The sequence below is a fragment of the Dermacentor silvarum genome, chromosome 6 (assembly GCF_013339745.2).
Source record: "Dermacentor silvarum isolate Dsil-2018 chromosome 6, BIME_Dsil_1.4, whole genome shotgun sequence".
NCBI lineage: Eukaryota > Metazoa > Arthropoda > Arachnida > Ixodida > Ixodidae > Dermacentor > Dermacentor silvarum.
Window position 1 is genome coordinate 72,814,920 of NC_051159.1, and position 72,089 is coordinate 72,887,008.

Consider the following 72,089-nt stretch of genomic DNA (forward strand, 5'->3'; position numbering starts at 1 on the left):
TAAGACTGAAATGCGTGCTCTATCATTACAACATTATTAGTGATTTGCCTTTGATACCTTATTTCTGTTATTTCTTTGAAACCGCATGTCTTTTTTTCTCGTCGTTTATTACTTGCTTGGTTCGCGTTTCTCCCATCCATAAATGCTCGGCCCATACCCTTAATACCGCGCCTCGGTACTTTTATTCATCCATAACTTTAAGCTCAGACTTCACTTCTTTGATTTCTTTCGAAAACAAGCCCGGGAAAGAGCACTCTGCGCAGAGCATGTATTTTAATCTAAGATGTAATTCCTTTTCACGCTCTTTGTCTTTATGCTGGACTACGCATGCTCTTTTAATTACGGTGAATTTGACGTCTGTTTTGAAGAGTTCCCATTCTGCAATGAAAAACGCTGACGCAGTTGTGCTGAGAAAACTTTCGAGCTTTTCTTGCACTGCCTTTAGGAAAACGTCGTCTTGCAAAAGCTTATCATTTAGTCTCCATTAGTCCCAGCTGAATTTTGACGTTTTTTGTTTCTTTCCTATGGTTGACATAACCAGGCAGTCATCGCTAAAACTAACATGTAACACTTTATAATTCGAAAATAAAAGTAGAAAGGTTAACGAAGCATACATTCTGTCTAGCCTGCTATGTCAGTCATCTTGGTAGTGCGTATACACGGCATGGTTTTCGCTTGACAACACATAACCAATGTCTTCAAGGTCTCGTTCCTTAAAAGCAGAGCACTTTTATCGCAAACACTGGACAACTCTGGAAAGCAAACACAATTAAAATCACCCATTAAAATAACATGCTTTTCGCAATGCAAGTACTGTTGAATTTGATCCAAAAAGATTTCCCGCTGCCATGCTACGTTTGGAGCGTAAACAAACATGGCCATCCAAGGCATCTCTGAAAACTTAAAATCACAGAGAACCATTCTACCGTTCTCAGATGACATGACCGCTTCAACTACGGCAATGCTGCTACGCAAAAAAAAAAAAAAAAAAAAAAAAATTACGGGGTATGCTTAGAACTTTTTAAGAATGTGAAGGCAAAAGCCTATAGTTGGACCCATAGCGATGTGGAATGAAGCTCTGAGCCCACGCGGCGACGTATACAAGGTGCGCGAGCGCGCTGCGAGCCTGCTACCGCCGTGTCCAGAACGGTCTACGGGCGCCGCCGCTGACATTTCCCTCCTGCTCCCCAGCGCCGCCACCGCGCTTGCCCTCAACGCCCCTACTGCGCAGCTGCTGACATCTCCCTCCTCCTCCCCAGCGTCACTGTTGCCCTTTCCCTCCGGCGTTGAGCGCGAGGGGCAGCACGGGAACGATCTTTCTCTCCTCTAACTGTCAATCCCACTTCCCCTCTGTGCAACGCGGTTGAGGTGTCTTCTATTGAGAGACAGTTATCGCGTTGCACTTAACCCAACTTTTCACCCCTTTCCACAACAATCTCCAATGGGAACGCTAGCACGGCATTGCATTTGGAAATGTTAGTGCTGGCCCCATTACTTCTTTTCAGATTCCACGCACCGCCTCACATTTACTGTAGCCCCAAGGTCGTCTATTTTGCATAGACAAAATAGTAAAGCCAGGCCTAATTTTTTTCTGTACCTCACAGCGACCTTGAAACATAAGAGATTTAAGGCTTTCGCCTTAACAATAAGCCCCCAGACATTTAATTAAAATAAGGCAGCCTCCACACCAGGCTTTACTATCGCAAACACCAAGGACCAGCGGAGCTGAGGGGAAGCCTCAGCAAAATTGTGCAAAGCTAAGCAAGGTTTAATGGAGTTAAGCATTGCTTGGCTGTCGTTTTGCTTGGCTATCACTATTGCTAGGGTATTAGCTATTGCTTGGCTAATGCTAGGCCCTTGCTTGGCTAAATTCACGCCAAATATTTTTATGCCCTGTAAGCCGCATATACGTGCTAATGCAAAGAGAGACCATTAAAGCAATGTGAAGTCTTCGAACTTTTTTTACTGATTGCCTTCACCGAGTAACCCCGTTTCACCAGTTGTCATTTCACTGTCCTTACTATATTCAACTACTTATCTGAAGCTCGATGCCGATACTCGTTCATTGGCGAGTAACTCGGGATCTTCATTTCTTCGCCGACGCTTGGTCTCCGCTTCTCTTGCTCGAACACCTGCATCTTCTCTTCGGCGACGATTGGCTTCAACTTCCCTTGCCCGTTGCTCGAGATCGGCTCTCCGTTTCCTAGCACGCTCACGAGCCGCTTCCCTACAGCGTTCCAATCGAGCGGCGGCTTCTTCGGGAGTTCTAGCGATCGGCTTTGCCATTGTGCTACGTCGAGAAAGTCCAGGACGAGAAAGAGGGCCGCCGATGTGAGAGCGAGCCTGTTACTAGGGGGCGCTGACGTCATTACTAACTTCATACCACATTCGCTCGGCGCGCTGTGCATTGGCTCCGCTCCCACTCAATCCCGCCCTGCAACATATGCCGCCGGTCCTCCTCTCCACTTACTTCCCTACTCCCCCTCGCCACACTCGCTTCCCTCTCGAGAGCTTTCCCTCTCGTTATAGACTTGCCCCTCTCCCGACTTGGCTATGCTGCGAACATCGCTGCGCACGGACCAAGCTCGACTTTAACAGCTCCGCTTAAAAAAAAAAGAAAAAAAAAGAGAAAGAAAGAGTCAGACCACTCGCCTTCGTGCATAGCGTTTGCCGCCAGCGCTTCCCGGCAAACATTACGGCTGCAAAGCTGCAGTTGCCGGGAAGTGTGAGAAGCAGTCAGGGACCTTTGAATGCTATCGCGTTCTACTCTTAAATGCGAAGCTTAAGCGTTTCCCAATTTTCCTCCTGCTCATCCGCCTCCTCTTGAAGCCTCTTAGCTGACGCATTACACGACGTTGGCATCATGGTGTCGACAGTGTCATGATGTTCCCCGGTCGTCACTTAATCATTATCATTTATTATACCCTTAAAGGCCCTTGCGGGTATTACATAAGTGGAGGACAACGTTCGAAAAACGTTGCATACATCAGTCATGTGAGTTGTCACAAAAATGGAACATTAATAATAAAGATCAGACACACTAAATCATTCAAGTAGCAATAAATAAAATAAACAAGAACATTACAATGAATAAGCTCTGACATGTCATATAGACATGACAACGTTAAACAAATGTTGACATACATCAACATCTTGAGTTGTTACAAGAATGGTACATTAATATAAAAGCTCTGACCCAGGGAATCACAAAATTACCAACAATTAAATGAATGGTTAGAAGGACACTGTAGTTAGTGCATGTGCTTCGTTAACATCTCTCGAAATGTTTTAGATTTCGTTCATTGACAATGAGATCAGGCAAATAATTCCACGTTTCAATTACAGAGGGCAGGAACGATTGATTAAAAGCCTGAGTAGATCCATGCAAGCCTTGTATGCTGAGATAGTTAAAAAGGTGCATGGCGAGAGGACCGGGCAGGGGCAATAGAAGTGTTCCTCGTAGATGAGTGAAACTGTAATAGAACTTGTGGAAAAGACATAGCTGGCTGATTTTTCAGCGCAAGAGCAGAGTGGTAAGACCAAGGGTTGACTTGACATTCGAGATACTGGTGCAACGGTTGTAATTAGAGAAAATGAAGTCAGTCGCATGACTTTGTATGGAGAGCATTAATGAGATAAGTTTAATGGGGGGACCAGATGGCTGACGCGAACTTGAGTTTCGTGCGCACGAAGATTTAATAAGCAAGCTTGCGGACAGACAGTGGACATAGCGCAAACCCGCCGGGGTGGCTCAGTCAGCTAAGGCGTTGCGCTGCTGAGCACGAGGTCGCGGGATCGAATCCCAACCCCGGCGGCCGCATTTCGATGGAGGCGAAATGCAAAAACTCCCGTGTGCTTGCGTTGTAGTGCACGTTAAAGAACCCCAGGTGGTCAAAATTATTCCGGAGCCCTCCACTACGGCGTGCCTCATAATCAGAACTGGTTTTGGCACGTAAAACCACAGAAAGAAGAACATAGCGCAAGGGCTATGTCCTCAAAACATGACATACCTCAAAAAGCCAATGGTCTTTGCTGAGTCAGTGGCTATTTTTAACACGTGATCACTCCAGTTAAGTGAGCTTGTTATTTTGACGCCGAGATACCGATACGAATCTATTTTTTTAAGTGCTGTTGAGTTAAGGTAATACTTAAAGGTGAGGTTAGAGCACTTCCGAGATATCTGCGTGAACGTGCATTTTGACGTGCTTAGTTCCATCTGCCAGCGAGCACCAAGTAGTTATTGCATTAAGGTCATTTTGCAGTAAAGATTAGTCATTTGTGCTAGAAATGCACTGATAGACAACGCAGCCATCGACGAAAAGGCGGATACAAGATGAGAGATCAACTGGAAGATCGTTAATGAAGATGATAAAAAGGAGGGGGCCAAGAACTGACCCTTACGTGACACCGGATATAGCGTTGGTCGTACTAGATGCATGACTGCCCACTGCTATGATTTGCCTGCGATTGAAAAGATGGGTTTGAATCCAAGATAAAACTAAGGGGTCGAGGGAGAGGCATGCAAGTTTTTTCACTAAGCGATAATGCGGAAACCGATCAAAGGCTTTCGAGACGTTGAGATATATGACATCGGTCTGCAGAAGGGAATCTAAATTCAAGTGCAAGTCGGTTGTGTATCGTTGTCTTCTGTGAAAGAAGACGACGATGACGAACGCGGGAGCAGTGGCACGAGCGCGTTCCGAGGGGCGCCAACGAGCCAGCTGTGGAAGAAGGCGACGACGCTCGAGTACTTGCTGATGATGATAGTTTCTGCGCACTTCGGACGGACGGATTTTGGTTTCGCCTAGCCATATACAGCCTCCGCTGTAAAAGAAAGAAGGACCATCAAGGTGACTGGCCAGACGCGAGTAGATTATGTGCTCCATCAATTAATAAGCAATACAGGTTAAAGATACGGGCCTGTAATTTGAAGCGTCAGACCGATTTCCTGATTTAAAAACCGGAACAACTCTGCTTAGACTCCATTCGTTAGGAAAGGTGCTGCTAGCGAGAGATTGCGTGAGGATAATCTGTAGTATTCCGCTAGAAATTAGTTTTGTACCTTTGATCATTTTCGCTGATATATTATCCAGTCCCTGGGCACTAGAAATTTCAAGGTCGTCCATCTGCTTCGAAATTCTTTCCGCTGAAATGATAATGGGGGCATTTGGGAGAAATTAGAGTCTGGCAGAACAGGAATAGTACTAGTGCGTTCATGCGTGAGAACGGAAGAAAAAAATTTATTCATGCTGAGGGGTTCACTTCTGCTGAGGTGCAAGTTTCCTTGGCGTCTTTTACCTCTTCGCTGTCGAGCTATTTGGTTCTGTCGTGTCATCCCACGACTCTTTTCAGCCGTCCACTGACTTGGCTTCATCACCAGGCGTAGCCTTCTTCAGGGATGTTAACACCGAGGGCTGGACATCTCTCCCTTCACCAGCGGCTTCCACTACGTCTACCACGTCCATCAGGTGATCTGTGATGTCTTCTTTCAATGCCGGGCCTGTCACTGCGGCATAGGTTCGCATGCACTGGGTCTCGTCGTGGCCGTAACGATGTCAAAGCCCACAGCGTGGTACACGGCACTCGCGTCGTATGTGCCCGATGCCATGGCATCGGAGGCAGAGGGGAGCCCTTCCTGGAACGTGCACGAGCGCGACATCTGCAACCCGCAGCTGATGGGGCAAGTCCTAGGTGGTGACGCCCGCCTTCAACTTCAACGTCACAGAACGGGTGGTTGACCCTTTGTCAACGCATCCTTGCTCCACCCGCCACTTGTCCCTGGTGATTTCAGTCACCTTTCCAAAATTGGGAGGACGCTTAAGCTTCGCTTTTAAGAGTGGAACGCGATAGCATTCAAAGATCCCTGACTGCTACTCATGGTTCCCGACGACTGCAGCTTATACAACCGTAATGGTTACTGGCAAATACTGGCGGCGAACGTTATGCATGTAGGCGAGCTTTCTGGTGGAAACGCGGCCTCTTGCGTGGGCCGATCCCGGAGATAGTGCACAACCGAGCCAAAGAAATTGCATCACTTTCAGGTTTCCGTATTTGTTTCGCACTTCTAATATTTCAGTCTGAGAAGATTTAACACAAAAGGCATGCGCTGTGGGGGTTTTGTTTCATGACATTTGTTTGTGGATTGTCATTCTCAAAATTCCGAGGAATAGCTTTTCCAAGAATGCAAGACAAGGTATATGAGCAACATTATTGATAGAATAGTGTTGCATAGGTAACCTAAACGTGGTTCGGGATGATTTTCTCGGCCGCGGGCGCCAATGCCGACGCCGACGCCGGATTTTCTGCGACACGAGACCCTAAACGCTATCGCGTTAAAAGGTGAGAAAGCAGTGCGAACGTCGTCGTCATGTACTCCGTGAAGAAGCCAGCAGAGCTTGATTCGGACGCCTCGGTCACACGGGTTGACGACCACACCACGGTGGTCCTTGACTTCAAAGGCGTCTGCACTGAGAATCTTCTTTTTTTCTTCTTCGTCCTTGAAAGATAAGGGATATGGAAGCTTTGTGAAGCTGCTTTTTAGCGGATTTTACTTCCATACGCCTCAAACATGTATGTAAACATGCTTGTTGGAAATAAATTCAATTTGATTGAAAGTCACCGCCGACGGATGGTTCATCTGATATGCACCCAGGGCAACCACTTCCGGCATGAAAGACAGTCGTGTAAGCGCGTCTCGAAAATGTTCCACTCTGTAAGGCCTTGCCTTAACGTCATCATGTAAAATAACTGTGTGTAGAACGGACGCACCTGTTGGCAGTGATGACAAAATCAGTTGGTAGTCGGCCTGGTTTTTCTGTTGACCTGATACCGCGGCCCCGTCGGCCCCTAAATCCGCTCCTTGTGAGCTCATGCTACGCACGACCGTTCACTACGGACGCATGAAAGCAACTCCTGAAGCCGCGGCTGCTCCACGGTTCTGGCTCACTAAAGGTGTGCTTAGTGCGTGCGTGATTGCACACGTCACAGAGACGCACTCGTACCACTATTCGCGTGTTCGTCGCCGTCTTCTTCCACAGCTGGCTCCGATGCCGCTCATTATCCCGGGGTCCCCATACTGCTCGTCCCTCTGCGAAGGCGCTGACAGCACTGGCTGAATACAAGTATAGGCGCGGCGATTTCGGTGAGTTCTGTCATGCGCTAAGATGGCCGAACCTTCGACGGAGATGGTACAAAAAAATTAAGCAAGTCTTGCACGTCTATAAAACGTAAAGGCGAATGCCTGATTGCACACTTGGCGCACAGCTGCCATAATCGTTCATAAATGCATCTTAATCATGACAAAAAGTGTTCCAAGTGTGCAATCAGGCTTTCGCGTTACCGTTTTACAAACGTGTGCCCCTTTCTTTTTTTTCATAACTCGCTGTCATTGTTCTTTTCCTAGATTTACGCTGTTGTGTCATAGTTTCACATATTGTTCCACTGCCCTTATCCTCCGTTTTCTTTTGTATTCATTTTGCGTCTTAACAACCTTGAAGGCAAGAAAGAGTGTACACACAGTACACTCTTCTTTTCAAGATGGGTATTTTGCCGAGGAACAACCTCATGGTTGTTCTTAATAATAATAATAATAATAATAATAATAATAATAATAATAATAATAATAATAATAATAATAATAATAATAATAATAATAATAATAATAATAATAATAATAATAATAATAATAATATAATAATAATAATAATCTTTATTATCAATCAATTTGTACATATCATTGTGCGAGGTCTGCCGAAGCCTTCCGTGGGCTTGTTGGCAGGAACCTGGCAGTCAGGGCAAAGCTTTATGCAACCTTATTACACACCAAATGTCAAACTAAAAAAAAAAAAGAGGAAAACGTATCACAGGTAAACATGCCAAGTAAACAATACTTAATGTTCAAATGAAACACGTAGCACATAACAACCATTAAAACAGAGTAAACATGGCACACGATGTGCACAACGTTATAACCTAACGAAAAAGAAAAAAAACGGGCAAGTTTGCCCTCGGTCGTGCAAAGCTTAGGCACAGCGAAAGTGTCAATCCCCAAGTCTTATTTAAGGCCGCTACTGCTAGGTATTAACTTGGTTGCCTGCTAGGTCTTAACTTGGTTCAACTTAACTACGCATGTAGGGAAGGTATTCTCGAGCGATAATTTTGAGAGGTACCTTCCCTTTCGCGACATTTCGCGTGACTAGCGCTGGACGCGTCGGCGCCTACGAGCGACATCGTTCCTGGCATGCCACAAACGCGGCAGGCAGGAGCCGTGTCTGTGTCGGGCGAAGCGAGCGCGCACCTGCGCCGACAGTTACTAGGCAACGCGAGGTGACGTCATCGCTACTGCTTCAGCGCATGCGTGGCTAGGAAACGCGGGCGGCGTCGGCAGCAGCTCTGCGCGTTGCCTCGTTGGTGCTGCTACAATTTCTTCCTCTATCCCGCTCTCATTTTCTCTTTCCCTCTCCCGAGCATTGCGCGCGCCATGCTCATGCTCTCCTTCCCTCTCCGTAACGTCCCATGTCAAGGCAACATGTGCCCAGCACGGAGAGGAGGCGAGGCACACGCCGCTCCGCGAGGTGGTTGCTAGGCAACGCAGTGACGTCATAGGTCGACGAGGTTTTGCGACAGCAGGCACCACTTTTTACGGTTAGCTAGAACAGCTTCGCTTTAAAACAAAATTGAAAATTGAAGGAAGGTTGATTATTGAGGAAGGAACTGAAGCTTCTATTTCTTTTAAACATGTTTTCGTTTATCGTATACCGTTTCTCGGTATTCGTGTCTGCATTATTATTAGTTTATACTATTGCAAACCGCGCGATAACGGAACAATGAATAAGGGACCACTCGCTTTGTTTCCCGTTCTCGCACTATTTGCAATAGTAAGTTATTGTACCAAAAAGCAAGGCTAACCAACATTATATTGTTACGGTGCATTTGGACAGGGCCGTTCGCGCGAGAGAGATATGAAGAGCAAGTGGTAGACTGGAGCTGCGACCTTTGTACCAGCCTGCGCGTTTACCACCAACTTTTCCCCATGTAAATACAGTCGAACCCGGATATATCGAACCCACATGTAACGAATAATTGTGTATAACGAACAGCAGTGAAACCCCTTCAGAAATGTTTGTATCAAATTTTTGTTTTATACATAGAATTAACCACACATCGAACTTTTTTGTGATCCACTTCAGATTCGATATATACGGGTGCGACTGTAGTTGTGTATACGTTTGCCCATCGGGCTTCCTCTTTGTAACAATATTATTATCATTTCTTTAAAACTTCGTATATTGTTACCTCCCAACTCTTGGCCTATCCCACGCAGTGGGTATACATGTCAAGTTGGAGTCCGAAAAACAATAAAGCTCACCCTTTAGGAATTTCATTGTACAAAGATTTGCAATTTCAAGGGCTTATAATTATATCTTGTAATCAGGTCACAATGGACAAGATGATGACTTTTTGGGCCTGAGCTCGAATCCCGCAAGTACGCCGAAACCTTTGGGTTTTACTTGTTCGCGTAGCTAGCACAACATAAAACGAGAGGCTGCTGCTGTATAGTACGTGACTCAAGGCCCTTGCTTTTGAGGGCCCTGATGAGGAGGTCATGCTACTATATATATATCTATATCTATATATATATATATATATATATATATATATATATATATATATATATATATATATATATATATATATATATATAGTACTTTGCAGCGCTTTAATTTCAGGCCTCTTTACAGCCATGTTTTATTAATTAATTTATGATTTATTTATTATACCCTGAAGGTAGCGTTGTACATTGCAGAGGGGAGGGGCAAGGTAAATACAGAGGCAAAACACACATAGTTGATTATATAAAATAATACCAATACAAATAAGCAGAAACTTTCGAAGGAAACGTCAAAGCTAAGCACGTGGAAGTCAATAATTATTACAGAGAACAATCAGATTAAGGAAGAGAAAAAAAAGAATAAAAAAGAATTGCCCCGGAAGTGTTGGATAATTACCTGATACAAGAGTACATGGCAAAAAAACATCGCAAAACATCACAAAACATGGCATACAAAATGATGAGAATGGTAAATAAAAACTTGGAAAGCGTACTAAAAATACATGGTGTAACTTAAAAAAGAAAGGGAAAAACATACCATATAAAAATGCAAGGCATAACTTAAAATTATGGCATAAGAGCAGTTACTATGCAGAACAATCTTTCAATCGCAACATTAACTTATAAAATGAAACTTTGAAGTGTGGTTCTAAAGTTATTGGTGTTGCAGTTATACTTGTAAGTGATGCGGGTAAGTTATTAATCTTTGCTCGTTTGGGGCAGAAATGAATATGAAATGCCGACGGTGTTGCAGCGCGGAATGTTTACCTTTTGGCGGTGGTCAATGCGAGATGAAATGTATGGTGACGGTTGAACACCGATAGAACGTAAATATGAGTTGTGATAGTAGATTTTATAGTACTTTGCAGCGATTTAATTTCAGGCCTCTTTACAGCCATGTTTTATTTATTTATTTATTTATTAATGATACCCTCAAGGTACAGTTGTACAATGCAGAGGGAGGTGTAGGAGAGCTTTCATGTTAGTGACACTCGCCGTTCTTTGGTAGTTGGTGAGGATGAAACGGGCTGAGCGATTCTGTATTGCCTCTAGAGACTGTATGAGGGTGTCATGACCATGATGCGTACTAAAGTTGTGGACGAATGTTAGTTGTCTACAATAAGAGTTTTAGCGATGATGATCTTACATCTACTATCAGAAACATTCACCTACGGAAAACTCATCGCAACTTATTTAGCGTTCTCTGGCCATGTCTGGCCGTTGCGACATTGAACAACACACATCATCATCATCATCATTTACTTATTCAGACGAAGTCACATGGGCACCCTTGCTACAGGCAACAGAAGGAATTCCACGCAACTGGCTTTCCGTCTGTGACACAACTGTGCGTAATAGACGAGATATGCGTTATTTCAGTAGCTACCGAGAGCGCGCTCTTAAAAAAAGTGCAAGGTTGGCGCAGTCAAGGGGGGCAGCGATCAATGACTGGTTTCTATTTGCCTGGTTGTTGTGATTCGTGAAATGTAGAATGACTCACTTACCTCGTACTCTAAATAAATAAATAAATAAATAAATAAATAAATAAATAAATAAATAAATAAATAAATAAATAAATAAATAAATAAATAAATAAATAAATAAATCGTAGGATGGTTTTGCGGGTAAGACGTTTAAATGTAACTAAACAAAGTGAAACGTGGACTTAACAAAACAAGTCACATCACTCAGTTTTACTTTAATTATTTTGAAAAGCCTCAAGCCCTTAGCGCGAGTGCCGTTTTTTTTACATAATTTTTTTTAGTTAGGACCTCGTTCGTTTGCGCTGCGAGCATTCAGGTTAGTAATAAATAGAAAAAAAAAAAGGTTTCAACTGTAGCCTATACGTACGCCAGCTTGCCTCTTTCATCTCTTTAGACGCGGGCGCATTTTACGATTCCTGCCTCAGCGATCGCTTCCGAGCGCTCCTTTCCAGCAAGGAGAGAAGCATGCGTTTCCGTTTTGCTGCCGGCTAAGTGTGCAAAACCCGCGCAGAGAGAGAGAGAGAGAGAAGAGACTTTATTTGCACCCGTCAACTAGATGACGGGGTAGAGGCTTCAGCCTAAACTAATGGAGGGTTTTGCCGGTCACGAACAGATCACCGCCGGAGGACCACCAGAGTGTCGTTTGTGCGGCAAAGAACATTTGACTGGAGATAAGAAGTGTATGTTGTTTCGCACGCCAAACCCGCGCAATAAGTATTTTGACACTGCAAGGCAGTGAGAGTTGACCCCATATCCGCACTATCTTATCTGCAAGGAGCGCTGGGCCCGACATATAGGAGAGCGATTCCGTTCCAATTCAGTTCCGTTTCGATTGTCCCCATCCTGTCGCTGGTGCCGGCGACAATGACAAGGTTGGGCCACCGTCGAGTGCGTTTGGCCAACGCGTAGCGCTCTACACTCTAAACCGGAACCTTGCACAAGGAAGTGACGAGATCCCCAACTGTTGCTTCTAGAAACAGTAAAGCAGGTTAAATAAAGCGATAAAAGAAATAATGTCGCGAAAATGCGTTTCACTAAGAGGAGAGAAAGAGAGAAGGTAGGGATGGGTTAACCATAAATGCGTCTGGTTGGCTACCCTTCTCTGGGGGAAGAGAAAGAGGGAGTAGAAAGATGAGATAGAGACTAATTTCCTGTATAGGGTAATGCAACGAACCATTTCGATTGGTTCCGTTCATGTGTGCTGTACGAGCGGTGGTCTACAGTAATGAATAGAAGCGCTGTCAATTTATAAACGTGCGCATTATTTCCCTAATATAGGTCACTGTTCGCCCTTAAATAATGCTAGCACAGGAGCGGACTTGGATGCTATAAATTTGCAGGGTGTCAATGAGTCATGGCGGATTCCTGGCCTGCTCCCGTTTCTCCACAGATATGTGGCGTTTGTATGTTTCCATGAAATAATAATAATAATAATAATAATAATAATAATAATAATAATAATAATAATAATAATAATAATAATAATAATAATAATAATAATAATAATAATAATAATAATAATAATAATAATAATAATAATAATAGGCATAACAGCCTGCCGTAGATTGTTCAGAGCTCAAAGAGGCGAATGAAGGGTCTTGCGGGCTCGCTACTCGTTTAGCAAATCTCGTGGCACCACGAGCAACGCGCGATGTTAATGAGGTCGTTTGTTGATGAGCTCGCGCACGAGGGTTTAAGCAGTAATCCAGGCGAGCGGAGGAAACTGAACAATTCAACGCTAATTGCGCTGGAAATTGCCTGACCCCGGGCGGTTTCTCTCTCTCTCTCTCTGTTTTCCCCCTTTCTGACGTCATGAAGAATTCATACACTGCCTTCACTAGTACACACGTTGGGAGGCAACGTGGGAGTAAAAGCAAAAAAGGAGCATATACTGGAAAAGATACAGAAGGGAATTTGAAATTAAGTACATTGAACTTGTTTTACCGTGCAATGTCCAAATCGTGAGCCAACTGTCATATGCGCATTTGACACGCTGCCGGACGCTTCATCGGCACACTGTCTGAAAGGGACGGTGTCACTCTCCGCTAAATCTCACTTGAGCATGTGTGCATCGCTCATAGCTTTCGCCGAAGACGGGAATGCACGTTATCAACATTAAAAAAAATTATGGGGTTTTACGTGCCAAAACCGCGATCTGATTATGAGGCACACCGTAGTGGGGGACTCCTGAAAATTCCGACCACCTGGGGTTCTTTAACGTGCACCTAAATGTAAGTACACAGGTGTTTTCGCCCACATCGAAATGTGACCGTCGTGGCCGGGATTCGATCCCGCGACCTCATGCTTAGCAGCCCAACACCATAGCCACTAAGCAACCACGGCGGGTAACATTTTAAGCCCTGACTGTCTTCGGAACGTATATGCTGGTTAGGGGACAAGGTCTGCAGCTTTCATGCTCTGTGCAGACGTACCTTCTCCGATCGTAATCATAAGCTAAACTTAGTTCATTATGATTATAGTCGGAACTCCCTCCTGATACCTTACCATGTACCTAAAAAAAATCGACAAATGCTGAAGCAAACGCGGCACTGTGGATCAGCACAAGAGCTCACGAATGCTTGATTGCGCTAAGTTTTCTTTAGCTTGTATGTTGCTTCGTGATGAATGGAAGCCGCAACAGTTCACGTAGTTTCGGTCGCAATGACAGGGCGATCAGAAAAGCTGCGCATTTATCATAAGGGCGCAGAGGAGGTGGATTCCTTAAGGAGTAGCTGAGCCTCAATGCCACGTTTAACATATATTATTGAACCAAATTAATTTAGGTCGTTAGTGATGAGTGCAAGAATTGTTAAACTTATAGGCTAGAGCGGCTGGCGAAGACTACATGATTGCGCGCAGTAAGACGAAGCGAATTTCATCATGGGCTCAGACCAAACTAGATAACAAGCTTAATAAAGTTTATTTTGAAAATACCTGATGATGATGATGAATCTCAAACATGGGACGTAACCACAATGTGGGATGGGCCAAGAATGAATGATTGGAGGAAATGCAGCGCTATAGATGATACGTTATTTTTTTTTTCATATGTTGCGCACTGTCAATTTCTGCCATGCCATTTACATGGACGGGTGATTTATTCGCAGACACGTGTATACGAGCCCGCTGTATATTCTGGCACAGTGCATGCTATCGTTTCACGTTGATCAGAACAGAAAGACTCACTCATGCCGTGATACGAAGAATAAGTTGCGACGGCGGGGCGAGCTGAAATATTTAAAAGCGGACAGAATACGTTATGTGGTAGGAAGGCAACATTATTTTCACTCTGGCGAGTATAAGCGAGAGAACTAGGCCGTTAGCAGGCTGGGGGAATTAGCCCAGTAGTTTCGCGAGGGCTTTGCTGCACCCGAAAGTTTCGCTGGATTTGCATGCAACAACGACATTATAAGCACGCGCTGCATACGGAATTAAGGATCGAGCGCGCGGCCCTCTGAATTGCAACTCCCAAGAATCGCAAGATTTTACTTGAGCGCTAAGCAGTTCGAACCGTACTAATTAGAGTAAAATAAATTAAGGGACGCTAAAGAGAGAGAGCAAAAAAAAAAATAATACTTGAGTTGCATTAGTAAGGGCTGGCAGAAGCCAGGAAAAAAAAAAAAGAAAACCGGATGGCGTTGCCGTTTTAGATTTCGCGCAAAGCTCATCGAGACATTATGATTTTTTCCAGGGTCTGCTCACGGCCTAGCTAATTATTTTTTAATCTGTTAAGATGGACTACATTGCATTATAATATAGACGTTTACACGAGGGCGCTTCCGACGGACTGGCGTCGAGAGTATGTATCAGTGTTGCCTGTTTGGTCTGAACTATGAGCTTGCCTTGCACTTGCGTTGCGGAGTGGTATAGCTTTCCTTCGATGTTTCCGTTTATTTTTGTCGCGAATGACTTACGCTCGTAAATAATGACATGTAATCATATTAAGTCTACAGGCCACCACTGTACAGTTTATGGGTGCTCAAACAACCAGCGATAAAGAACGATTTCAGGGGCTATAATGTGTCCACAACACAGCACTGCCGATGGGGTACGTTCACGCTGCACCGGCTTCCTGCATCACCTGAGGACTTAGCATTTCAGTATAATATGAGCCAATGCACACATCAGTTAAATAACGCATCTTGGTAAACCCTTTTCGGCACACAAAGGGAGGCAATCGCGGTTGAATATTTCGATCCGGATCGGGATCGATCGCCATCAAAAGTGGCCGTGTGACACCGGTATAAGACAAATTGAAGCACTCTGCGAGATAACTAGTCGGTAAATACGCTTCGCAACGATCTGGAAAAAAGTGCGTCCTATGGAAGATGTATGCAGCCCCTGTGTCCGTCAAGACATTGCCTCTGCGTTCACACGCGCCCTGCGCGGCCCTGCACATCAAGGTAATTTCTAAATCTAACACCTGGGCTGCATCAGTTGCGCTGGCATCTGTGATCACTGTCGCGCGTCGGTTCGCTGCAGGTACCGCGCTGCTCGAGCGCCACGCTTCTGCTTTGTCATTTGGTTATGAGCACCGTGCTCTGCACCAGATTCAATAAATTTTGCATGATTTTGCAACAAATTTTGCTTGAAGCATATCGACTACCGCATATCTACCACCGCATATCTACCAACCGCCGGCACGCGTCGGCGGGCCGCCGGCGCCTGGTTCTAAGCATTGCCCGACAGCTACGTACGCGCCTGCTTTCGCTAAGTGAGGTAACCCTCAACCGCGAAACGTAATGGTGATCAGATTCAATCGACGACTGCAGTCACACGTACCCAGCAATAACAATGAAAAATACCGCCGATTAGCACGCCAGGTATGGACGAAACGCCACTTCACACTGAGCGCTCACGCAAGTACGTGAAACATGTAACGTGTCAAGCGGCACAAGACAAGCGAAGCGGAAGAAAACAATCGCAATAATGCTCGGCGAAGATCACACAACTGAAGTGCGGCCCCGGCCTGCTCTCGCAAGGCTCACAGTCCAAAATGACGGCCTAACATGTTCTGTCCCTAGACGTCGCCCGTGTCGGGCAATGGCGCTACTGAAACGTTGGTTTGTGAAATGGTCTATAGTCAAAGACTGAACGTAGCAGGTTTCAAGAAATTCCTTCTAAGCCACAATGGCCCAAGTGCGAAGAAATAACACATTAAAAATCTGTGACGTCACATTTACTTATACAATGCTGATATTTTGGCGCAAGAAAAAAAAAAAGAAACATTGGTCCTAAGTTTTTTTAGCCATTAACCTCTTACCGCGAAATTAACGAAAAACGAGTTACGACACAATACTTTATCAGTCTAACCTCACTTTTTGTTCCTAGTTTTTATTGTCATTTTAGGACAAAGCTACGCTTCCGAAATAGCCGCGGCCACTGTTAGCGTTAAAATCAAATTTTGAGGTTTTACGTGCCGAAACCACGATCTGATTATGAGGCACGCCGTAGTGAGGGACTCCGGAAATTTGGACCACCTGGGGTTCTCTAACGTGCACCTAAATCTAAGTACACTGGTGTTTTCGCATTTCGCCCCCATCGAAATGCGGCCGCCGTGGCCGGGATTCGATCCTGCGACCTCGTGCTCAGCAGCCTAACACCATAGCCACTGAGCAACCACGGCGGGTTTCCACTGTTAGCGTGTTAGCGTGAAAGGAGGTTTGATAAGATAGGAAAGACGCACAATTGAAAGGCGGGCGGCGGTGCCACGCTGTACTTTCCACACCAGGACGCTATGATGTCACAGATTTTGACAGTGTCTGCTAGAGCCAATTATAGTTGAGTGCTTATCGTCTAAAGATCGGACCCATATCGGACTTCTATGCAATAACCAAGTACTCTACCCAGCATGTCGAAAAATTTTCACTCGTCACAATGCTGCATACACGAGAATATACATTAAAGTTTGGGACTGAGATTTCGCCACCAATTTAATATGTGAATAACTAACTAACTAACTAACTAACTAACTAACTAACTAACTAACTAACTAACTAACTAACTAACTAACTAACTAACTAACTAACTAACTAACTAACTAACTAACTAACTAACTAACTAACTAACTAACTAAAATTATCGTTTCTATAAAAATAAGTAAAACTGGTCATCCGACCACCTATTTTCAGCCTACATTACTGACGAATATTTCTATGGCACCGCTTCAGGCTTATATGTACTTTGCACTCGGAGATGTTGGTTTAAAATATATGTAGGAAGCTTAAGAAGTTTTATGGTTGGATATTCACGTTGGGGCTGCCCGTATTAGCTAATTAGATATACAGACGAGATCTGCTGAATAACCAGAGCAAGCTCGAGGGCTTTTAATGATTGCGTTTGTTCGCTGCTCCTTTACACAATCATTACACATTACACATTCGTTTGTTCGGTGCTCCTCTACACATTCTCAGATCATTATCCATTGTCGGTACATCTGGATCTCGGTGAGACCATGCCGAAAAGCGATTTATGGCGACTAGACGCCAGCCTGCTCACAGATCCCGAGAGCATCGCATCGATAGGCGCTTCATTAGCAGACCTGGTCGAGCGTAGCGCAGAGCACCGCACTTGGGACGATTTCAAGACCGCGTGGCGTCCGCTACTCACCCGAGCAGGACGTGACCGAAAAATGCGGATCACCCACGAACTAAATGAAATTCTTAGACGTATGCGAATTGTCCGCAATGCAGACAGCCTCACGTTTGCGATGCAAGACTACCTTGACTTGTTGAAGGCTAGGTACGAAACCTTGCTCCGTCAGTCGTCCAGAGCTGCCAGTATTGCTACCACCCAGGGTAAACCTTTATCGGATCCAGCCGTGCTCCGGTACATACGGGCAGGATCGGCGGAGGACAAAGGGTCCACTAGAATTCCATATGTCACGCTCCCAGATGGTGCTCTTAGCGACCGTTCGTCCGACATATGTACTGTGTTTACCAAGCACGTAGCCGAGGTGCTCACAGCCAAAGAAGGCAGCTGGGACAGGGATGATTACAGCGATAGACTTAGGGAATTCTGTCGCGACCTGCCCCAGGTATCAGAGGACATCTTACAGCGTTTATGCGAGCCAGTGACACCTGAAGAGCTACGTGCAGTGGTAAAAGATATGAATGCTTCTTCTGCGCCCGGTCCAGATGGCATTCCAATCCAGTTTTACGTGCGATTTTTCGACGCCGTGAAAGAATCGCTTTTGTCAATGGTCAACACCTTCATAGTAGATGGCATTCGGCCCGACTCTTTCCGGGACAGCCGGATAGTCCTCCTGCCCAAGCCACGCGGCCAGGCCTCAGACCCACGCTCATGGCGGCCGATTACGTTACTAAATGCAGATTACAAGATTGTCTCGTCAATGCTTGCGAAAAGAATGAGCAGCGTTCTTTCCGACATTATCAGCCAGACGCAGATGTGTAGCGTTCCAGGTCGATCAATCTTTTCGTCTTTAGCATTGACGAGGGACCTTTTTACGTTCGCTTCTAGGACACATATCCCAGGCTATTTTGTATCGCTTGACCAAGCGAAAGCTTTCGATCGCGTCGAATACCGATACTTGCTTGGTGTACTAGAAGCTTTCGGCTTTCCCGTCGAATTCGTAGATAAGATCAGCCTCCTGTATTCGGGTTTATCTGCGAAACTGCTCGTAAACGGCCGTCTAAGCGATGCTTTCCCCGTGACACGAGGCCTTAGGCAAGGGTGTTCAATGAGCCCTCACCTCTTTGTTCTTTGTCTCGATCCTTTGCTGCGCCGCATATCACTCTGTCCGTCCATACGCGGCTTTCCACTGCCAGGCCAAGGAGAAGTAAAGGTGTCCGCATATGCAGACGACGTGTCACTCTACTTGAGAAACGAAGAGAGCTACTACGCCTTCTTACGTTTATTCCAAGAATACGCTGAATTATCCGGAGCCGTTTTGAACAAAGACAAAAGTAAGGCGATGGCCTTCGGGAACTTTGCATCCGCCCTCGACGGAGAAGTCGAGTGGGTAGCTGGCGTCAAAGTCCTGGGAGTTGTGTTCCACACGTCCGGGGAAGTAGCGCAGGAGACGTGGACAAACCTGCTTAAGAAAGCAGAAGTGAAGGTGTCAGTGGCATCAAAGTTTTCGCTGACGTTAGCCGAGCGCAGCTACATAGTGAAATCTAGTGTTTGCGCGGCTTTTTACTACGTAGCACGCATAGCGCGTCCGCCACGCAGGGCATCACAGAGGTTAGCCACACTCTGTGGTTCTTTCTTGTGGGACAACAAGACTGAACTAGTGGCACGTCCGCTCCTTCGGCTTCCAACGGAACTAGGAGGTTTTAGTCTCCCTTGTATCAGAACAATGAGTTCTGTCCTCGCATTGCGAGGTTTCTACGACCTCGTAAACGACCCGGAATACCCAGCCAGGAAACTGGTTGAGTACTTTCTAGGTACCTCGAGAAAACTTTTCTTACCCGGAAAAAGGACAGGTCCTACGGCGGAACAGCCACCGCCATTCTATAAATATGTATGTAGTACCCTTCAGTCTCTTCAAACAGCCTTACCTGATGTCGACCTAGTTAGCACCCCGGCAACGGAGGTTTGCGAATGGTTAGCGGTTAAGGACTTGTCGCAGGAAGAACAGCAGAGGTGCAGGAGCGTCCGTTGGCGCAGCCTGACTTCGTCGGCCGTACCCGCCGAGGTTCGCGACTTCGGATGGAGACGAGGTTGGCGCGTTTTGCCAACGCGGAACCGCACGGCAGCGTGGGGAATAAGTCGCTCTGACCGCTGCCCTCAGTGCAGACAAGAAGAAACGTTGCAGCATGCCTTATTCGAGTGTACAGTATCCAAAACATTTTGGCTCCTACTGTGGCGGATGTTCCGTGTACGAATACAGGCAAGAAAAGAACCGCGAACACCATTCCATGTTGTTCTGTGGTGTATAGGAGCATTTGTTTTGTGGCGCCAACGAGGATCAGCGGCAATGCAGGGGCGGCCAAATAGAGCAATGTATCCGCTACTGCGCCGTTTGCGTAAGCTCATGTACGAACAAGCGTGCGCAGACTGGATCACTCTGAACGAAGACCAGTTTCTGCGCAAATGGTCGACAAGATTCATAAAGCCCCGTAATGGGCGCATCACAGCGCAGTTGTTACCATACTAGCCCATTAATGACTGGCAGGTCAGTACACCTGCCAGATTCATATGCCACCTTAGTGTGTTCCTTTTATTTCCATAATGTGCCTTTTTGATTCTATGTGCCATCGCCAATAGTGCTTGTCTGTTTTCGTGTACCTGAATACAAGTGCACATGTATTTCGTGAATGTCTGTTTGAAATAAACTTCTCTTTATCTCTACACGTTCGCACTGGACGATACTGCGGATGAGACTAGGTATTGTAAAACTAAGATGAAAAGTATTGAAAGGCTCTGGCACGGCCGCTGGATAAAAAAAAAAAAAAAGGGCGCGGCCTGCTGCGTCGCGTCACCGTCAATGGGCCAGCGCGTCTCGACCAAGTTGACAGTTGCGGCCGCTGTTTTATTGCGATAGCAATTATATGGACACTCCAAAGCGGATTTCTGCCGTCGCCGTTGCCGTGAGGTTCCGTATGACGTCAACGGCGATGAAATCGTCTCCGCGCTCCGGACGCTGTATGTGCGAGTGCAAGGGCGCGAGGGGCGCGCGCTTTCACGGGGAGCGAACGCACGTCGGAGAGCAAACGCGCGTTCTGCGCCGCGCTCCCTGAAGGACTGCGTCTCTTTCCTCCGTTACAATCACCATATATATATATATATATATATATATATATATATATATATATATATAGAGAGAGAGAGAGAGAGAGAGAGAGAGAGAGAGAGAGAGAAAACGCGACTTCTTCCGCGGCGCGAAATGCCGTGGGTGGACGGGAGGGGAGGCGACGTTTTGCTGCGGCACGAAATGCGTATTTATATAAAAAAGTTGTCGCAGTTTCACCTAAAAGGCGAAGCATCAATTGCAATAGCAAATTTGTAGAGAGCTATACGGAGTAATTATATTAGCTTTATCAGCTGTATAAACTTGGACATGCAGCAGCACCGGCAACACGCAGAACTATTGTCGACGCCGTCGGCGTTTTGCCCGCGTTCGCTCAAAATGCGTGCGGCGTTGGTGACAGTTGCCGGAGCCTCTGATATAAATAGGCACTTGGTGCCGCAGCTAAACGTCGCCTCCCTTCCCTCCCCCTCCCCCCCCTCCCCCACGGCCTCTCGCGCGTCGGAAGAAGGCGTGTTTGCTCTACATATATGGTGATTGTAAAGGAGGAAAGAGACGCTTACTTCTGCAGCCCTTAAGCGAGCACGACGCAGAACGCGCGTTTGTTCTCCGCCGTGCGTTCACTCCCCGTGAAAGCGCGCGCCCCTCGCGCCCTTTCACTCGCACATGCAGCGTTCGGCGCGCGGCGACGATTTCATCTCCATTGACGTCATACGGAACCTCACGGCGACGGCGACGCCGACGGCAGAAATCTGCTTTTGAGTGTCCATATATTTGCTATCGCAATAAAACGTTGCGAGGCGAGAAGGTAGGTAAGATTTCCGACGCTGCTCGACGAGTGTCCCATTCTGATCTCATCTAAAACCTCCGAGCCGCCCCCAGAGGCACCGGCAACAGCCACCAACGCCACGCGCGTTCGGTGCGGTCGTGCCGCACTGCGAACAGTGTGGGCTAAAGAGGTCGGGGTATATGTGACTGTATATTTGCGGGCAAGGGAACGAATGGGTCTGAAGGCGGCGCCAAACGATTTGCTGGGGTTTCGTGAGTTTGGGGTGCGGTGGCGGTTTTGTTTGGCGAGCGAGGCGGTAGTGTTGCGCGATTTCGTGATACGAGGTGAGAGGCTCGCCGGGGCCCTCCTCGGGATCCGTGGCACTGCCCGCCGCTCGGTTGACGAATCCTCGAGCTTGCCGGTGGGCGGCCTCGTTTCCCGGGTTGCCCGCGTTTGCAGGGACCCAAACTAGCGAGATGGGTGGGGGGTCCTCGTCGTCAGACTGACGAGCGAGGGGTTGAAGAAGGCGTAGGGTGCCAGGGGTGACGGTGCCGCGAGCAAAGTGAAATATGGCGGTTTTCGAATCGCTAAGTATTGTAGTGTAACCGGCAGATGCCGCAAGCGCGATAGCCGCTTCTTCGGCTTCGGCGGGGTTTAGGGCACGGACGGAGCCGGCGATGCGTAAGGCAGTGGTCGTGTCCGAGGGAGTGCGGATAGCCATAACGCTGAGAGCGTACGCTTTCGACTGCGAAGTGTAACACGCCGCATCTACATATGCTGCCTCTGTGCTTGAGACGTAGGTAGGTCTCGTGCAGGGCCTGCGCCCTCGCCTGTCGACGCCCGTCGTGGTGACCGGCCAGCATGTTTTTCGGTAGTGGTTTGACTATAAAGCGTTGTCGTATCGGAGAAGGTAGGCAGATCGGGTCTTGGCCAGAGGGCGATGCAGTGAGGCCGATGCGATCGAGGATCCACCGGCCGGTCTTGCTTCCGCGAAGACGTTGTATTTGGGCAGTGCGATGTGCCTCAATCAATTCGTCGAGGGTGTTGTGAAGACCGAGGCTCAGGAGATGTGTCGTGGAGGTGGTGGGGGCAAGGCCTAGAGCTAGCTTGTAGACCTTGCGAATGAGTCGTTCGACACTGTCCTTTTCGGTGCGTAAAAGTCGCGCATGCCTTGCCGGCGGGCAGACACGCGTGCGATGAGACGGGCCGTCTGTGTGACCGCAACGGTCAGCCGGTCGAGCGTGGTGGTGTTGTATTGGCCTGTTTGGACGTGAAGACCGAGGATTCGCATGTGGTTCACTTGCGGTAAGGCCGTGCCATTTACGTAGACTTGGATGGTCGGTAAAGGGGGGTGTTTGATCTTGCGGCGGTCGGGAGGTCTAAGCAGCAAGAGTTCAGATTTGCTCTCCGAACATTTGAGGCCTGCCTGCGTTGCGTGGTGAACGATGGCGTCGGCGGCACGTTGAAGGGTCTCTTCAATCTGGCCGTCCGAGCCCATGGCCGTCCACAGTGTAATATCGTCGGCATAGATGGTGTGGCGTAAGCCGGGGATCTCCTCGAGTGAGGCAGGAAGTGTACTCATGACCAGATTGAAAAGAAATGGGGAGAGGACTGCCCCCTGAGGGGTGCCTCTGTCCCCGAGGTTCATTCGTGCGGACGTGAGGCCGCCGGCCAGTGAGAGCTCTACCGTTCGGTTTGAGAGGAAGTCACATACGTAATTGTACGTGCGCTCGCCCGGATGTATGGCGGCAAGGTTCGAGGCAATAGCCGCGTGTTGCACCGTATCGAAGGCCTTGTGGAGGTCGATGCCGAGCAGGGTGCGGGTTCCCGCGTGAGGCGGTGTCCGGAGTAGGTCGTGATGTATTTGGACGAGGGCGTCTTGCGTGGAAAGATGGGCACGGAACCCCAGCATCGTCGGTGGAAACAGGTCGTTCTCTTCCGCGTAAGTTTGCAGTCTGGCGAGGACTACGTGTTCGATCAATTTGCTGAGGCACGAGGTGAGCGAGATGGGACGTAAGTTGGCGATATCCATCTTTTTGCCCGGTTTCGGGATGAACACGAGTTTCGCGTGTTTCCATTCTTGAGGTAGTTTGCCCGAATGCCAGCACTCGTTTGCATATTGCGTGAGTGCGACAACCGATTTGTTGTCGAGGTTTCTTAGTACTTTGTTTGTAACGCCGTCGGGACCGGGCGCCGAGGTCGTGCGAAGTTTGAGAAGAGCCGCATACATTTCGGCCTCCGTAAAATCGGCGTCAAGCGTGGGGTTTCGATCGCCATTGTAAGGGGGCAACGGTGGTGGCGGTGTATTCGGTGGGGCAAGGCCCACATAGCGGTCGGCTAGCTCGTCGAGTAAGTCGGCGTCCGTTCCCGGGTAGTTGTGCAGGAGCTGTTGCAGCTGTTTCTGGGCTGACGACTTTGAAGTGCTGGGATCGAGCAAGTGACGCAGAAGATGCCACGTTTTCTTGCTGCTCATCTGCCCGTTCAGGCCGTCGCACAACTGGCCCCACTGTTGCCGCGCGAGGGCGTGACTGTGGCTTTCGATATCGCGTGCGAGCGCCTCGATGCGGCGGCGCAGCTTCCTGTTGTGTCGTTGCCGTCGCCACCTGCGGAGGAGGCTCGCATGCGCGTCCCACATGTGCAGAAGACGAGAGTCAGTCGTAGGCGAATCGGTGGCGGTCGCTTCTATCTCGCGCGTCGTGATGTTCACGTGCTCGTGCAAAGAAGAGATCCAGTCGCGGAGGTCGGTAATGGCGTCCGGGGCTTGCTCTTCGCGCAGTTTGCGGAACTTGGGCCATTCCGTGATGCGTGCCGTGGGCTTGGGCCTCTTGCAGACGAATGCCTGCACTGTGGTCGCAAGGATGTAGTGATCGCTGCCCGCAAGTAGGCCCGTGTTCTCCCAGGACGCTCGCGTCACGTTCTTGCAAAACGTGAGGTCTGGCGAGGTGTCGCGGCATACGCTGTTGCCTATTCGGGTGGGCGGCTGTTGCGGGTCGTTTAGCAAAGTAAGGCGCAGATCCTGCACGAGGGACCATAGCTTTTTGCCTCGGGGGTTTGTGTGCATGTAGCCCCAATCGGGGTGGCGTGCGTTGAAATCGCCGAGCACGAGCAGTTGCGCGTCGCCGGCGAGTGCTAGTGTTTTGCGAAAAAGATGAGAGAAATTTTCTACGGCTGCTCGCGGGGAACAATAAACGTTCAGAACGAATAGCGACCGGTCCATGCGTTTTCGTGGTAGGATTTCGACGAGTGTGTGGGGGATGTCTGTGTATTCTATATCGTGCTGTGTGGCCGCGAGGTTGTTGTGTACAAGCGTGGAAGTGCAAGAGGAGCCGTGCGGGTCGAGCTGCTGGTAGGCCGCGTAGCTAGGAAGGGTGGCTGGGGCGGCCGTTTCTTGCAACGCGATGACGTCCGGAATTGATTCAGTGTTTGCCTGCGGATCGTTTTGTAATTTCTTTACGAGTTGCTGCAGATGGCTCCGTTTTTTGCGGTACCCCCTGCAGTTCCACTGCCATATGATCAGATTGGTACGAGCCATGATTAATTCATGGGAGTGGCCCCTTGCGGCGTGGAGGGGCGACTGCGCGATGAGGAGCGGTGGCGTCCAAGATGCTTATGAACGCTAGCGAGCGCATTTTCTGTGTATTGCTTCAGAGTGTTGTACGAAGCGTGCGTGATGCCGATTGCCTGCTCTAGATTTGCGAAGCGGGCATCTATGGCTTGTTGCATGGTATTGAGACGGGTCTCGAATTTCGCATCCAAGGCGTTAAAGCGGGCTTCGAGCTTTGCGTCGCTGGCTTGAAATGCCTCAGCTACGGCTTTCGTGACTGCCCCTGTAATGGATGCGTCTATTTGAAGCGACTCAGTTGAAGTGGTGGCTTTACGCTTTCCCGCAGCGGCGGCTTGCGGCTGCTGCTGCTGTGGGACGGTGGTTGTTACAGGCGGTTGGGTGAGGGCCCTATTCAATTTGGAGTCGAGCGACTGTATGTGCTGAGTGAGGTTTTCTATTTGGGATAGGAGTGTTGAGATTTGGGACTGCTGCGAGGACAAACGGGCCTTAAGAGAGGTATTCTCTCTGACCAGCTCCCTCACCTGTGTGTCTTGCGACGGGTCCTGTGACGGCGACTTCAGCGAGGACGGGGGTCCTTGAGCCCAGGCAACCTTCGTGGGGCCGGACGACGACTGCGACGAGCCCTTGGTCGAATCCACGGAACAGTCGACCGACGTCGAAGCGCCCCGGGAGGATGGGGCCAAGAAGTAGCGACTGGTTGACGGGGTCCTGGAGCGGGACCTCGAGCGGGACGGAGATCTGTTGCCGGTGCGGGATCTCGAGCGACTGGCCCGTTCTTGCTGCGGCGGTTGGCCGAGAGGCGGGAAAGACTGATCGCGGGACGGCGAGCGGCCGGTTCGTAGGATCGACGGTCGTCGAGGCGATTTAGACCGTTTCGAGTTTTGGCTGGATGGCGTTGGCTTCTTCACGAAGCGATATTTACAGTTCGAACTGTTTGTGGTGTGTCCGCCGTTGCAAACAATGCAGCGGGCCTGGCATGTCGGCTGGGCGTCTTGCGGGGCTAGAGAGTACTGCACGTTTCTAACGCGTTTGTGCTAGCGTCCCTTTAAGCGGGAGATCCGATGATTCCTTCGGGAGCTTCGCCCACTCATCATCATTCACCCCGTGGATATGCTGTGATTTTTTTTTTGGTGAGGGCGCCACTGCTACGGTACGCAAGGCAGACGCCGGTTCGTGCTACAATGTGGTTGCCTCAGAATTTATGCATGTTGATGTGCTTTTTAGTGCGCATTCTTTTGCACTTTTATTGTGTGATCGTGTGTGTGAGCAGCTTGCCTCATGTTTCTTGTGCTTGAGTACGGTTTTTATTGCGATAGCAATTATATGGACACTCAAAAGCAGATTTCTGCCGTCGGCGTCGCCGTCGCCGTGAGGTTCCGTATGACGTCATTTGGAGATGAAATCGTCGCCGCGCGCCGAACGCTGTATGTGCGAGTGAAAGGGCGCGAGGGGCGCGTGCTTTCACGGGGAGTGAACGCACGGCGGAGAACAAACACGCGTTCTGCGCCGTGCTCGCTTAAGGTCTGCAGAAGTAGGCGTCTCTTTCCTCCTTTACAATCACCATATATGTAGAGCAAACGCGCCTTCTTACGACGCGCGAGAGGCCGTGGGGGAGCGGGGAGGGAGGCGACGTTTAGCTGCGGCACCAAGTGCCTATTTATATCAGAGGCTCCGGCAACAGTCACCAACGCCACACGCATTTTGAGCGAACGCGGGCAAAACGCCGACGGCGTCGACAACAGTTCTGCGTGTTGCCGGTGCTGCTGCATGTCCAAGTTCATACAGCTGATAAAGCTAATATCATTACTCCGTATAGCTCTCTACAAATTTGCTATTGCAATTGATGCTTCGCCTTTCAGGTGAAACTGCGACATTTTTTTGGTGTGCACGTCTGTGGCTGACGGTTTTTTCTAGCGGCGTGATGCCGCGAAGCTGTTGTGGGCCGCTGTGCAACTCGAACGTGAGAAGAGACGAAACTGTGAAGTACCACGAATTCCCCTGCGATCGACAGCGTCGGGAAGCGTGGCTGAAGAATATTTCGCGCCAAGGGCCGCCAGGGAATGGAAGCAAGTGAGAGCCAAGCGAGAGGTCGTTCATTACATTTTACTGAGAATGACTATAAATAGAACACGAAGATTGGGCTTGTGCTTCCTACTGCGGTCCCGACTGTGCTTCCCCGTTATCCGCCGTACATTCAAAAAAAAAAAAAAAAAAAGAACGCGCAGCCCAGGAAACTTTTTTTTTTCTAAATCAGGAAAAACAGCGGCCCCAACTGTCAACTCGCCCACTGGCAGCGACGTGACGCAGCAGGCCACACCGTTTTTTTAAATGTAAAAGGAGCCACGATTGGATTGATCCACTCCGGGCTGTCCAGAAGGCCCACGATGCGGCGGTGAGGCTTGGCCTTCCCGTCCCAACATGGGAGCGGCCCGCAGTCTTGCCCCTATAAAAACGGGGTGAAGATTCTTCCGACTGCCTACCTACCTAGTGGCCGTGCCACTACCCGCGCAGAGAGAATATTGAAACGTGCGAGCGATGATAAGTGGTTCTTGAGGGAAAGGGAAAGGTTGGCGCTATCTTCTGCAGCCCTTGAGGGAGCACGGCTCAGCGCCAAAGCGAGCGGAGTTCGGTTGAAGAGAAGAACGTAGCTGGGCTGGACCGGGTGCGTTGCCGTGGACTGTTTTTGCTGAGCGATACCTTCGCATTCATCCTCTTATAAATAAACGCGATCCATCGTCTTGGAGTCGTCTTGAAGAAACACGTAAATCCACTCCCGATTATTCATAATAGAGCACTTCTTTTCATTTCAGGTGAGTCGAGCGGGCAGCCTTCATGGAGAGCATTGAAGCTCACTCTACAAAATATTGGCACTCCTAGGGCAGACTTTTCACATATGTGGGGTAATCGGCACTTCTAATAAGGACTTCAATATTCAACCTCTAATGTGCAACTATAAAACGTGTTATTTTGGCCTGATTAGAGTCACTGTCGCGTGTACAAATGCGACTGTGGAAAAGCTTCTCCGTGAACGGCTGTACCTAGGGAGCCTACATGCAACGCCGCGTTGCATGTAGGCTCCCTAGCTGTACCAGAGCAGTGGCGCCAGAGCGGGTGCGAGGAGAACTAGGCCCGAGACGCCGTTTCGGCGCCACGCAACGGGCCGCACTTTTTTTTATTGCGATAGCAATTATATGGACACTCAACCAGATTTCTGCCGTCGGCGTCGCCGTCACCGTGAGGTTCCGTATAAAGTCCAAGGGCGATAAAATTGTCGCCGCACGCCGTATGCGCGAGCGAAAGCGCGCGGGGGACGCGCGCTATCACGGAGAGCGAACGCACGGCGGAAAGCAAACGTGACCGTCGCGCGAAAGGCCGTGGGGGTATGGGAGGGAGGGAGGCAGGGCGACGCTGTGCTGCGGCACCAAAGGCCTATCTTGCAACCGGGGGCAAGGGGAACTTGCCACTCAATCTCCCACGCGAAAGCAAGAAAGCGGGAAGGCAGCGCGGGAGGGAGGGGGGGTGGTGCAGCTTCTACTCTGCCAACAACAGCGCTCGTACTTTGCACGGCTGTGGCGGTCGCCCGCACCGTCTCTTATCTCCACACGGCTCTGACCTTTGTATGCGTTGTGCATTCACCGCTCAGTTTCCGTTGAAGTGATTGACCGCACGAACCTTCGCCCGCTGCGGCGGCTGCGCTTGCTGCCAGCGTTTTGACAGTCGTTGTCTGCGGTCATTCAGTGTGATATATTCATGTTTGCTTGTGCGCCCTGACACCACGCTTGTTAATTCAGTTTGTAAGCGAATGTGTGCAAGTTTATGCAGTCGATAAACTACTATCCCTACTCCGAATAGCTCTCTACTAATTTGCTATCGCAATTGATGCTTCGCCTTTCGGGTGAAACTGCGGCATTTGTTTTTATCCAGCGCCCATGGCATAGCTATAATGGTTACGACGCTCGCCTTGGGACCATAGGTACGCGGTTCGAATGCCGCCTCGGCAAGAAAGTTTAATTTCTTTTATGTCTATCTTCATTGCTCATGATGACAGTTTCTTGTTACGAACCACAAATTACGGCTGGCTTAAACAGCTTCGCTGTTAATAAATAAATAAATAGAAAAACTCGGTGCGCGAATGACCCATTGAGGGAAATGCAGCTCCACTAACGTGAATTCTGGGGAGGTGCGAAGCATGCAGTGATGCACCGCTAATGGGCTCATACTGCCTTAAGCAATGGCTCATAACTCCGTAAACGTGGCCTCCCCATTACGACGACAGAAGAGAAGTGAAATTCGACAACGAACGCGGGAGCAGTGGCACGAGCGCGTGCCGAGCGCGAGCACGAACCGCTTGCTTACCGTGACTACGACGACGATTACGACAGGAGACGCCGACAGCCCCAGCGCATAAGGTGCTTCGCACCTAAAAAGAACCACCAGCTTTGTCGACAAAATGGGGGTAAACTAAGTTTGTCGTGTTTGTATCTGACCTCACGAAGTTCACGACATGTCAGGTAATAAAACATAAACGTTTATTAAATGTTACATCGAAGGAGAAGTTTACACATTTCTCTCTCCCAGATGTGAGAGAGTATATACGAGGTGCCATTCAGCTGTGACATGCAGGCCGTTCTCGTCTTGCATGCTGACTTTACCAGACTAAATTGATTTGCTGCTGGCTCCTAATTATTTGTCCTTTTAATCGATGCCTGTTTCTCTGTTATTCTACAGAACGCCCAATTAAAGCAAGTTTTATTTATTTATTTATTTATTTATTTATTTATTTATTTATTTATTTATTTATTTATTTATTTATTTATTTATTTATTTATTTATTTATTTATTTATTTATTTATTTATTTATTTATAAATACCAGCGGTCTTTTGGCACCCAAGGCAGGAGTGGTACACGAACAAATAGAATAACAAATACGAGGTTAACAAAAATCGTGGGAATATAGAAGCAACACCGACGCAGAGGGTATTTATCAAAACAAGAACGAACAAAAAGGGCACCAAGTGACCCCCCGTAGCAGGAACAACCAGGAGTGGGTAAACAAAAGTTTTTCTTTATGTGGCTTAATAAGCTTTGATAAGAAATGCCATTCAGTAGCCGTCAAGTCTTCTAGAGCAGCTGACTCCGGTAATCACGCGTGATACAACGATATCGCCCCTGTAAGTGGCAGTGTAACAACCCGGTGCGCCCAAAAATGGGCGCATGGTATCTCGTCAAAGGCGTCTTTATTTGAGCGGAACTTGCACCGCTGTATACTATCGAAGCTGTCAGAACCCTGTACATGTTGCCAGCCGCAAGAGACCGCCTCTCGAAAACATTCGGAGAAATGCGTCCCCACCGGCGTTTTTTATTCTGCTGTACAAACCGTCCTGTAAAACAACTTTTCTTATTTTGCTTTTCTTTGGGGCACAACAAAAGTGCGTTGATTCGACTGTTGCTTTCGCTTCCTTATTTTTCTTTCTTTTTAACGTGAAACGTTTTTTTTAAATGGCTGAAAGGGTGTCGCTTGCTGAAACCAACGTAACGATAACCTATTATAGCATTATCGCTTATACAGGGCGACCCCACTATCATTCACCAAGATTTTAAAAAATGCAAATGCCACGTAGCTGGGCATAACCAAGATAATGTTGTTTGCCGTCGCTTGGATATATTCAGATTATTTGTTCCATTCCTCCTACAACATAATTAGTCTTAATAAATAAATAAATAAATAAATAAATAAATAAATAAATAAATAAATAAATAAATAAATAAATAAATAAATAAATAAATAAATAAATAAATATTTAAATAATTAATTGATCAACTTCTGAAATATTACAATTATTATGAAAAGTGTCAATGAGGAAATTGTCGGGCAACTTGAAAAACTCCCGATACATATTTCTGCTGCTCAATACGTGCTACATAAAAGTGTTTTTTTTTTTTTTTGCGAGCGTGAAAGAAGCCCGCGAATACACGCAAAGTGCCTCGAGCGGCCAGTCGCGCGGCAATCTTGCGTGTATTCGCGGGCTTCTTTCACGCTCGGAAAAACGCTACACATCTGTAGCCATTCTAGCCACACACCTTACTTCGGTATTGCTGTGTATAGAGGAAATGAGTCATTACTCGATCATGCGCGAGTCGCGTGCTCAGATGGCGCTGTTTTCCTGCCACGCATGACGTAATCGGAGCTAAGTTTAGCCTCGCGCTCGGCGCACGGAGAGAGGCAGCTCTTCGGTAAATATGTTTGAGGGAACTCACTATGCCCTCGACTAAATTTGTTGACTTTGGATTAGTAAAAATTGTTTGATCGAATAGAAAATTATTATTATATTATATTTAGGGTCCCAACATCATGTAGCGAATACGGTTGATCGGAAAGTATAGGTTTTCGAGCATCCAGTCGAATACTTAGTATTTTTCTGCTTCAAGAACTATAAGAAGCATGGAGAAGAAATGTGGTAAAGAGGGTATAATTTATAATACCTTCGACACACGCAATCATATGTTGAAATTCTGTACACTAAGCACTTTAGTTGTTGATAAACAAAAAGGGAAGGCGACGAAAGTTCCTGTTTGGAAGGATCACAACGAAAAAAAAAAATGCCGATGGACCATACCTTAGGCCCTATTTCGCAAGGTCCAATAATTGTAGTAGTAAATGATGTGCAGTCGTGATCACATATTAAAAAGGAATCGAGTCGTCGAGAATAAGGTTTCGATTCGGAACAGGAAAATTTGATTCCACTCCAGAATGTCTGAGTTTCGTTCTTCGAATTTTGGTAGAGGCTCAGTGTTTGCTCATCCTTGAAAACCGCCGCAGCGGCGTAGTGGCTTTGGCATTGCGCTTGCCAGCATTGCGCATTACCAGCATTGCGCTGGTAAGCGCAATGCCAATCCGGCCGCGGCCGCCGTATTTCGATGAGGGCGTAATGCAAAAGTGCCTGTGCATTGCGTGCAAGTTAAAGAAACCCAGGTGGTCAAATTTAATTCGCAGTCTCTCACTACGGTGCGCCTCGTACTCATATCATGGTTTTGGCACTTAAAACCCCAGAAGTTTAATTCTTTTGTCCATGAAGATCACTCTTGTCGCCACAACATTTATACTTTTTCCACGTATACTGCCATCATTGACTAAGTGCTTGTTTCATGTGTTTAGATCGTCAGCCGCTCACCTTCATGAAAGAGGAAAAAAAATGGAATACTAGAAAGTAGAAAATTTGCAACTGAGACTGCTCGTAGATTAAAAAAAAAGAGGAAAGTTATGGCAGGACTCATCTCACATTGACTGTCAACCGTAATGCGATCAGCATTCAAGAAATGTAGCGACACATTGTATAGCTGAGGTCACGTGTATTTCAAATCTGTAGCAGAAATTCTGAGACTTCCGTTGCGTCGGCTACATGCAACGTACACTGTCTCCGGTATAGGCCCACATTGCATAGCACTCGCTTGCAAGGTCACCCATGAGCGTGACTGCATGACGACGCCGCATTGACGACGATGGAATGACAAAGGAGGAATGACGTCGATGGAAAGACAGAGGCAGTGTGACGACTACGGCTTGACGAGAATGAAATGATGATTCTGAAATGATGACTATGGTATAACGACGACGGCGTGGTGGCGACAGCACGAGGTGACAACGAGTGTACAACAAGCTGAGGTATACACCATGGAATGACCACGACGGCATCAAGACCAGGAGCACATACCTAGTGGTCCAAGCTGTTAGACAACTTGGGTCACTGGGTCGTCGTAAGTGACTAGATAGATAGATAGATAGATAGATAGATAGATAGATAGATAGATAGATAGATAGATAGATAGATGGATAGATAGATAGATTGCACCCAAAATACTTGAAATAGGTAAGGAATGCTATACGCATTAAAAGTTTGGGAGGTATAATAGTTTCTCGGAAGGCGCACTGGAGTGTACACACTGTGCTGTACACGCAATGCACTGTACCCACACAATCAAGCGTTCATCGATGATTCAATCACAAGCGGTCATATAGGCTGGTGCTTTTCAAGAACCGTAGCAGCTGTTTTGTGGCTAAATACATCGCAGATGCACGAAGCCACGGTCCCAAGATCTTCTCTTCTGTGAAAGGCCTGTTGTTCAAGTGCCCAAAGCTGTCCGAAGGGCAATCCTCTCATCTTAATATGTCAGGCAGTCACACAGGAGATGTTTTGTCGTTTCTCCTGTGCCACATATGTTACAATTGGCACTGTCGGCCATTACAATTAGGAATGAGTAGACGTTCGTGAAAGGAAGTCCTAATTACCACTTATACCTGGTTTCACACGTCGGGAAGAAACGCTACTTTACCGTCTGCAACGTGCGCCTAAATTTATTTCAGTGTAATGGACGCGTTTTTGTGGTACTTTCGTTTCGTCCACGGCTGGTTCTTTCATCTGGGTCAAAACTTGCTCAACGTTTTTCTCGAGCTGTGTTTACTTCGATGTCATCATAGAAGACCAGCATAAATGCACGCGACCCAGAAAAAGAAGCAGGCGCCCTGACTATCACTGACCCCCCAGGAACGGCGGCTGTGTACGTAGGGCTGGATCCATTTCTTCGTTTTGTTCTTATTGCAAATAGGATAAACCGCATTACTGTCAGTGCCAGGTTCGTGACCCTCCGTCTCAAAAGCAACGAACATTCGCAGAGGAGTCGCCAACCGTGCCATTCTGCACCGAGAATAAGACGAAAAGTCGTTGCAGCCAAACACGTCTTTTTGTTCTTTCCCGAAGGCAGACGGCGGTGCTTCGATCAGCTGTTCTTACATGCTTGCGCAGTAGGTCACTAGCACGGGTCTGAAATCGTTACCGGAAAAGCATCACAATTTCGACACGGTTCACGCCTGCTGCCGCTGGATCAGAGCCTCTATGGCCCGGCTGTCTTGAAAACTTAACCGGAAGCGACTAGCCTGAAAGATTGCATTGGCAGTGCAGACGTTTAATTGACGGAGTTTCACGTCCAAATGAGGGGATAGAGAGAGAGAGAGAAAGGAAAGGGATGGCAGAAGACGGTGCCCGGTCGGCTACCGTCATCAATGGAGTAGGAGGAAACGGCAAAAATAGTTCTTTTGAATATATGTCAGCGCGAAACGGAAAGGAACAAGACGCATGCACTGCTGTATTCTCCCTTTTAGAGCGACGCTTTCTTTCCCTCTCCTCCCGACTATCCGGGCGCTGCTGCGGCTGCTGCTGCTGTGATGGTCGTGCCGCGCGTGGCGCTGGGTTTTTACAACACCACCAGATGGCCTCACCTTCTGGGCTTGCTTAGGGTGCCTTGGCTCCGCCATATTGAATCACACGAGCTCAGACTCAGCTACGCTTGCGTTCATAAATAGTGTTACTCGCGGCGCACTTCCAAGTGCTTTGCCTTGATGAGGATTTTTTTATCGGTATCGCATCTTCACATCTGCCAATACATCTTCACAACAACCAATAGCTGTTAACCCGTCGAAGGTCGAAGACGTAAATGTATGGCGCCGGGAACATGCCCCAAGTTGCCTAATTCAATCACATTTAATATGCCGTGTGTGTGTTTGAAATACGCACTATTTTTTTTTTGCGCTTCGATGCTTGGTATATAAGGCTTGCGACCCCCTGTGTGTGGAAGTTTTTCTTTTTCGCTGTTGTATTTTGGTTTACACGTCACGCCTCCTTTACCGCAGCCAGCACTCGCGCACGGCGGTTAGTTTCCCTTGCGTTTCGCGTGCTCTTCGCGTTCGTTGCAATTATTTGACGATATCTACGCGCAATTTTGCTTTTTTTTGCCCACAAAACTTTGTGCTGACAGGATTAAGCTGATGTAAAAATAACTGCGATGTGAAAATAAGGTTTAGTTAGTGCTGTAGAGAAAAATGTAACGTAACTTGTCTGTGTCAATCTTGCCTAGTACACACAAGAAACCAAACGATGCACAAAATACATTTACTTAGTAATGTCTAGTACAGTCAATTATGAAAGAGAAATGTACATGAAAAATATGTACTGTGTGGTGCCTGAAGGTTATGTTGAAAGACGAGATAAAAAAAATCGCAAGGTAGGCTCGACACACACAATTCGGGATAACGAGAGTTTTTAAAAAATTTATTCATTACATGGGGGGGGGGGGGGGTTCAAGTGAGTACATCAACCTTATTACACACAATATAAATCGAAAACAAGAATACAAACAAGAAAACGCAACCGCGGGTAATATTAATCAAGATATCCAGCCAAAATACATCAGCTACCATCAAATACGTCGCATCAGCCAAACACATCGATGGAGAGTACAGAACATTTTATAAATAACCATTAGAACACTGATAACTACATTGAAAAAATAAACAACACTGCATACACCGTAAATACAAAACCGTAAATGAACACCATACAAAAACCGTAAATGAAACGAAGACAGTCAAATACAGATTAGCAATGTTTTTCACTTCGAAAATATAGTCCATGATGATGTAGGGCTATTGACTTTAACAGACGGCGCCAATCCTGTCGATTTCCCTCGTACTGGTCCTCTTCAAAGTGTTTCTAAGTACAAGTAAAACAACAAAAGTGATTATTGATATGAAAAGTTGCCTTGTAAATACAGAGAACCCGTTACAGTGCTTAAAAATAAATTTTCGCAGAAATAATGCTGTATTACCTCGCTTCACACGTTTCGAAGAAATGCAAAGGCTACAACAGACACCATGCCAGAAAGCGCCGAAACATTTTGGTCCCGTGATGCCCCTTAACTCTACTACACCTGGGCATACCGTGCACAGGCATTTAAAGACCGTCACAGTACCCACTACGATCGGGAATGAGCACGAATGAGCTCATCGGCTTACGAGCACCACGCTACAAATATATTCGTCTAAAAAATCAGCTATATAACGTAACAACCTGAGATCCGCAAGATATCTGCTGAGAAATCAGAGACAATCACAATGCTTCGCTAGCCACGTACACAACAGCCGCTCTCCCCAGAAGAAGCACTGCGGTCTTAAGTCCCAAATAACCAGTAGCGAAAAAAGAAACTGAGGAAAAAAAAAAAAGAAACAAGAGATACACGATGTGTGCTTCCCGTGAAAAAGTAAAATAGGTGGTTTACATGACGATTTGTATTTTGTAGCTAATGTAAGACTATTTCGCGGCGAAGCATTTTCGTCAGTCCTTAAAATAAGGGTACTACTCGCATAGACTGCGCCGATCAAAACGGCAAAAGCCTATGCGACGCGCGCTCGCAAACCATAGACTACTCAGACAGCATCGGTGCAGTGCTTAGTTCGTGAGCGAACGTAGGTACGTGAGCGAGGATCAGGGAATACTTTCTTATTTAAATGAAAAACACGGTGCGATAGTCTAAACTTTCTTGACACTTACCTCGCAAATGTAGGAGTTATCCGTTGCCTTCCAGTGATACCGCTTTACTTGGGCTTCCCATCTCTTCCTTCGCTCTGGGTCCCGGGGGAAGCGTAAACAACGAAGCCCTTTACGCGTCGATCCGGTGCACTTGGGAATACACCAGCCCGTCATGTCGATTCCATGCACTTGACAAGCTTGTCATTCATGCGGCTGAATACTGTCCAGCAAGTAGAAGCGTCAACGAAGCATCCGCGCGCACTGTGTCTCGAACTAAGCACCGGCACCAAGCACTCGCAACCGCTCGCTGTGATTCAAGATGGCGTCGCAGCGAGAAAGCGGCGGCGCGGGTGCGGTCAAAGGATGGCACCACCCTGAACGGCGGCGCTGGCATCGAGGCACCCTAGCCTTGCTCAGGAACCCAGAAACATACATGAACATAAATGGGAGGCTAAAGTGCGCAAGTATCTGTACCTGAAAAGCGTGGACACAGAATGAAGGAAGAGGTCAAGAAAGTTGGCAACAAAGTACAGGATAATTCAAACTGTAAATAGACTACCAGGAGTCATCAGAAAGAAAGTGAGAGAAATAGAGACAGTGAATTCGATGCAAATTAACAATGGAAACAAGAAGGACCATAGAGATTTACAAAAATGAGAAGAAAGAAATTGGAAGCGAAAATCTGTACAATAATACAAAGGGCAGTGCCTTGCTATATTTGAGCCTCGAGCCGGTTGCCTAAGGATCAAAAAATACCCCAGCAAATATCCGGAACTAGATGAGGCGTGCGTATGCTGCAGCAAAGATCCGGAGACCACTCAGCACATCCTAATGGAATGTGAAGGGATTCACCCAGTGGGTAACGTACACCTTCCAGAAGCGCTTGGGTTTAAAGTGGACGGAAGCATCAGCCGGTCAGCAGTCGAGATAAGCATGATACGTTTAGAGTATTGGGGGGGGGGGGGGAGCAAGGAAGAGTTTAATACCACCTGATTTGATCTCTTACAGTCATAGGTAATGGTACAAGGCAGATAATGAGGGAAAAAGAGATTACTGAAATGTTTACGATAATGCTAGATACAAAACATGTATAGCATACCTGATTAAATCAAACAGGCTAGGTGACTATTTGTCACCGCCACGTTTCAAAGGGGATGGAATTAAATCATCATCATCATCATAATCATGTTCGCGCGTGCTGCTGGGTTTCTTGCAACACCACGGGATGGCGCTCGCCTCCACGCATCCCGGGCGGCGCAGCCGCGGCTGCGTTTCACAGTTAGTACGCATGACACGTGCTATGCTTGCTTTCATATGCGACAAAAATGCAGGTGCTGGGTTGTGGAGGTCGCGTGCTGGGCTGTGATATTGTAAACATTACAATCGTCCATGGTCTGAAGAGAGCGCTTGGAGCTGGCGTCCCAACAGCGTACTGGCCACGTATGCGGAAGGAGTACGTAAACTCGCACCACCAAAACGGCTCCAAACCGTGCACTCAGCGTCGAGGACACCCAGGCCCGAAAGAAGCGTCGCCCGGAACAAGAGCGCCTTCGCTACGCATTGAAACGGGGTGCAGACCCCGAATGTACGCATACAATATATACATACATTAAAATAGTTAATTGAATGGCGTACAGCCCCATAATTCAATTAAACTTTACCACGTCTGTCACACTGCGATTTGACATGTGAGGCAATGATAACGCTCAACACTCTCAGAGATTATCAACAATGACGCACAACAACGCCTCAAGCAAACACGTGTTCCTGTGTGTTCTGTGGACTACGCAGACAAACAGCAGTGGTGCACACAAGGTAATGTTTAACATCAACTCCCCACTCTCGTTTTGGACTAAACGCTGAAGAATTTAGGCATTCACCACAAACATCACCGCTAATTATCGTCAATCAAAGCAGACAACGTACAAAGTTTCGCTTACATCGGTGCCCAGAATGCGTGGGATCCGCATATTTTCATGCTTGGCGCTGAAATACATTAAAAATGAAATACCACATCGCCCAAACTAGCTACACCCTTTGAGAGTAAGAGGCAGAGATAGGATAATAACGCTGAAGAGGAGGAAGAAATGAAACGTTGATTTTATCTTTCAACATTAATTTTTCTTAAGGTATTTAACTGTGCGAATAACCACTCATTTCTTGGCCCTTTCCACCCCTTGCGGGTACGTGCCGTGTTTTAAAGGCACGTACATCATCATCATCATCCTCATCATTGCCTTACACACGGCCACTCAAACCAGCTGACTTCAGCAAACGCAGCCAAGCTCTTATTGCTTCCTGCTGCTGCTGCGACTAGCGAGGCAATGATCCTAAGATCTTGCTCGCGTCCCACAGTTTCACTGTGTGCACGTGTAAATTCCATGGGGAAGGTCAGGACAGGCAGGGATATGCGAGGCGAAAGGGCGATTGCTTGGGAATACTTTCTGCAACTATAAAACATTTTATATGTGAGCTATCTCCTTGCGTTACACAACCAATGCCCCCACCCCCGGAAGCAGGCGTTGGATAGTACCGTCTCTATAGCCAAGGTTATGCTTCCTTGGTTAAATGCAAGGACGTGTCGAGAAGCTGTGTAGTTAGTTGAGTTAAATATACAGCGCATGTAAACGAAAAGCGAACACGGCGTGTTTGTCGAAAACATACTTTCGAGCCAGAACAAGCGAACCTTCGGCCATGTTTTCTATAGAATATTCTCATTTTATATTATTATATATTTTCGGCCTTCGTCAATGGCCCCCTAGACAGAGCTCCGCTACTTTCCATTGAATGGATTTCTCGGAATCACGGATGAGCAAATGACGTGTAGAACTGGAGGACAAGAATCCTCACAAAACAGCTTCCGGAAATACTTTCGGCTGTTATCGCCTCAGACCAGGGCACGTGGATTAGTCACGTGGCGTTTCTCCTGCACCTTAAGCTGAAATTGCTGCAAATGGCAAGAGCGTACAAAAAAAAAAAAATTCTACGAGTAAGAGATATCTAAAGAACCTTCAGTGGGAGCTCCTGGACGTTATCCATTGGTATTAAGTATATATTCTCCTTTTCTTTGTGATGATTTATTGCTATATGTGTTGTAATATACAGATTCGCTTGTCGTACTGGGCTTTCAATATGATCTCAGCTTTGCAGAATAGCAGGATTCTTGGAAGTCCTTTCGTTATATTTGTGATCTACTTTCGGTGTATGGCAAATAGAAAAGCTTACGCTCTCAGATGCAAGATATTTGTATTAGCTCTTCTTTCACGATGGTCGTGAGTGATTTGTTTCTGATCCACATAATATAGGGAACTGGCGTGTTAATCGAGGCTATAAAAGGCTGTGTCTTTTTTCATCATCGAGATATTTTGTTGTAACTGTCGGAACTAGTTGCGAAAAGCTCCAATAAGAATGCACTTGCACTCAAAAGTTTTTCAGGTAGGATTGAAGAGTACGAATATTACCCGCGAAGTTCCAGAAAATAACTCGATGAGGTGTTTTTACCTCAGGATTCATTTCTCATTACCTCAACATTAATTTGAATTTAGGCTACATAATGTACAAAATTATATGTTGGCTGTGTTAATCAACCACGAACAAAAAACTAATCACTGCTTTATTCGCCTTGCCGGGGCATCCTAACTTAGGATAAAAAAAAAGAAAACACAGCGAATATGACCATCTTGAGCAGATTCAACAAATCCTGCCAACACGTAATGTCCCATTGTTTCACGGCACGATTAGAACGGTTTAACGGTTTAAGATCGTAGGTTTTCCGGATTCCTTGGCCATGCCTGTTTTAGGATGCCTTCACAAATGCGTAGAACGTGGTCCCAGCTGAGTTAGCACCGTTCAGATAAGTTTTCAGGCCCTGCGCGCAAAATTATGACGTCACCTACATTCGGCCAACAGCTCGCGGTAGCAGCAGCAGCTCCGATAGTTCTGCTCGTTCGTTTTCAAAATGGCGTCCCGTCATCGCTTTCCCAACGCGTCGTCGATGTATGTGCTATGGAAGGTTGAACGTGTGGTGCCGAAGAAGCGTTGTGTGTCAAGTTGTGCTGGACATTATCGAACGTGAAAGAATGCGCCGGTATTTTCGTCTGAGAAAGGCAAGAGCACAAGGGCCAACTGGAGCCGCGCCATTCCTCGAAAGAATCTTGTGCCTGCGTCGTACGTGCACGAAGGTAAGATTCTTTCGGCAATCTGATAGTTCCGCCAGTACTCTTTCTCGCGGCTCGTGTTATCTGATTTCAAATTAGTGTCTTAAACATGGCGCTTGGAAATGTACGCGTTGCATTAAACAAGGCAACAGTGATGGCAATATCAGCGACGTTAATTGACGGCTCCTTCGTAAGACGACTGGTTCTACATTTGTGCAGGCAGGCGTTGTTCACTTCAGATCCTTGTGCTTGGAGCGAAAGTACGCTTATGCGAGGAAATCGGGTGTTCTGGAGATCGTATATTGATGCACTGAAGGTCGCATATGCTTGGCATTTCGTGCATGTTTGCGGCTGCTGTACCCATGCCGCTTTCAAGAGCATCAAAGTGTGGAAGCTGTAGAAAGTGTTACTGATAGCATTATTTACACATTTAATACTTTATATACACGTTTAGATCACGGTGGTGTGATATTTCTTTCTTGATACATGCTCACTCGTGGTGACGTTCGCAGAGACGGTTGTCAGAAAACATACTGCACACAGGAACTGCATGCATTCGCTCAAGGTCTCGAAAAAAGAAAAAGAACTGGTTAGATAGTTACAAATGGCTTAGAGAAGCTGTCCACATGTGAAGAAGGTCGCACGTTGGAATTTCTAGTGGCCTTAGTGAGAAAAATAGCCACATACATTTTATTAGCTCGTGAAAGCAGAAGAACGACCTTGGACACGTTGCAAGGGATGAAACGTTGAAGAGGAGGAAGGCGTATGATCTTCGCTAAACTGTCTTTTGTTTTTACCATTTTGAACTTTGTACCCCATCTGAGCAGTATGAAAGGGCATACCCAAAATTTCATGAGGCCACATAGGCTACACGTATGTCCCACATGCATTCAATTGATCTAAATGTTCAATGGTAAGTCTGCTTGTTACATATAAACGAGTAATGCTTGATTAAACACATTCAGTGTCCCTTCTCATATTGCTCACGCCTGTACATACACACATAATGCGATGATGTCAACAGGGCCACAACATGGCCTTCAGCTCAATTTGTGTGCGTTTTTATTTAATCTTTACGTACACATATAATTCGTTTGACGTATTTATACTGTGCACTTTAGATAAACTATTGCCCTTTAGCTTTCGTAATGATTATTTTATGCGAAAGTACCACGGCGGTCTTCGATCGTGGCTCGTGCTCATTAAGCGGCTACTTACAAATTTGGGCAAGCGAATATGCAAACATTTTCTCTGTGGCTTGTATAGCGGCAAAAACGGGAGTGAAACGAAACAAGCCGCACGAGCATGGATTCACGTTGCACTGCGGATGCTCATATTTTACTCTCTCACGCTTGATAACAGCGAGTTATCAGGCTCCCGGAGATTTGAACTCGTATGTTATTATATCACACCTGCGAAATCTGGAAGAAGCAAGCGAGACTAGTCGAGCGGCGTGTGTGATAAGCTGGCGTAATGCCACGTGACGCCCAGGCATGAAAAATTGTTGAAGTGTTGAATGGAGTGGGTCGATGCATCGGCTGTAAAAAAAATCACAGCAATTTTATCATCCATGGCCCGCCATAGAGCGCGCAAAAAATGAAAAAAAAAGAAAAGAAGAAAAGGAGACTGGGGAGAAAGCAAATGTAGGGTTATATCTTCGGCCTCTGAAAAGTTAGCATAAATTTGCAAAGCGCACCATGAGATACCGAAGCGAAAAATTCTCCACACAAACCAGGGGCAATATTCCTAGTTGCGTAGTAGGCGCGATTTATGTGATTCCGCAGTCCTGCTTCAGGACAAGCATCAAAGAAACACACATGCCTCGAATGAGAAGTCGTGGAAACATGCAAACAATAAGTCTAACTGCTGTTCGGTTTTCCTTGCCTTCAGCCGCAAGCACTGTGAACCTCGACCGCCATTCGAAGCGATAAGCGTTATTGGAAGCTCCTTATCTGTGAGCTATATGGACTGAGGGCGTGTCAGACTGATCTAACACAGCCGCGAGTCACGCCCCGTACACGTGGTTTCTCGTTCTCTGTCTCGGCGTTTCTTAGCTTTCGGTTTGTTCTATCGTGCGTAAAGCAAGCACACAATTTATGCGTAAGATGCCCACTATTAGTATTAAAATTTAGGTGCAAGCACCGCGTTTTCTCGCATCCTTTGTACTGGTTCCTAGTTGTTGGTTTACCGTTGCACCCTCACATCCATAGCATGCAGTATTCCCTCTAGTTTCTGAGGCGTAATATATTTTACGGTGTAAAGCACGGTGGCTTCATGCACTCAATAAGTTATGCTCACCAAGATAAACCACTTCATGAGCGTGCTTCGAACTGACGCTCTGAAATGAACTTTTTTTTCTTCTGAACTATAAATAAAGTAATTGAATGCTAACAAGGCGCCTTTATGCGTACAGGCGCTGTAAGTCTTACCCAGAACAATGTAGAGATATATCTTTGGTTAGCAGCGCGACGATCTACGTGGAAGCGAGAGAAGGGATAGGAAAGAGCGCTGACTTACAACAATTTTATTGCGCACATAACCAAGGTTTAAATACCACGCTAAGGCACAATAGAAAGAACAGAAAGGTAGCACGTGTTCAGAACTCAGCTTCTAACATACAATATGCAAATGATGTGGTTAAATATTGCACTTCTTCATCGCACAGTGACAGTGAAGGGGCACTGACACAGCGTTCCCCAGATTCATGAATTTCAAGCGCTTCAATGATTTCTCTAGCATGTTTGTTTTTGTTGCGACTGATAATTTGCGTGCTATCGAACAAGGGAATGCAACGGTGGTCTCTGCAATGAATACCGAGATGACCAGAAACGGAGTTGAAAACATGATTATTGTGCTCTTTTAAACGTTCATTGAGACAGCGTCCCGTCTGACCAATGTATTCGCGGCCGCAGGAAAGGGGAATGTTGTAAACAACACCCACAGCGCACGTGACAAAGCGATTATGATGGTTGGTTCTGCAGCAATTTTTTTTTCTTCTTTAGGATTGCAGTTGACCTGCCTGCATAAGCGTGACAGCTTATGTGGTGCCGAAAACACAACATCGATGCCAACACGCCGGCCAACTTTCTTGAGATTATGGGACAATGCGTGAATGTAAGGGATGACGGTGACATAATTTATGCATCGATTTATGCATCAACATGTAGATTGTCGCGCTGCTAACCAAAGATGCAACTTAACCAACACGCCCGTTCAGCCACCCTTGCGAAGTAGAGATATAACTGTAATGGCTTAGCATTAACAAATTCTGACTGCAAAGAGCAAACTCTGAGTGCTTTGCAAGGCAGACACATTACCCTAGCACATTCAGAACACTTCAGCTAGAAATCTCGAGTGCCCTTTGCAGGAGAAGTAAAAAAAAAAATATTAATCGGGAGGCTATATCGGGGACGCAGCCGCGGTTGGGTACGTGAAGCGTCTTGTGCGTGTTGCTAATGGTGTATGAGCACTAGGGCACAAAAATGGAGGACGTAACCAAATACACAAGTTACATTTATTTAGGCATTACAAAGATTACACGTTTAATTGCGACAGTGCGGGTCCTACGGCCTAATCTTGCAATTGCGCTCACTCCCTATTCGCAGTCGGCACGCCGTGGTCGAAGGTGGTGGGAGCGGATTGGCACCTCTCTGTCTTGCTGCCCGAGTCTCTTCACTCCATTTCTGGACCGTATGCGTGTCGAACACGGGGGCGCCATTGCCGATCAACCGTCACACTTCTGAAACAAATTGCACATTTGTAACTTGTAAGCCTTATGACTCCTAATGAGCAAATACTTGAGTTCGATGGACTGTATGCCGACTATGGCAGAGTGAGCTCTTTCACACGCAGCCACTCCGATCGACAAACGTACCGCCCGGGTATACACCTCTCTGAACGCCGATCGTGAAGCTAAATTTAGCCCCGGTTGCGTCATGTATGGAGTGGCAACGGTGTCATCCGTCTACGCGACATGTGCATGATATTTATTTCAACATGTGATCGACACACGCATGGTTTCTTTCCCCTACTCAACAATACCAAAGTAAGGCGCGTGGGTAGCACGGTTGCAAAGATATAAGCGATATTAGTAGTACATGTTTTCGTTACATTTCGTTGGATACATGTGACGTTACAAGCGGTTTTAGCAAGCAGTCCATATGTTGAACGAAATGAAGGACGTTTCAAGACGGAAAGGCGCTAAAGGCGTGTTCGGGTTTAGTATGACGGTGACTGTTGTACCTTCATAAGAATAGAAAAAAGGGGAGGGGGGAGTTGGATTACGTTCATGATGTAGCAGCGTATAAAGAACTGACGCTGACAGAACAAGAGGGACGGCTACGGCTGCGTCTGTACGTGCACCCCACTGTTGTGCGTAGAAGTCTGTAAAATTATCCCTGTGAGTGACAGCCTGTATATCGCTTTTCTTTTCTCAAATTACACTTCTCCCGTACCATCTCGCGAACCGAATGACAGGGTGTCTTCCTTTGTGCTCTGCAATACATTCCCAGCCAGACAACGAATGACTTGGCAAATGTTTTCATCCATGCAGGGTTTAGAAGCATGCGCACCTTCAAGGGCTAATCATGAGGTATTACGATTTTTTTTCTAGAATGAATGAATGAAAAACTTTATTTCATGAGCTTTTCAGCGCATGCGCCGGATGGAAGTGGTTCCCACTTAACGGGAATCCATATGCTGTTGTCGCCGCCTGGCCCCTGGTTACGAGCCAAAGCTGGTCTTGCAGGGCGGGGCTGGACAGCCAGATCTTCCATCGCTCTCTAAAGGGTTGGATGGGTAGGGGGATCATGCTGGGGTTAGGATTGGTGAGGGAGTGGTGGGTATTGTTGGCTAAATTTACATTCTGCTATCATGTGTTGGAGTGTAGCTGGCTCGTGACACACGGGGCATTCTTGCCCGTACTGGCTCGGGTACATGCGGTTTAGTAATCGGGGTTGGGGAAACGACTCTGTCTGGATCTGTCTATATGTTGTCTGCTGCTCCCTCGTTAACTAGATACACCTATCAACCTTAAGACAAAAGGGTCATAGGAAAGGGGAGACTTGTATTGATCAGCAGCGGGCAAAAGAGGCGAGTCGTTGCCCGGAGCCAACGTTTAGACAAATGCGTCTTGTTTTCGTCAGGGCTTCGCCAGAGTAGTCAGGGCTTCGTCTGTAGAGTCCGTCCAGGGCAAAATGGATGTCCGTGGATTGTGGTGTATTCATGTGTGGAGAACGCCATAAGCATTTGCGTGGTAGTTGTCAATGTCCACGAGAGAATCACTGATTTTTGCGTGCCCCTTGTGCATGAGCTAGGGGTCTTTATAATGGTTGACTAAGGGATTTGGGTTTGTTTGCCAGACCCGGAAGTACGATCGATTGTTAGGATGAGTTTCGCTTTCGGTTTGTCATGTCTGCAAATTTTTTATCTCTGTTTTAATGGGCTCAATTGTGTCGGCCCTATCGCTGTGATTGTGTGACAAATGATTGTGACAAAGGACTGTGTGCACCCTTTTTAATCGCGACCTTTGTGATCGATGAAGTGAACATTGAATATTACCTCGCGACTGGGAATATTAAGGTACAGAGTAAGGAGCTGCCAAGTGCTGCCTGTGCATGCGTGAATTGTACACGCATAGAGCACGCGCTCAGATGGCGCCAGGTGGCAGACGGCAATGGTTGTCGGTTAGCTCGAATTTTCAAATGAAGTTTTAACGTTGCGGCAAGGCGAGACAGTTGGCCGCACAAGTAAGTGTGCGCAGTAATTTGGGACATCTGATACTGCTACCCACTTTGCCACTCGCCACACGGTGAAACCTTCAACGCCGGTACGTAGATACACTCGTAATTAGAAATTATCGTTATGGCATGAACACTGACGATGACTACTGCAGCAAACACTCACACAGCTCTGTGTGTGAGTTTTCCACTCGCTTGTCCCGTTTTTAGCGCTGCTCTCTTCAAAGTTGTTGCCTTACCAACTAGCTCGAATTCGGACCATGCATAGTGAAATATATATATATATATATATATATATATATATATATATATATATATATATATATATATATATATTGTAATTGAGCTAACGCCCAATGCGGAGAAAAATGACATATCGAACCAGCAAGCTCATTTTGGATTTATTTCGAAAATCGATGCCGTGTTGCAGGAATCAATCGGCCAGCACTTGCACTGACGCCTCTTGATAGGGACAGGTCTTCTTATACGCTTTTTTGGATAGATTTTACGAATGTGTATTGCAAACAGATTTTGGTAAAGGTTCCTCTAGATGGCGTTGTTTCTAAAGAACAAGTGAATTAGGCCGTTGCTCAATTTATGTTTATGCCACGCACCCTACGTAAGTCGTTCTTCTCTGCGCCGAATTTGGCAATTTCCATACATAAAAAAAAAAAAAGGCGGGGGGGGGGGGGGGGTGAGGTGCAGCAGGGGCGGCGTTTATGATGTGCGGCAAGCCGTTTAGAACTTACTTCCTCGACCAATTTCCAGTTCATTGCATACGTGATTCTATATTCAGGAAAGACGGCGCTTCTTTCCCCCCCCATCCGTATCGAATTGCCGGCTGCCTAGAGGCACTGGTTTTTCGTGTCTATAATTTCAACCTTTTATTCACCTTACATAATTTCCTCAAGCACGAGAACACATAAAATGTAAAAAGCCGGACCGTATTCTCTAAGAGACAAGGCGGGCTCAAAATGAATTGTAAGATTGATAAAGAGGGGTGGATAATCTAAAAAAATTGTGATAAGTTAGACAAAATATACGCACCAGAATAGTGTTTTTTTTTCAAAAGATAGACAACGTCAGCAAAAAAGAGAAAAAAAGTGTATTGCTTAGGCAAGCAGACTTCAGTGGAAGAGATGTTGCAGACGTTCACTGAGATAATTGGTGCCTTAAAATTTCCGAAGAGACGAGGAATGTCAAAACAATGCTGTCTCAATAGGGTTAGATCTGCAAAAAAAAAAAAAATGAAGGAAGACAGCTTGAAAGCAAACGCTAAAAAAAAAGAAAAAAATGGCCTGAGACGCCATTGTCCCGACCAACTCTACATGAACATCCAGATATACACACGAAACCGTTAAAAAAAAGTAACTGCAGTAGGAAGAAGGGTCCACGGCGGCGGGTTGGTGGCTTTCCAACAGAGCGAGAATCAGCGGATTCGATTTCCCGGCCGCAGTGGTCGCCGTGCAAGAACGCTCTTGCGCCATGGTTTTGTTTGGGTGCACGTTAAACAACCGCACGTGGTCAAAGTTAACCCAGAGCCCTCGAGGACGTGAGATTTTGGACAACGCTTTGCAGACGTGCAATATGCGTTAGATTTCGTCAAGCATATATAGTGAACACCCTTCCTATATCTACAGACGTGAATTCTGCGACGTGCAACACCTACAGGGGCAGGATTTTAAGTTGCTTTTTACAGGCTTAGCTTACGCATGCGATTTGACCCACTCCAGCGCTATCACGCCGGCCAAGCGTGAGCACAGTTGCGATGCTACGCTTCTGAAGCATGACTTGATTTCTACGCTTGTAGTAGCCGGATTGCTCGCTTTATTGTCTTGCTCAGAACAGCCTCGGCGGAAAGCGCACTTTCATGTCGGCACGTAATTAGCCTACATTTGTCATAGCTCTTATGTTCTAAATGTGGTTTAGAATTGAAGGCTGTGACAGCTATATATAGGAATAGAAACGAGAGTATGGTAACATGGAAAGCATAGAATGTACATACCGTTTATAGAAACAAAATGTAGCAGAGAAACCGGGAGGCATCGAGAGTGATCGAGGACAAAAGTAGAAAAGCATGAACACGCTTTTGCATGTAGTTGCCATCGAGTAAGCTGCAGTCAAGTGCAGAACTTGTCCCTTGCACATTGCCACGACAGGTATCACCATATTATGTCAGTAAGGCTACAACACTTGCTGTGCTGGTCACACTCTTATGTACAAGGCTTCACAAATGGTTGCTTGATCCGAGAACCGCATGCACTGCCGATAGAATACTTTTGGGGATACAGCCTTCTGTTTGTGCCGATCCTCAAAGGCAGCTGAAGGGTTTGGCTGTGGCGAAGCGACCTTGCGGGAGATGCACCCTCTCATTTTGGAATAGCCGGAAATAGGTTAGCAAGCCTGCATACAATTAGTTCACATAATTAAAAAGCAATACACGTACACACTCACTGAGCAACAGGGATTGTGGCGGAGCAAAGGACGCGCCATCACAGAATGCCCTTCCCTGTATCGAGACATCGCACGATGTGTGACAAGCAGATCAGATGATCGACGGCCGAGAGGAGTAGAAGAGATGATCTATCAACTTCTTTTTCACGCGTGAATGAATAAACTGTGTCAGACGGAAATGATATTAACGCAAGAGAATACTGCCCTCAAACCCAAGATCAACTAAAAGGAATTCACTTGCCCACGAACGAGATATGTTCTAGAGTGGGAAATCCTCGAGGCCTCTGCAACATTAGCTTGTTAACGAGAAGAAAGGGAACCGAGGGGCCCGATTTTTAATAAGCATATCATAATGAGCCAACAAACAATAACACGAAGGACAACATAGGGGAAAATTACTTGTACTTAATAATTGAATTAAAGAAATGATAAATTAATGAAAATGAAAATGGATGAAAAAACAACTGTCCGCAGGTGGGGAACGAACCAACGTCTTCGCATTACGCGTGCGATGCTCTCACCATTGAGCTACCGCAGAACCGTTTTCCCATCCACTTTCTGTGCTATTTATGTTTTTACAACTAGAACTAACCCTGGGAGTGTTACCCAGCGCCACCACTCACAAATCATAGGGCGGATGTGGAACATCCTTTCTGCCGCAGGCGTCGAAGCAAGAGACGATTAGAGTACTGGTGGAAAAAAAGCAGGGAAAAAAACTGATACGACCTGATCTCTTAAAATCATAGGTAGCGATACAAGGTAGATCTAGGAAAAAAAAAGATTATTGAGAGTATACACAGCCTCCGCGATCAACTTCAGAAACATTTTCAGAGCTAACTGCGGAGGCCACGCTCCGCTGTGCTGAGTACGGTGAACGCCACCTGGCGTTGGTAGTGCTTCTTGATGCCAGCGTCCCTTCGAATGCTGGCATCGAGGCGTCGTAGTGCTGAGACCACCGAAGCGTTCACTGTCGGTGCGCGTTAGTGTCATAATGCAGTACTTCTCTTTTCTGCTCGTAGGCGGCGGCACCGCCCCGAGCAAGAGCGCGGGTACACGGAGGAGTGTTAGATATATAAGGCGCGTCTGTGTAGCTCTCTGCAAATGCGTTTGTGGCGCAATGGGTTAAACGCTCGGCGATCTATCGTCGCGGACCGAGAGGTCGTGGGTTCGATTTCCAGATTTTGCATGTTTGTGGAACTTTTTCTTCTGGTTTCTTTCTTTGTATTATGTTCGTGTACATTGTAAGCTGACGTATTTCCGTGACGGAAATACGTCAGTGAAGTCTTGGTGGACCCCGGCATAAAACACTTTCGTGTTAAAAAGTTGTCGCAGTTTCACCTGAAAGGCGAAGTATCAATCGCGATAGCAAATTTTTAGAGAGCTATACGGAGTAATGATATTAGCTTTATCAGCCGTATAAACTTGGACATGCAGCAGCACCGGCAACACGCAGAACTGTTGTCGACGCCGTCGGCGTTTTGCCCGCGTTCGCTCAAAATGCGTGCGGCGTTGGTGACTGTTGCCGGAGCCTCTGATATAAATAGGCACTTGGTGCTGCAGCTAAACGTCGCCTCCCTTCCCTCCCCCTCCCCTCCCCCACGGCCTCTCGCGCGTCGGAAGAAGGCACGTTTGCTCTACATATACGGTGATTGTAAAGGAGGAAAGAGACGCCTACTTCTGCAGCCCTTAAGCGAGCACGGCGCAGAACGCGCGTTTGTTCGCCGTGCGTTCACTCCCCGTGAAAGCGCGCGCCCCTCGCGCCCTTTCACTCGCACATACAGCGTTCGGCGCGCGGCGACGATTTCATCTCCATTGACGTCATACGGAACCTCACGGCGACGGCGACGGTGACGACGACGACGACGGCAGAAATCTGCTTTTGAGTGTCCATATAATTGCTATCGCAATAAAATGCTAGATAAAGAACATGTATAGTATAGCTGATTAAATAAGGCAGGCTAGGTGACTATTTGTCACCGCCCCGTTTCAACGGGGATGCCATTAAATCATCATCAATAATCATCATCAGCTGTGGTGTGCTTGCGCAAGCCCATACCATGTGGTAAAGCGTTGTGCATTGATCGCAGTGTGGGCATTTATAGGAATACAGCACAGGGTGTATGGCCTAGTAGAGACTCAAATGTGTATATCTGTTTGTTTGGAGTTTTCGCCATATTACGGCTTCCTCTCGCGTCAGAGCATTGTGTGGCGGCGGTAGTGTTCTTCGTGAAAGGCGATAGTGTTGTAGGATGTGCGCGTTGGTTAATTGTGTGGGCTTGGGATGGAACTGCTCGGCGCGGCCCTCTCGCGGCTCGTGGTGTGCATGCGCTCGGGCGTAGGCGTTTGCCTGCTGATTGCCGCGTAAGGACTCATGCCCCGGAGTCCACACGATTTGTATGTATGGTGGCAGCTGGTGCGCTCCATTCAGAATGCGATGTGCAGCCCTGGAAATTTTGGCCCTGGAGTAATTTCTGCAAGCCGTCTGAGAGTTCGTCAGAACTATGACGCGCTCCGAGTGTGGTCTCGTCGTGATCGCTAGTTCTTCTGCCTCCGCAGTGCTCGCTCTGGAAACCGACGACGCATTTATTTCGGTCCCGTGATTGCCGACTACGCTGATGACGAATGCGGTGCTGCTTGCGGTGCTGGCCGCGTCTACGTACAAGACATTAGGGTGGTTCTCATACTTTCTCTCGAGGGCCTGCGCTCGGGCTTGTCGCGGTCCGATGGGGAAGTTTGGGTGCATGTTCCTCGGAATCCGTGAGACGTGAATAGTTTCCTGTATTCGTGTTGAGATTTTTGTCAGTGAGCTGGTCTTCCGTATGGAATATCCAAGACGTGTCAAGACGCAGCGTCCCAAGGTTGTGCGTAGTAGCCTTTCCTCCTGGCTTACCAGGTGGGCCTCTCTGATTTCCCGTGCGTTGTTGTACACCCCTGTCTCTTCGGGGCGAAAAGTAGCCGTTCTGGGTGGAAGTCCGAATGCTTGCTTATACGCCTTGCGGATCAGCCGGTCGAGTACCTCCATTTCCGCATTGCTGAAATTTAAATATCATGCCGAGTACGCAATACGGCTCACAATCAGAGCCTGCACTAGTCGGATCAGGTCCTATTCCTTGAGTCCCCTCTTCCTGCTGGTAATTTGTTGCATCATGCGCAAGATCTGCCTGGTCGTGCATTGTAGCTTCTGTTTGGCGTATGCTCCGCCCCCGTCTTTTTGTAAGTGTAGGCCGAGGATACGAAGTCTGTCCACCTTGGCAATTTCTCTAGGGCCTATTCGCAGGTGGATGGTTGGTGCCTGGGCTGTTGATCGTCCTCTTGAGCGCTTATCGATTATAAGGAGCTCCGACTTCTCCTGCGCGCATTGCAGTCTGCATGTCTCCGCGTATCTTTTTGTATGACGTCTACTGTCTCCTGTAATGCCCCTTGTTGTTATCATATGGACCTTCCGACCATCCATATCGTGATGTCTGCATACAAGGCATGTCTGATCCCCGGTATTTTCTCAATTTGGGCTTGGAGTTTCATCATGGCCACGTTGAAAAGTGTCGGCGACAGAACTGCTCCTTGTGGTGTTCCTCTATTAGGTGTGTCTACTCGCTGTGACCTCACATTTACCAGCCCTAATGTGGCTGTCAATATTGACTTAAATATTGGCAGTACTGAGTTAAGCGCGTTGCAATTAGTACGGCTTGTATACATGGAAACGACGTTGACGATCTTTATTTTATGGGCTGTTCGTTGAAAATAGTTGGAATGGCTAGGTTTTTGGAAGGCTTTAAATACAATACCCTATTACCATTTGCTGCTCAAAGGTGCACCTCTAGAATTACTGCATCGTGTAAGTACAGCAGTACATGATCATTCAACAATCCGATCGAGGAAAGTCGTCAATAAAGGCTCCCAATGGCATTCTGCTGCAGTTGTTGGCGCACGTTAATGTCTCGTCTGGAGTCCCCTTTTATACCGAGGGAGAGGAAGAGAAGAAACGCAAGGAGGTTAACTAGACTGTCCAGTCTGCTATACCATATATCGATTTTTTTTACAAATGAACTACGCCTGAACATTAAGCCCGAGATTGGGCTACACGCGGACAACTGCGTGATATACGTCAATGATTCAGACGGCGCAGCCTCGACAGAAGGGGTCTTCAACCGCACGCTAACGAGTTGTGCCAAAGGGAATATAGAACTAAGTGCAATAAAATACAATTGCATCCCTGATTTTGGCGGGAAAAAACGATTACGCTGAGGAATAATCGTCTAAGTACCATCAGTATTGCTTTCGACAAAAACTTGAAATACTTGGCCGAACGTTTCATGACCTTTATTTCGGAATGAGCGCGTTGAATCAATAGTTATTTAAATTACACGCACGCCTGACTTTCTAACTCAGTCGAAAATTTGAAGAAGGCGTCACCGAAAATCGAAGAAATATTTTACACGTTAAACATTTGTCCCATTTTCGAGTGTGTATACCTGCTGTTTTGGACCAAAAAAACACGCATACATAATACATTCCGGACGCCATCTCAGACTCTGACGCCTATTTTACCGCTGGAGGGCTGGCTAGCAGTAGGCGTGAGTACTTGGGTGCGCTGAGAGAAGAAAGGGTACCATTTCGCAATAAAAATGTAGGAAGAGAGCGTCTGCTTTCGGAGCAGATTACGGGTTTAAAAAGTTGAGTTCTGGTGCTATGAAATTTCAGATTTGTGAAACCTCACTGCAATGAATGAAATTAACGGCATGGGGGAGGAGATGCGCAATTGTGCAGTGGCGCTGGTTTGCATACGTCACAAACGGTGTTCGAATAATTGCACTTTCAATACCGAGACGCGTTTTGCGCGACTCTGAAGGACATATTGGGCGCGTTAAGTTAAGGCGCTCGAGCGCGCTCTTTTAAACTTAACGGCTAAAAAGCGACTTCCGGTGCGTGATTACGGAGCGCGCTCTACGCGCTCCACCCTGGAAACGGTGCGCGAGAGCGCGCGCCTGCTACGGCTTCCGGAAAAATGACGTGTTGCCGACTCTTTCCACTTATGCAAGTCCGTGCTTCTTGCCCACTCGTTCCTGCCGCCGCTGCGCAGCCGGGCGTCTGCTCTAAGGCATGATCGGGAACTTCGCGTGTTGGCGCGGTTTGAGCTTATCACGAACCGAAAATGACGGCCCGATCATTACTTGCCAGACGCTCAGGTACGTAACCGGACAGTCGCAGTTTGGCGCCTTCTCGTCGCTACGTTCATGTGTATGACTTCTTCAGGTTCTCATGTTATCATGGAAGATGTTGGGGCACTGCTCATTGAATTGTGCGTCCGTGTATCTGGGCACAAGGTTGATCACATAATCCTGGATGCCTCGGATCATAAGGCTTTCTGTCCTCTTGCGATCGGCAATGAGTCATCAGTCAGCATACCGCGGAGCAGAAATAAATCCTCTGTTAGGGTATCCTCTGAGAACAGCACGAACAGCTTGCATCGCATACATAAGCCGCTGCTGCTGCGTTCGTCGCCGCGCGTCAAGTTCTTCTAGCTCTTCATCGTCTAACAAGAACTGCAGGATGGTGTTTATCGGCGGCGCCATCTTCAAAAAGCGCGCGCAATGCGATAGCGGTCGCGGAAGCAACACAACATTCGCCAGACGGCGCGTTCGTGCGCCCGAAAGCAGTCGGCGAAAATCGCCGTTAAGTTAAGCTCCGAAGGCGTCGCACTCAAGCGCACTCGAGCGTGCTCCTTTGGAGTTCGGAGCGCGCTAACTTAACGCGCCAATTGTTACGAGGCATTGTGTGTGAGCCTGCCATTAAAGGACCGCTGTGCTAGGCGAAGAGGAAGAAGACGAGACAAGGCTCGTGAGATGCTGTCAGCCATTCTCTGGTAGCAGCAGCCTGTATATATTGTCTTTCCAGTGTACTTGTGAATCCCCGTGACAATATAATAACGTCTAGATTAGGAGGTGCAATTGATCATGTCTTTGCAAATGGTTCAGACAAGTTAAGCCTCAAGCGTTACGTTTCGTACTTCTCAGTATACACACGCAGCCCTCACTTGAATAGTACCTGCTTCGCGAGACAAACAGCGTCTCGGATAATTTTGGAGGCCACACGTAGGCTTGGCCGCAACGCTGCTAGATAGTGGCGAGTGTATTTAGGGACAGTGTTCTTAAAGCAGCGCTATGTACGAGGACGAAAGGTAAACAAACGACAGGAAAGGTGCTGATCGTTTGTGTACTTTTTGTCCCTGCCCATGCCGCTGTTTTAAGTACACTGCAAAGATGAACCAACTCGCCCACATCAAGGCATTTTAATGAGAGAAGCGCGAAACACTAGTTTAGCTGAAGTAAATGCCTCATAGATAACTCGTTTCGACGGTGGCGATGCGTTGTGTCGCTATATATATTCATTCAGCGTTAAACGCATTAGTGTCGACAGTCATTGTGAGGGGGGCTCTGCTGAATTTTTATTCACGCGTTGCGTATGTCATTTTCCATTCGATGTTTTACATCAGTTAAGGCCATCTCAGTGGGCTTACATATTTTTGTTAGTATCTGTTTTTATGTTAGTATCTTTGAACTTTACAAACTGGGCAAGCACTTGCTTTTAGGAACTTAAGTGTGACACAGATCACATATCTCAGCGTGAATATGGTGTTGGAAGATGCTGAAGAGAGTGACCATCAAGAGCATCATTAGTGCACGCCGAATTAAGTCTTGTTCTGTTGCTCTTGTATTGGGGGGGGGGGGGGGGGGGTGGACGGCTAGTAGGGAGGGGACATAACTGTTGGTAGAGTTTCTCTGGCAGTTGACCGAACCATTGCGGTGACATGGCTCCACGCGTTCGCCACCTCCGATCTCCGTAGTTCCTGTACAAAAATGAAACAAAAATATTGTTTTTTTTTTCTTTTCAGCGATGTTTTCTTAGTCTTTCACGTCAACTGTAGCACAGCGGCATCCATTCGACAAGCACGGGAGGCGATTTTATTAGCGGAAGTGCTTTGTGCCGGGCAATTCTAACTCTACAATTCTGCGATTAATGATTTAATCATGAATAATCGGTTGATGTGGCATGAGAAAAGACAGGAAAACGGGTATTGTTGTACTGCTGCGCGCATTACTCCGAGGAAGTGCACACGATGGTCACCACCCTTGTTCGACTAAGATTCTTGGCTCAGCATACTGTTTTACGAGGCACCTGAGCGTGAAGCTCAGGTGAATAAGTGAAGGTTCACCTTGGTTTCTTTAGGTCACCGGCTAATTTTAATTCGCTTAGTTGTGCATTATGAGTGCTGTGGTATACCAAATACGAATGAATTTTGTCCACTTTAGTAGGTAAGTAGGTGTCAAAGAATAAAATATATTGTTGTAGTGCCTGAGGTTGTGAATGAAGCAAGGCAACTAATGTTTTGTGTTGCAGCTAGACTTATTTGCTCTGAGCTAACATATCGTTAATCATTGACTTCACGATTTATTTCTGAAAAAAAAAAACTTTTCCAAAATGCCCATTTCTTTTCAGTGCGTGATTGAAGCGGCACTAAATTCCCCTTTTCCTAGGTACTTCTATTCTTTGACCTGTTGCACTGTCGGATACGGTGTGTGATTAACTATATATATATATATATATATATATATATATATATATATATATATATATATATATATATATATATATATATATATAATGACGCAAGACAAAAACCGTCTTTAAATAACGCGCGCAGGTTCGTGCGCCCTCCAAGTGGACAACGGCGTCTTAGTAAGAACAACAAAATTAATTTAATTATGGGGTTTTACGTGCCAAAACCAGTTCTGATTATGAGGCACGCCGTAGTGGGGGACTCCGGAAATTTAGACCACCTGGGGTTCTTTAACGTGCACCTAAATCTAAGTACACGGGTGTTTTCGCATTTCGCCCCCATCGAAATGCGGCCGCCGTGGCCGGGATTCGATCCCGCGACCTCGTGCTCAGCAGCCCAACACCATAGCCACTGAGCAACCACGGCGGGTGAGTAAGAACAACAAAGACGAAGACGTAATGGCACGTGCATTGGCCGCACGCTCTGGGATATATGGGACCGTTGTCAAAAAGAAGAGGAAGTGAAGCGCCGCTCGTGAAAAAGAAGGCTTCTTGATCTCCTGCTTGGAACGCTGCAGCTATTTAATTTATTTACTTGCCGGGCACAAGTTCGCCCCCAATAAATAGTTATCTCAGAAGTCCTTGTATCATTCGTTACAATTCTGGTGGAGGTGCGGGGTATGATTTCCAGCCCCATTCGAGTTGAAGGAAGCAGTCCGGAGCCACGCCAACTCGGACCCAACGAGCTCACGCCTGTCCACCAGCGCACGAGCCGTCGCCTACGTGGTGAGCGACCCGAATTTTCTCTTCTGCCGGAGCAAACTAGAATAGCAGCAGCAGCCAATACCGAAATGACATCCCAGACCGCCTCAACCCACGTTGTCGTTGATCAGCCGATGACGCCTAAGCCTTTCCACGGCGACACTTTGAAGACGCCGAGGACTGGTTAGAAGGCTTTGAGCGTGTGGCGGACTACAACGAATGGAACGAAGACCGGAAGCGCCGCAACGTTTATTTCGCGTTGCAAGACTCTGCACGAACGTGGTTTGAAAACCATGAAGCTGCCCTTCGGTCGTGGGATGACTTCCGACGGGAGCTGCTGGCTACGTATTCGAGCACAGACCGCAGAGAAAGAGCTGAAGCCGCTTTGCAAGCAAGAAGCCAACGAAACAACGAAAGCGTGGCAATGTATGTTGACGAGCATTATACTGGTCGCTTACCTATGAGTCCCCCCCTACCTCTACTGGGAAGAGACTTTAAGCGCAGAATGGGGCTTAATATAGAAACAAGCTTCCGTGCTTGAAATAATCCCAGCTTGACAGAAGGAATCCTTTTTCTTTCGGGAGAATAGACGCATAGCACTCCTCTTATGCGCATATTACTCTGGGGTGGTCTCGAGTTTCAATCGTTCAACCAATGACACTGTTTAAATACCGCCGGTATCTTGGGGAACGATTGTAGGTGACCATTTGTCCAGCATTGTTATCGTATTTTGAGGTTCAGCTTTTTTATATTTTAGATTTAAGCATCCTTTTGGGCCAATTGACTATTTAGCCTTCACTAGTAATTCAACTTATTGCACAATTTACGATGCAAAAATAAACTCTAGAAGAGTCAATTGGTATTTCCTCACCATTCTTGTGTTGATTGTACAAGTGTCTCAATGTATTTGTACGCAAAGGCTTCTACGAAGACGGCCATTCGTTGACACTGGAGGTAGAAACAAGGCTACGACAAGATCCATTCTGGGTATATGCGTTGAAGTACTGAGTCTGTAAGGTTCCTTACTACGCAGTTTGGTCCACATAATGTTTTTTTAATATAGTAAGCAGCGAGAGTTGCCGATATTCCGGCTTCTTTCTTCTTTATTAGATGTGAAACATATGAAGTTCGGCCGCATAAAAGGCCGGCTATCCAAAATCTTAGCTAGAAATAAGCAAAAAAAATTATGAAATACAAAACCCAGTCAAAAGTCTATAATGAAATAGCAGGTCCCACTTACAAATGAATGAATGAACAGATAGATAGATAGATAGATAGATAGATAGATAGATAGATAGATAGATAGATAGATAGATAGATAGATAGATAGATAGATAGATAGATAGATAGATAGATAGATAGATAGATATGCAAGGAGACGCGGAGGTTAACCAGGTCACTTACATTTTAGGGTGATAGTGGTCAGAAGTTTCTTCGGGAAATTCTGGCATGGCCATGGCTGCTTATGATCCCCTGCAAAAGTATTTAGCAGACACACGAAGGCAGAAGGTGGGCCCTCTTGTTAGTTCCAGTTAAAGTAAAACAAACAAATTTATTGCAACATCGTGGGTGTAATGACATGACAGAAAACCAACAATTAAATCGATCTCAAGGGAGACTTTACCTGAGCACGTTGACAGCAGATGCATCTGTAATATTTCGTTGGACCGAGGTGCGAAAATATAAGGCCGAGAACTTAGCGGTGAAATTACCATATATAACTATTGGTCATTCAGAAATAAATAATTAAGGCGTATAATAGCGTGCAAATACGAGTTGAATTTCGACGAGGGGACGTGGCGTTGTTAGTTAGGTTAAATGGTTTGTTTTCATCGCCGCTAGGCGTAGAGCATCCTGCACATGAATTTAGTTGCGAGTAGAATCTGTCAGTCCTCGAACGGAACTCACACGACAAAACTTATTCACTGTTTCAAATTCTAGCTAGAATGAGGCAATGAAACGAACTAAGTAGGTGAAAGAAATACAGCAACCCATGACAGACTGCATTCTCACGAGATTGTGTGAACACGTCATTTCTTGGCGATGTTAAACGAGCACGAGCAGCACATTCTGTTATGTCTGCAGCAGCGAGCAAAAAAAGAAAAAAAGAAATTAAGAAGGACGAGGAAGGTGACCTCAGCAAGGAAACAAAAGGTTTGTAGTGCCAAAAAAAAAAAAAAAAAAAAACCAGACACAAGACACACAGCCGCAAGCACAAAACACTGATTTCTTTGTGCATTCTTGCATCCGTGCACGTGCTTGCGCTACGAGAACACATTACGATGCCATACCGACAAGCTCACGTCACAAATGCTACACAAAAGACAAAAAAAAAAAAATGCAATGTTGAGAATGTAGGTACTTGTGAGTTGGCTTGAAAGAGGCCTTGCAAGTTGCAACGGCTACAGTTTATTTAAAGGGTAAAGAAAACCCTGCCTGCACCCAAACAATGTTCTCATGAACACCTTGGCCAAATAATGCTCGCGCCTCAGATAGAAGGGAATTTCCGAGGTCGCTCTTGATTCCCTTAGCCTTATTGAATCCCCGTCAACCCGAGGGCATCGAGACAGCATACCGAGGCTATTGACCGAATTCCTTTATTAAATCGAGCTCTATAGGCCCGGTTCCTTGAGTGACCACGACCAGTCAATGCCAGCAATGCCAGCTCAGGATCAGTGAAAGCCACGTTCTTCTATCTAAGAAATGAAAAAGCTAGCGCAAAAAAAAAGAAAGAAAAGGCAGAGAGAAGGAACGAAATCGAGTCGAGCCCATAGTATTCCTTATCAGGGCAATGCTCGAACACGCAGCGGAGGGCGAGAACCCGTGTTTGTTCGAATCGGATGCCCACGTGAGAGATGCAAAAAAAAAAAAAAAAAGAAAACTGCAGCAACCCGGTCAAACGATGACACTAGGCGAAGCGTCGCTTTCCACTGCAATGCATCATAGCTTCTCAGAAGCGAAAGGAGAAAGATAGCTTCGAGCGAAACTTTCTGTTCCTGTCGTAGTTTCCGATGATACGTACGAAGCGCTCTTGAAAAGCGTTTGCGGAAGGATGATATCACTGAGGAGTTGCCATTTAATGTGCAATTCATTTTGGAACTTTGGTCGAATGTGTTTCAGGACTCCTTGAAAACTACTACTCGGACGTTTCTCTCCCCCCCCCCCCCCCCCCCCTCAAGCAAAAAAAAAAAAAAAAAAAAAAAACGAATTGCAGAATCATGCCAACGGGGTTAGGTGGGGAGGGGGGGGGGGGGGGGGGCACGTGTATAAGGACACTGGGAGTACAGTACCATGATTTTATGGAAACTAGGTTCTACCCGTTCTTCTACATATAGCTGCGATGTTGCCAGTATGTGCAAGATTGCGGCCGTACCTAGCTGCAAAGGCCACGTACTGCACATGCCACGTAAACGGACTACATTCGTTTAGCGACAACTCTTTGTCCTTTTTTGTCAATTATCTGGTGAGGCCTTGGAGTTTTCCTCGTGAAAGAGGGAATTGAGTTATTATTACTTGCAGTAACCAGCCTGCGTTGTCTTACTTATTTCGATGATGTTGGAAATATCAACTTGCGCGGCCAGCGTTTCCGCAATGGTTTTAGTTGTCGGACGAGGGAACAGAATATGAAATAGAAATATATTGCAATGAAAGCCGGGTATGTATGTTTACGTTATGCAGCGTCTATAAGCAAACGCCTTGCGCTATAATTACGTGCATTAGGACATGCCATTTCGGAGACAGTCAGTTATCTTTTATAATGAATAACTGAAACATCGATAAACTTCCTACAATTTCAAGTGATATAGGAGAAAATAGCTAAGCATGAATTTAGCTATAGACCCTTTTGGCGGAGTAGCTCTAGAGGAACGAGATGGCGCTATCGACGGGGTAATTGAAAGTGCAAATAGACAACCAGGTGCCATCAGAAAGAAAATGAGAGGAAGAAAGACAGCGAATTGGATGCAAAGTACAGAAACAAAAAGGACCATGCAGAATTACAAGAATGGGCAGAAGGAAATTAGAAGGCAATAAATATCTGTACGATAATACAAAGGGAAGTGACTTGCCATTTGAGGCTCGGGCCGGTTGCCTAAGGACAAAAACATACCGGCGCAAATATTCGGAACTAGATGAGGCATGTCTATGCTATATAGAGCGAAAATCCGGAGACCACTCAGCACATCCTAATGGAATGCGAAGGGATTCACTCAGTGAGACCCGGAGGTAACGTATAAGCGCTTGGATTTAAAGTGGACGCGGAAGCATCGACCGGTCAGCAGTCGAGATAAGCAAGAGACGTTTAGAATACTGGCGAAAAAAAACAGGGAATAGATTGATACGCCCGAATCCGTTACAGACATAGGTAGCAGTACAAGGTAGATAGATAAATTTTGAGGAAGAAAGATTAAAGAGATGTATACAGAAATGCTAGATTGAAAAGCATGTATAGCGTACCTCAGTAACCCAAGCAGGCTAGGTGACTATTTGTCACCACTCTGTTTGAAGGGGATGCCAATAAATCATCATCATAATCAGCCGTTGCCTCAGGTGAAAACTCACGAATGCGAAACCATTACCACTTCTGCCCTGCCACTGTGCGATCAACTGTCAGAAATGCAACTGGGTGATCGCTAACTCACTTTACTCCATTCATGCTGCAAAATGTGGAATGGTAGGGGGAAGACGTATGCGTGCGCAGTAGTTGGCTGCAAAAACAGTGACTGGCATACTAGGGAGGGATTGAATGAATCTGTGTGACCAAGTTCACAAACCGCTGCTATGCAAGGACTGCCTGTGTTGCCGGTCCTTCGCGATGCATGGCTTTTCTCGAGGATAAAAACAATTATTCAACTGCCAGCGTTGTATCGCTAACCTCCAAAGAAAGGGCTTCAACTCCGGAACGTCGGCAAGAGTGAGTGCCGCTCATTACACAAGAGACCAAGGGAGTAGCGTCCCTTCCTAACATAGTAATTTTCGCGCACGTTATCTATACATATCGACCCGAACTCACGCTCATACTTACGCCCTCACTATAGCCCACGAATTAAGAATAAGTGAATGGGCACAATCTTGAATCAATGCGCCAAAGCATGGGTGACGGACGGCCTACACCGACAACACACGAATGTTCGAAGCTGAACGTTTCGTTACGATTCACTAAGTAACCGAGTGACTAGAGATAATACGTCTTCGCGACAAGCTATATTAGATAGTACAGAACATCTACGTTCCAAGCATTGTGTGCCGCAAGAGCAAATCTACCGTAACTGAGCCCACCAGAAAGTGATTAGACAGAAAAAGTTGTCGCAGTTTCACCTGAAAGGCGAAGCATCAATTGCGATAGCAAATTTGTAGAGAGCTATACGGAGTAATGATATTAGCTTTATCAGCTGTATAAACTTGGACATGCAGCAGCACCGGCAACACGCAGAACTGTTGTCAACGCCGTCGGCGTTTTGCCCGCGTTCGCTCAAAATGCGTGCGGCGTTGGTGACTGTTGCCGGAGCCTCTGATATAAATAGGCACTTGGTGCCGCAGCTAAACGTCGCCTCCCTTCCCTCCCCCACGGCCTCTCGCGCGTCGGAAGAAGGCGCGTTTGCTCTACATATATGGTGATTGTAAAGGAGGAAAGAGACGCCTACTTCTGCAGCCCTTAAGCGAGCACGGCGCAGAACGCGCGTTTGTTCTCCGCCGTGCGTTCACTCCCCATGAAAGCGCGCGCCCCTCGCGCCCTTTCACTCGCACATACAGCGTTCGGCGCGCGGCGACGATTTAATCTCCACTGACGTCATACGGAACCTCACGGCGACGGCGACGGCGACGACGACGGCAGAAATCTGCTTTTGAGTGTCCGTATAATTGCTATTGCAATAAAATAAACAATCAGATAGGGACCGCGCCGATGAACGTTATGGAATCAGAAAAATGAAAAACCGCTGCTTCAAAGTGATTGGCAAATAAGGAACGAAGAGCAAGAGGCCCTGATCCTGATTTAAATCAGAAGCGGAATGTTTTGACAGCTTGTAATAAATTTATATCCCCGTTACTAGTACAAGCACCATTTACATTGCTCGCATCATTTGTACAAAGCATAATCAGCTCCGAAAGACTCGCATGTCCCCGGAAGCTGTGGCCAAGGCTTCTTCGTGTCACACACACACACACACACACACACACACACACACACACACACACACACACACACACACACACACACACACACACACACACACACACACACACACGCACACACACACGCACACGCACACGCACACGCACACGCACGCACGCACGCACGCACGCACACCTCGTGATGCGGTTTCCATTCCGCCCAGCCACGGGAGACATTTGAAAGGCCTTCTTTCGTGTTGTAGAGGTCGTCGAAAGTGCGTGAAGTGCCATAAGAATGCTAAACGCGTTAAGACTGTCATGTTATCTCCTTCAATCACAGTGTATGCACGTTTATGTACATGACTCGTTCCTGTAAGTTCTGTTTTCTGGATGCGAGTGAGTGCGAGTGCGGTAAAGTGAACACCCGGGATACTCTGGGTGGCTCCATTTCACTTAAGTATGCTGAGTATTGCCGTAATATAGTCGGGTAAAACTATAGTCGGGTTCCGATCCCAGCATCGGGCACGTAATATTTTTCTTTTATAACTGTGAGCTATTCGACAAGACAGCAGCAGCCTCCAGCCAGCAGCCAGTCACGATAAATAAAGACCAGGAAGGTTCGTAATTCAGTTTAAAAAACCCGACATGACTAACTGTGCGCTAAGCTGATATTTACTTTGCTCTGTAGCTATAAGAGTTCACCGGAAAATGTATACAAACCGTCATCCTACCGCCTTGCCTTTCTTTCAATGGAGTGAGCAGCGCCTTAGAATGAAATTATGATGTAGCTTCGGGGGCCCATTTGTCGAGAGTCTATCGTAATTCGTGACTGAAGATGCTATGGAAATAACTTCAACAACTTTTGTGCATGACTGCATTATTTAGGCAATTTTATGCACTGAACTATTTTTTTGTACACCCAGAAGTTTGTGCCATTGCTCCCTTTTAAAGGCAAACTGCCTAAACCTGCTAGTTGGTCAGTACACATGTTAAAATTTGTACCTTGGTATTATCTTTCGTATTATCTGGCGACTGCGGACTGACGTGACGGAGCTTCCCGGCGTTAATCCTTTCTTGGTGGCGTTGGGTGAACCAAAACTGAGCCCTGTTGGTTACCCTGAAATATACAAAATATATAGAAGGAGGAGTTTGGACAGATTTCAGACACTGTGGAGACGCAAACGTACTGGAATGTTCGGCAACTTGATTTGGGCGAGTTGGTACATCTCGAAGGTATATCGAACGTATACTGCAAGTTACATTGAAAGTACAATGTGACGTTAATGAAATTGAAGGTATTGACCCTTTTCGCGGCGATCCCGTGGGCGCGGCCATGTTTGATCACATGGTGACGCGTCCATTGCTTGCCTCAGCTGCTTCCATTGCCTCTGTGTTTATAATGGATGGACGTACATGAAGCCCGATGCGGCCCAGGAAACCTCTGTTTTCGGAATATATCGTAGACGCTGACTGGGTGGGCGACACGAAGCTTTGGACACAGCTTCAGAGGACATGTAAAAGCGCTTCCGGAGCTCATTAAGCTTTGTCCAAACGGTGCGAGCAACGTATATTGTGCTCGTTCTAAAAGCGAGACAAAAATGTATTCGAAGCTATCCAAGCTTTCCGCTTATGAATTGAATCAGGGTCAGTGTGTTTTGCTCGTCGTTTGTTATTTTTTCAAATACTTTGAAGCAGCGGCTTGTCATGTTTCTGACTCATTGAAGTTGATCGGCGTGGTCACTATCTGATTATTCTCTGCCTAATTGCTCGTGGGTGTGCTCAGTTGCAATATATTTGTTCTTGCTGTACAGAAGGCTTGGAATGTACCTGTTCTGTAATTTGTAATAGGTTGTAGCAAAAATGTATTATTGCTAGTAAGTCGCTTACTCCTGTGGACCGTCACGAAACATACAGCTTCGACCATTCGTGTGCTGTCGGTGTAGTCGTTGTCACCCTTGCTTTGGCGCATTGATTCAAGTGTACGCCCATTCACATATTCTTAATACGTCGGCGATAGATTGTGCATAGTTTGCGTGCTAGTTGGGCTAGATGTGTGCAGATAACGTGCGCGAAACTTACTATTCCAGGACGCGGCGTTACTCTATTTGTCGTTGTTTAACGAGCGGCCGGTGCTCACTCTTGCCGACGTTCCTGGGTTGAAGTCTTTTCTTTGGAGGTTAGCGATACAACGTTGGCGGATGAGAGAATTTTTTTTTTTATCAACGAGGAACGTCGTGCATCGCGTAGGGCCGGCAGCACAGGCTGTCCATGTGTAGAAACGGTCCGTTAGTTTGGTCACATAGATTCATTCCATTCCTTAGTATACCAGTCACTATTTTTTGCAGCCAACCAATGCACACGTCTTGCAGTCCACCGCTCCACATTTTGCCGCATGAATGGAGCACAGTGCGTGAGCGAAAACTCAGTTGCATTTCCGACAGCTGAGAGCACGGAAACTAAACTATGCAGAAGCGGTAATAGTTTCTTATCCGTGCGCTTTCGCTGAGGCGCGCCGCCGAAAGCGCTGTCTCGTTTCTCTAGAACAAATTCCTCCGTGAAAAGGGTCAATACTGTATGCTTTTGTCCTCATCTCATTGCGCTGTTTCCATACACCGTCTGCAATGTTCAGCTCTGCTTAACTAAGGCTCGGGCTTTCTATATATATATATATATATATATATATATATATATATATATATATATATATTAGTGAGGCATAGAATCACAGGATCCGGCACAGAAATAGTTCAAAGAATAGGAGCACGTAGGAAAAATAACATGGCTTTACTGACGTTTCGGCCGGGGTCCGTCCTTCATCGAGAGTGCAATTGCAAGCACACAGAGCTCAATTTATACATTTTTCTCCGTAAAAAAAGAAAGAAGGAAGAGAGAGAAAACAAAAACGTGAATACAAACTTGCGTGCACACGCAGTGGTGCTATAACGCGACTACAAAGTTGCGCGTACATCAGCGGCATTATGAAAAAAAAACAAACAAAAGCAGTTTGTGAATAACCCACTCGTGAACAGGCGCGCATTCAGTCGTGTCCCCAAGGGACGAAAGACGCAGCCAATGGAATGTAGGGGAGGGGGGTCACATGTTAACGAAGAGCATGCGAGGGGTCGCAGCTGCCGGGAGAATGTTTCTTTTGTTCTTTGTTTGAAGTTGCTGCAAGTTTTGTGCGACCACGAATACAATCAATTCACCCCCGCCTGGTTATATATAGGACACCTGTACTATGACCTCCATTGACCTCTGAGTGGAACGAACTGCGCTCCGTCGCATTCTTTGCACAAGTGGTATCCTTTGTGCCTGCGGGCAAGCTGTTTTTATACAAAGTCTGTGTGTGTGCGCAAAATAAAATGAAATATAAATGAAAAATTATAGGACAAGGTCAAGTAATAAAATGATAACAGAAGGGGGGCGAGATGAATTTCTAAGAAAGGATGCGGAAATCTACATATCACTTGATAAACTGCCATATATGTCATATATAACCGTTAGGAAATGCATAAACAAACCAGGAAAATTATGCAATTTTGCACCAAACATGTAAAAAATGTCCCTTATAATTGCACGTGTCCCTTATAATTGTCCCTTATAATTGCACGTGTCGAGATATAAATCTCGACACGTACACGTTGGCAGGCTTTCCCGCCTGACTCAAACCCAATGCAAAGGTGAATAGGGTTACTTGGACCTGGTATAGCTCGAACTCTTTCCACTGTCAGATGGTAGTGGGACGTCGCACAAGGAGGCACCGTATCCCAGCACTGTCATATGCTGATCGACCCGTCGTTATTCGATACGTTGCCTTCTAGACGCGTCCCCACCTCACGGGCCAAAGGGTTTTTGTTTATTTGAGAGAGTTGATTGTCGGATGGGGTGTCCGGAATGCTGCTTGTAGACGTGTTCACATGCTTAGAGTATGAACAACTCGTCGTCGAAAATTTACGGAACATGGGACCGGAGAAAAAACAGAATATTTTCGCAGTCTGGGCACGTAGCCTGGTATTCTAATTTACGTACGGTACCAGTATTAGCGAACAATACATTGTTACACTGTTTTACTGGCTGTTAATAAGTTCCAACGTTTTCTCAGATGCAGCGGTCAGTACAATTTTGACGCCGACTGTACGTGCTGAATTACGTTCACGGCGGTATCCCGCGGCAACCTGTTTGCGGTAACTGTGGGAATAGTGTGGTTTAAGTTGCGTCTAACTTTTTAACGTCAAGGCGTCAAACAGCATCATACACGGCTTAGCACATTTTAGCGCTGGGCCGTAATATAGCTTATGCATTTTGGCTTGCTTTGCTCATACGGACTATATCGGAGAGAAAGTGTTGAATGTAAAATGGGGAAAGGCTATACTGTCACAGCTGAGTCTTCCGGACAGTGATATAGAGCAGACGCATCCTTGTGTGGGGAACAAAAAAAGAAAGCTGGTGCGGCACTCTCTCCCTCATTTCCCTACCTCCATACTGATAGCCGGAAACTTCATAATTAACTGGCCTATCTTTAATCAAAGTAAAGCGTGACATAACTGTGCTTTTGGGCAATTAAAGCACTGACGCCGCAAATGCGACTCTATAGTGCATCTCTATAACAGCTATAAAGGTAACAAAATTGGCAATTGAAGGCACAAAACATGAACATTTTTTCGTTGTTCTCGCTTCTTTCGAGAATGATTGTTCTGAACGTAGCTTTTTTTTTTTTTTCCATAGCGAGGGCGACTTCCTTCGAGCTCTCAGATGACAATTGCGCGCTTTGTCGATTGTGTGGTTCCGCCGCCTTTTGTCTATCGTACTGGTAGTTCATTGTCTTCTCTGTGCTTGCGAAACTCGGGTGTTTAGAACGTGTCCCTACACCACAACGTGAAGCCGATTAGGCACACTGAGGCGCTAGAGGGCGTTACCGGAATAGAGAGCGCGCTGTAGTGCCCGCCAGTCACCGGTGCTTCGCTCAAGTTCCTTTGCACAAACCACAAAGGCTGACCGCAACATCGGCCTCTTATCGCTTCCAGGCTCACTTCGCGTATCCGGCAACGCGAACAAGTCCGGTGCATCGGCGAGTGAGGGCGAAGTGGGCGAGAGGACCTGAAAGCCCCGCGGCGCGCGCTGTCTCTTTGTCAGAGAAAGTTTTTTGAACGTGCCAGCTGTCGGGGCGAAGCGCGTTACCCCTCCATGCAGCGTGAACCAGAGCAGCTGGCATTTATGCCCGCTGCTATATATATACGAGCAAAATGCGCGGCGTCGGAACGCGATACACATTTGCGCGCCGCATTCGGCCAGGGCTATCGCGTGGAACAGAAGCCGGAATGTCGTGTAGCTTACTCTCTCTCTTTTTACACTCCTTCCTTTTCTTTTTTTTTTTTGACGTTTGCCGTAGAGTGCCAGAAACACGCGTCCTGGATTTAGGTGACTCGCAGTTGGCTAGAATCGGGGTTCGCAATATTGGCAAAGAAAAATGCCGAGCGTAAATCTTTTTTTTTTCTTTTTCTTTTTTTTTTACATCTCGCTCGCGCGTTCTGACTGCACATGCTCGTTCTCCGACGCGAGCTTTTGAAATGTGTCGATAAGCATACGCGGCGTGTCAGGCGTGTCCTGAGCGTCACTATGTCACTTTGTCGACAACGTTCCCCATGCGAACGTCGTCGACAAAGCGATGTTAGCACATAGAGCTATACAGTTGCAGTACCAGGCTGTAGCGTTCCCTTCGTTTCAGGCGTGTACCTGACGTGGTGGAGGAGGAAAAGGAGGGGTGCTGCTTGCTGCAGGTGGACCTAGCCTTGCAGAAGTTGCCGGAAATGGTGCTCTCTGACTATGAGGCTCTGTTGCTAAGCGCAAGGTCGCGGGTTCAATTCCCTTCCGCGGTGGCTCCGTTCCGATCGAGGTGGAATGCAAGAACGCTCGCGTACATAGATTTAAGATTAAAGAACCACAACTGGTTTATATTTGTATATAGCCCTTCACTATACGGCATCTCTCGTAACCCATTTGCTGGTTTGGGGCGTTAAATCCCATAATTAAATTTTTTAAATGTAATCCGAGGCGTCGACTTATACTGCAGCTTTAGCACGCTGTACAGCCACTATCAGAGTTAAATCAAACGATAGAGACATCTCTGGCCGCTTAACTTTAACAAGAACCAGATGTAAGGAACAATCTAGTTAGAATGCTTTGGACGGAAGGCGTCTTAAACTATAGCGCCATTTAAGGCCCCACAGTCAGACGTCTCTAGTAGCCTCCTCAGGAGAAGCACAAAAGCTCTTAAGGCGTAGTCGGGTCAAGTATGACGGTGATTGTGCATAGCAGGTCAACCCCCCCCCCCCCCCCTCCCCCCCAAATCAGATTTGCCTCATCAAACACGGTAGTGTGTAAACCGCTTGAGCAAGCTCCTCCTATACAACCAGTCGGCCCTGACATTTTTAACTATACATTTTATTCCAGTCAAAGGGCGACACGAAGGCACATTTACCATGGGTGTGTGTGCAATAGGGTTTCTGGCTTTGTTTGGTGTGTTAGTGGAAATTCATCGCGCAAGCTCCGTCGACTATACTATAGCAGACGATTTCGCAACGCATACAAGCGCTCAAACATGGGCACTTCAGGTTTCCGAGTACCTTGTCTCGTTTCTCAAGCACCCGAACATCGTGGGGAGGGAACTGTATACGGATGGAGCCAAGCGGGGTGGATCAAATTACAATTGACGTTTTTTTTCTCCTCCAGTTCATTCTCCGTCACAATGATATCAGTCGACTCTCGCACAATGTCGCAATGTCGCAATATCGCGCATTCGACCCGGTCATATATGGAGATTGCGTCAGCTCCGACGGCCGGGTTCGGGGTGCTGTGCGCTGCTAGGCAAACAAAACAAAACCTGGACTGGTTCCAAGTCATGCGTTAGCATACAGGCATTGTCTGCTATAAACTTAATCTCAGCCCAAATTCATTTGTTGATTAACTGGACGGGCAATAAAAGCGTCTAACGCCACTTGATGGAACACTGACGCGTATTTTCAAAGCTGTAGAAACCGTTGTATCAAACACTTTTTGCGCGTAAAAGGATCACAGTTACAAGTATATGTAGGTTGGGGAAAACAAGTTTTGGTGAGGCACAAAAGATGGTGGCCGTGACACGGTACCCACAATCGCTTCTGGTGCTAACAAAGTGCGAAAGGGGATGACCTTCGAGATTGAATTTCGTTACTTCGAGAAAGCCACCTCTGCTGGGGGTGTGATGTTGTCAATACATTCTCATCTTAATTTGATACTAAAGTTCGTCTTAAAATGCCGGACCTGACATCGTCCTTATTATGCGGACGTCGTGACACAGAGCAAACTTTGCGGACTTCACGTAGCGATAAGGCTAGGTGTGACATAGGGCTGCTCATAAAAAAAAAAAAAGCGAACATTAGTTCTTTGCATTTCTTTTCTAGCTCAGCTCATTGTGGCAGCCACAGTGTTCACCGGAACGGAGCCGGTCACTGTGCCGTGACGTTAGGACGCATCCACCTCGTGGGTACCAAAACCAAAATCTGTGTGAATGCCCCACATACGAAGATGAGAGGAGTGCCCTTCGGACAGCTTTGGGACACTTCGATGACAGGCCTTTCACAGAGGAGATCTTGGACCCCTGGCCTCGTGCGTCTGCTATGTGCAAGGCCACAAAGGCGCTGCTGCGTTGCTTGAAATGCAACAGCCTGTATAACCACCTGCAACTGACTCAGCGATGGACACTGGTGTGCGAAAGCGAAGTGTGAACGTTTCTCTTCCTTCTCCTCTTTCAGTTCCCTTTCCCCCTTCCCCAGTGCAGGGTAGCCTACCGGGCTCAGCTTGATTAACCTCCTTGCCTTTCCTTTATGACTCTCTCTCTCTCTCTCTCTCTCTCTGTCGTAAGACCAAGTGTTGCAGTAACTAAAACATAACCACATAAAGCCAACAGACAATGATACCAAGGAAAACATCGGGGAAATTAAGTGTAGTTGAAAATGGAATGTAGAAAATAATAAAGAAAAGGGAAATGAAAGTGGACGAAAAGATAACTTGTCGCCGGCGGGAGCCGAACCCGCAACCTCCGCATTACGCGTGCGTTGCACTACCAATTGTGTGGTTGTGTGGCTTTATGTGGTTATGATTAACAAAATCGAGCCCCTCGGTTCACCTTCTTCTTTCGTATTTCATTACGAGGGTCTCGAATCTGGCAGCCTTGATGTCATTAGGTAGCATGCGAGGGTTTGTTAGCCACGTGCCTGCTCTCCCAAGATCACGTGTATCGTGACGCCATCGGGCTAAACAGGATGTTCCACATCCGCCCACCATGGTTCTGAGTGGCACTGGCTAACACTCCTAGGGCTAGATCTTGTAAATATAAATACCCAAGTTAGTGGACGAATTGATGGCCGTCGCCGTAGCACAATTGGTAGTGCAACGCACGCGTAATGCGGAGGTTGCGGGTTCGGCTCCCGCCGGCGACAAGTTATCTTTTCGTCCACGTTCATTTCCCTTTTCTTTATTATTTTCTACATTCCATTTTCAACTACACTTAATTTCCCCGATGTTTTCCTTGGTATCATTGTCTGTTGGCTTTATGTGGTTATGATTAACAAAATCGAGCCCCTCGGTTCACCTTCTTCTTTAGTCACTAAAACATGGGAGTTATGACGTGCTTCAGGCTCTACAACTGCTTCCGGCGCATGCATTTCACAAACACATAGCTTTCGAGATCGCTTTTTGTTACTCAGCGGCAACCGCGGCTGGGGCTTGGATTTGGGCACCACCTATTAGGAACGCTCAGGCGCTTTTAAGTATT